Consider the following 70,883-nt stretch of genomic DNA (forward strand, 5'->3'; position numbering starts at 1 on the left):
AGCTTCTCCCTTCTGTTTCCATTTTAATTGTACTATGGTTAGAGTCTGTAATGGAGGAAAAACTGCATCCCTTGACCAAATCATATGCAGTGGAACTAGGAACTGGAGCAAAAACCTGGAGGTACAGGGAAGTCACAAAGCAAGCATGTGGTATTCTTGCTAGGATTGGTTGTTTGACTTTACCCGAAGGAAGAGTCATGGGTGATGTTGAGAAGGTGATAGAGAGAGGTGGAAAAAGAAAGAACGCACACAAAAGAAGACAGAGGCTTAAGAACTTTAGTTACCATGTAATTCCTTACCCTCTCCATTGCCCTGGCTGTTCAAGAACTGTCTCTTTAGACCAGGCTGACCTTGAACTCACAGAGATCTGCCTGCTTTTGACTCCCAAGTGCTGGTAATAAAGGTATGTGCCACCATGCCAAGCTCAACATGCACTTTCTGTACCAAGAGAGAAGCAGAAAGCTAAGACTGGGATAGGCAACAGCAGAATGCACTGTCTAGGAAGAGCTAATTGGCATCCAGCTTCAGGTTCCTAGGAACCAAGCCCACACCGCCAGGCCATTAGTTGTACTAAGAAGCACTGGGAGAGGCAGAACACAACGCACTTGAAAAGGGCAGAACTTCTGTTCATTTTAATGAGGAGTTGTGAACGGCCTTGTGAATTACAGACAGTCCAACTTTGCTTGAAGCCTGGGGAAAGAGCTGGATTTAGTCTTGTGTGGTCACAGCAAACCCAACAGGGCCAAGCATGGGAGATACCTCCTGGTTAGCATCTGAGAATTGCTGTCTCATCAGACCCAAAGACTCGTCAGCCTGCTCAGTGGAGGAGGAAAACGCAAGTGAGGAAATGGTGTCAGACTCGAAGAAAACAACATTTCAATCCTGTGATGCAGGATTTTCTCATGAGCAAAAAGGTTGTAGCACCGGGCAGTGGTGATGCACGCCTTTAATTCCAGCACTTGGGAGGCAGAGATAGGCAGATCTCTGCAAGTTCGAGGCCAGCCTGGTCTACAAGAGCTACTTCCAGGACAGGTTCCAAAACTACAGAGAAACCCTGTCTCGAAAAACAAAAAAACAAAACAAAACAACAACAACAAAAAGCTGCAGCGTGAGGTTTGTAAACCTTGACAAATACCAAAGTAGTCAAGAGCTTGATGATTCAGCTTCACCAGCAACATTTAAAAGAATAGCCCATTAATTTTTTTCTGTTTTTTTCCCCCCCTCTGCATTCTGGAGCAGGACCAAGCTCTAGGTGGTATCCTTGGAGACAGCCCCTTCACTATGTCTATGAATTTGTTCCTTGACCTTGTCCTCGCTAGTATATTATAGTTTATCACATGCCAGGCTAACTTATTTTTCTTATTTCAGCTTCCTTGGCACTAGAATACAATTTCAGTCACAAGGTTTTCTGCCACTGTGACATCACCTGCATCTGCTGTGCCTGGTTACTCATGATAGTGTTCAGGAAACACTTGATGACAGAAGAAACGAATCTGACTATATGAAACAGTGGGGACAAACAGAACGAGTGCTGAGAGAACAAAGAAAAACACCTTTGCTGTCATGTGATTGTAAATCATCGCTACCATGGCAGCCGTAGTCAAGAAGAGGCCACTTCGGAGTCATTGCCCTTGACATTGAACTCAGCACCACTTGGCAGCACTAAAATCTTCCCTCTTCTTCCTCCATTGGTCCTCCTCTTTGCTCTGCTTGAATGAATAGTTCACACAACATACCGTTGCTAAGGTGGTGTGCCAAGCTCGCCCCCTCCAGAGTGATGCGCCCCCCTAGTTGATGCTGTGCTCAACAAGTCCGGGAGAAGGCCCATGCTGCACTGGGCACAGCGAAACCCCATTTCTACAGAGCCTTAAAAAACAACATTTTTTGGATTAGAAGTGCCCCAGCAAGAAAGAATTTTGACGGTATGTGTGCATCTCTGGGTTCACTAATCAGCCCCCCCCTCCTAACACACCACAGAACACCACATATTCAAGCACCCGCGCGGCAGCCGGCGCTGCGCTCGGCGCAACAACCACACACAAACACACAACACACAACACAACACACACCACACACACAGCATTAAGCTTTGGGAAGGATTGCCACAGAACCATTTTCAGATGCAAAGATCCAACTCCAAACTAGTCCCCACCCTTCCTGGGAAGAAGGGGCGGAGAGCAATAAAAGTGCTATCCCTAAGGTTTGTGCCCAGGGTGTTTCCATAATGTAGTAGTCACCGTGTTGGCCTAACTAAGGTTTGTGCCAGTCATTTTAGAATGCAGGTTATCTGCTACTAAGAAAGGTATATACAGTTTTCTTTACTTTGACAATGTAAACTTCCATGATTGTCTTTCATCTTAACAAAATACAAAAATAAAAATAAAAATGTTTCCTTGCCCTCCCAGTTGTCCCATACTCTTGCTTTTCCCTCACAGTCTACAACCCCATTTGGTAAATGCCCTAAGCAGTCTCTCTTCCCTGTCCCATCTCCAAATCCCAATGCTCTGACTGGCTTTCTCTCCCCAGTGTAATCTTCCTGTCGCTCAACTGTGTGGAGGAGGCTGGCCCTTCATCTTTTCCTCACAACGTTTTTTCACACCCTCTTTATGTACAATATGTTCCACTTCCTGAATTCCATGACTGCAGCTCAAACTGTCCGCAGGAGAGCATCCTATTCCTATCTCACACGTGTCAAATACACCTAGAAGACCCCAACATCAACCCAAATAAATGCACAAAATGAGCAAGAGATCTGAGAACAGGCACCTCTCAAATAAAGACATTCAAATGACCAACTACTAAATGCAAAGTGTTCACCATCGCTACTTACAAACCACAATGAAATACCACCCCAAAGAATCTGTGTATAATATGTTTATCAGTTTAATTCATTTCGAGACAGGGTCTCTCAGTGTAGCCCTGGCTGGCTGAAAATATTATGTCGACCAGACTGTCCTGAACCCACAAAGATTTGCCTTCCCTTTGCCTCCCAAGGGGTGCACTTATAAAGCCACATGCCCTGCTGAGATGCCTTAATTAAAACTTATTCTTATCCTAGACTATCCCATATATGTCTGCTGTTTCAGCCTGAACTCTCTCCTATGGCAGTTTTTCACTATACTCATCGTATTTTGATCTCATAACCCTAGACAGAAAACACCATCCCTCTGTCTAAACTAGAGCTTTGTAGTATTGCCCTAATCTATCCCCATCCCTTTCTTCCTTGTTTGAGAATAATTGGTGTTTGCTGTGCGCATGGTCTACTTGCACAGTTCTCTGCAGTCTGTCATAGTTTCCAGGAACTACACTTGGCGTTTTGCTCACTGGTTCACTCGCTTGTCTCAGCCAGAGCAAGCCTCACCCTGACAGCTCCTTCATGGCAGGCTGGGAAGGAACCAAGGCTTTGGGGAGAGGGTTTGGCCCTGCCAAGAATCCAAGTATTTGGGGAGGGTGCTTGTTTTGGTTTGGTTTGGCTTCTGTTTTTGTTTTTGTTCTTTTTTTTTTTCTATAGTCTCTTTTCATTTTTATTGTTTCTGTAGCTCAGAGAGCCCTCAAATGATAATCCTCCTGCCTCAACTTTCTCCATACTGGGATTTCAGGTGTGAGCCACCATGACTGTCTATTACATGTGTCTTTGTGCCCCCCCCCTTATTTTTCAACAAATGTTCTTAGTTTTTTTCTATATTTTTTAAAAGTTATTTGTTCAAAGCTAAGCTACAAACAAGCACACATCAGTGGAAGCCCTCACAGGGTCAGAATAATCAATATCACTGTCCACATCCTGTCCCGCTGGAAGGCCCCAAGGGCAGAAACACACTTGGAGTTGTCATCCTCATAATAACACTGATTTCTAGAGTACCTCCTAAAAGACCTGCCTGCGGATGACTTGTCATCAACTGACTTTTTTTGTAGGTAAAAGGAGTACATCATAAAATAACAGCAAAAAGTTTGGATAATGCAGTAAATGCATAGGTAGTAACGTAGTGGCATTCAAAAGCACTAGTTACCACCTGGAACTTCAATAAGACGGTAGCACAGGAGCTTGATCACACCATCAACATAAACATGATTAGGGCATTGTACTATGATGCATGGTGACTACGACTTCACTATGGAGGGGCAGTTTATCAGCTCAATCATAACTACATGGTACCACTACCTTATACATGGCTCATGGTTGATCCAAACATTATTATAGAAGGCAAGTGTGAGCCAGGCAGTGGTGGCACGCACCTTTAATCCCAGCACTCTGGGAGGAAGAGGCAGGCAGATCTCTGTGAGTCCAAGGCCAGCATAGTCTACAGAGTGAGTTCCAGGAGAGGCTCCAAAACTACAGAGAAACCCTGTCTTGAAAAAAAAAAAAAAAAACAGGAAGAAAGAGGAGGAGGAGGAGAAGGGGGAGGAGGAGGAGGAGCAGAAGGAGAAGGAGAAGGCAAGTGTGGTGCCACATGCCTATATTCCTAGCACTTGGGAGACAGCTGTGGGAGGATCAGAAGTTAGAAGCATCTTTGACTATAGCAAAACAGAGGTTAGACTGAGCTATATAAGACCCACTACTAAAAGTCAAACACCTACTCTTTTTCATGGTACCTGCTAGGCAAATGGCCATGTAGAGACGAAGCTGAGTCTCTCCTTCCCAGCCACAGGCTGTGAGAAGTCCACTGAAGTGAACCATGAACCAAGCTTCATACTCTGTAACAATCACAAGGCCACAGAAGTAGCAGCCGATGTTCTATATAAAGTACCGAAGGGTTATGCTGCCAGAACCAGTGGTGGGAATGGGAAAAGAGGCAAGGTGTCTTGACCTGTGGCAGAGTCCACCTGATATGGAACAGGACCACTTGCTATGGACCAAGGAGGACTGGGGAGAAGCACTGGATAGTTTGGGGCTGCATTTTGGATGCCAAACTGAGTGTTCTCTACTTGCTTATTGTAAAAGAACAGCAGAGAGTGTTCCTAGACTGACAGCTATTCCTATTCTCGGTCGTTGGGACCCAAAAGTGTGAACAGCGTCTGCAAACTTTTTAATCTTTCTCAATAATGTTGTTCCCATGGATATGTTGTAAGAATGCCCTTAAACGAAGAATGTGCTGCTTTTCCACGTTGTCTCCTTATCCACAGGATGTCGGGGTCATTTGTGTGTGCCAGAAATGTACACCCAGTTACACACATAGTCACATAATTAAAAATAAATAAGAACTCATTGTCTTTATTTGTGCTTTCCTTGGGGTGGGGCTTTATTGTCCATGTTGAATGTTCAGCCGTGGCCCTAGACAGGGCCTAATATACTTGTGAAGAGAAGCAATACTTGCTATAAACTGCTTTTCTCACAATCACTTCACTTCCAGCTGGATATTTCCTGTCAACTTAAAAGGGGGCTTTTTTTTTTTTTTTTTAGATTCTCTTCAGTTTTATATATATTGAATGCCTTAGTGTATGTCTGTGCATCCAGTACTGCACATGCATGCAGTACCCACAAAAAGCCTGAAGAAGGGCGTTCTGATCCCCCTGAGACTGAAGCATAAGTGGTTACAAACCTGCAATAGTTTTAGGGCTGTTAAGTTAAATGAAACCAGGCCTTAGGAACATCACCAGCGCTCTGAACCACTGAGCCATCTCCAGTCACAAGAAGGTTTTTTTTTTTTTTTTTTTTAGACACTGTCTCTTTTTTTCTCTTGTAGAGCATATTTCAATTCTGGCTGTTATGTTTTATGTTCCTGCTCCTTGCCAGAAAAACACAGGTATCGTCTGTTTAGGTGAATGTTTGCTTTGTTGGTTAGATATCCGGGCTGCCTTACGTGCACCAGTGATATGCCTAGTGACAATGTGGTGTTTTCTTACCCATCTGAACACTGATCTCTTCACTTAATTCCCCAGCCGGTTTGTTGCTTCTCTGCCTCTTCAATAAATGCACATTATTGAACTTTCCCCCAAAATGTGCCACTCTTCCTTTTTTTTTCTCCCTGCCCATCAGGACCTCAGTGTCCCCCATACGTGCACGCAGGGCTAGCAAGTGCACGGCCCTGAGTTCGAGACAAGAGGAGAAGCGAGAGAGACGGAGATGAGAGGAGAGGAGAGAGACGCGAGTGAGGAGAGAGAGAGAGAGAGAGGTTTTCCCTTCTACAGAATGCTCATGGACGACTGAGGAAACAAAGAGGCATTAGTGAATGACAAAAGTACTTGTTTGGATTGGATTGGACTGGACTGGACCTGGACTGGATTGATTGGATTGGACTGGACTGGACCTGATTGCTTTGGTAACAGGGCCTCACAAAACCCAGGGCTGGCCATGACCCCCAGATCCTCCTGCCCTTACTTCCCATATCAGGATTCAGGCAGGCATGGACTAGGCTGCACATGTTTTTTGGGGAGTGGAGCGATAGCTCGGTGGTTTTAAAAGCACTCACTACTGTCTTGCAGCAGAATCCAGGTTTCATTCCCAACACTCGCCTTAACAAACTCACAGCTGACATGTAACTCTAGATCCAGGGTACTGCTGGCCTCTGAGGGCTACCTACACACAGGTGATACACAAAACTCCAGCAAGTTCCAGGGCAAGATTGGCATATGCCTTTACTAATTCTGAGTTCAGGCAGATCTCTTGAGTTCAAAGTAACCTGGTCTACAGAGGAGTCTCCAGGACAGCCAGGGGGCTCCACACAGAGAAACCCTGTCTCAAAACAAACAAAACAAGCGAACAAAAACAGTTTATGCAGGCACACAAACAGGTGGACAAATAGATGGTTAGAATATAAGCACCCACACCTATTGAAAACCTGTTTTGACTTCATTAGCAATAATGTTTAGCTAAAATCCTAAAATTCTGAGGATTTAAATCAATTCTTTAGAATTTCACTTTCAAGGTATGATGACGCATGCCTTTAATCCCAGCACTTGTGAGGCAGAGGCAATAGATCTCTGTGGAGTTGGAGGGCTGGGGCCAGCCTGGCTTACACAGAGCTAGTTCCAGGGACAGGCTCCAATGTTACAGTGAAACCCCTGTCTCGAAAACCAAAAAAAAAAAAAAAAAAAAAAAAGTATTTGTGTGCTAGCCAATCTTTTTTCCCAGTGTTCATTCTCCTTGTCCCTTCCATAAGGAAAATAACTTTGTTTTACTTGTTTGTTTGTTTGTTTGTTTTTCAAGATAGAGATTCTCGGTGTAACCCTGGCTATTCTGGAATGGCCTCTAACTCTGACCTCTATCTGCCTCTGCCTCCTGGGATTAAAGGCAACAGCCACCATGAGCATCTCGTTGATTTCTTTCGTTTCTTTCTTTCCTTTCTTTTTTTCTTTCTTCCTTTTCTTTTCTTTGAGAAAGGGTTTCTCAGTATATCTTTGGCTGACCCTGAACTCACAGAAAACCACCTGCCTCTGCCTCCTGAGTGCTGGGATTAAAGGTGTGTGCCACCACTGCCTGACCCAGGTGTTTGTTTGTTTGTTTTACTCACATATTTTATTTTTTGATCACTGTTCTGGGGTTTAAAACTAGTGTCCCACTGAGCTGTATTTGCAGTCTCTTGTGAGAATGATACCTGGGGCTCCTGAGTAATTATAATTTGAGTAGCGCCAAACTCAGTCTTTTCCTACGCCCTTCCCATTTTTGGTTTAATGAGGGTTTGTTCTTGGAAAGTTGTTGTTTGAGGACAGGCCAGCTTGAAACATGGCTGAGGATGACCTTGTACTGCTGGCCACCCTACCTCTCCCTTCCTCTTTTTATTTATCTGTTTTTGTTGTCAGGGAAATATTTGCATTAACAGTAACATCCTCCCATTCCTGTTGAGTCTCTTCAGGAATGACAGCTCCTACCAACAGCTGTCCCCAGGAGAGGTGGCACACACCAGTAATTCTGCCCTTTGGATCCTCAGCAAGTTTGAAAACAACCTGTGCTACCCTAGGCCTTGCCTCAAGGACAATGCAAGAGAAGCAGACACAGTTATTAAGCACTGAGAGCGTACAAGTTCTGGATGAGTCCTCCTCCCCTCGACGACTCTGATTGAAATGTGACATTACTGCCAGGCGGTGGTGGCACACTACCTTTAATCCCCAGAACTCAGGAGGCAGAGGCAGGCGGATCTTGGTAAATTCCAGGCCAGCCTGATCTACAAGAGCTAGTTCCAGGACAGGCTCCAAAGCTACAGAGAAACCCTGTCTCAAATAAATAAATAAATAAAATTAAATAAATAAATGAATGAATGAATGAATGAATAAATAAATAAATAAATGGCCAAGCTAGGTACAGTGGCTCAAGACTTTAACCGAAGCACTTGGGAGGCAGAGACAAGCAGAACCCTCTGAGACTAGCTTGGTCTACACATTGAGTCTCAGGCCAATGATGTCTACGTAGCAAGACCCCAAAATAAAAATAAAAAATTAAATAGAGTGCCAATGTAAATGTATTTTTCAAGATGTCTGGACTTTTCATCTTATAATCCAGAGCTCCAAAAGAAGTTATTTATATATGCACTACTGCACATTTTGCAAAGCCGTCCTTCAGCAAGCAGCACAGCCAGGCCCATTCTCAGATGCTTTCCTAGGATATATCTTTGCACTATGATTAAATAACTTCTGGGAATGCACAGAACACTGTGTCCACCTTCATCTCGGTGTATTGCCACCACAACATTAGAGAGCAGCTGAGAAAAATGTCCCCTCTGTCCTGATTCATAATAATTTTCCCTGGTGATGACAAAGCACTGCAAACTCATGAAAGCAGGTGGTTCGTGGATGCAGTGATGGTAGAGGGGGTAAAAAATAAGAGGAAAGGCCTGTGTCTCAAAAGCAATACATGCGCGTTCTAGAGATTCTTTAAACTCAGTATCATACTTCAGGGTAATACTCGGGAATAAAGAAATTGCATGGGTTGTAATTTTAACCATAACACAACATCAGCCACATTTACTTCCCTTCAGGTGCTCAGATGAAAGCCCAAGCTAGCAAGAAGGCGAAGTGTGATTACTGCCTCTTCTTTGAAGCCACAGTTATGCGTAATCATCTTATCCGAGTTTGCCTTGCCGTTCTGTTGCATGCGGATGCTTCTAGCTCAAGAGGAAGGTAATTCATGTCTTAAAGCCACCTTATTTTAGATCTGGGTAAAATTGGGAAGCCAGGAGAAAGTGAATTAAAGTCAACAAAAAAGTAAGGGTTTTGTGCTAAAAGTCAAGCACACTACAGAATTAAACAGACTGCTTTGATTTATCTGTACTTACTTTCTAAGGTTTATTTTCATTTTTATTTTTATTTTTATTTTATTTATTTATTTATTTATTTATTTATTTATTTATTTTTTTTTTTTTTTGAGACAAGGTTTCTCTATAGCTTTGGTGCCTGTCCTGGAACTAGCTCTTGTAGACCAGGTTGGCCTCAAACTCACAGAGATCCGAGCATGCGCCACCGCTGCCCGGTTTATTTTCATTTTTATTTATAAGTGTGTCCAGAGGGTATGCATGAAGAGGCGAGAAGGGGAAACTGAAGTTAAAGCAGTTGTGAACCACATAGGCTGTGATCTGTCTGATGTGAGTGCTGGGAACCAAACTTGGGTTCTCTGGAAGAACAGAAATTGCTCTTCACTGCTGAGCTCCAGCTCCTGTGTTTTATAGCGCAAGATGGTTAAGCTGGTGGGAACCCTTCTGCCTCAGTCTCCCAAGAACTTTAATTATAGGTCTGAGCCCTGATGTGTGACAAACTACCCTACTTTTTATAAAGCATTCTGTAATAGTTATTTTTCTATTGCTGTGAAGAGATCTTACCAAGCAACTTTTAGAAGAGTTTATTGGGAGTGTACCATTTCAGAAGGTGAGCCGGTGACCATCTTGGTGGGGAGCATGACAACAGGCAGGGAGACACAGAGTAACTGAGAGCTTACACATTGAGACACAACCACCAGACAGAGATAGATAACTGGAGATTGTGTGGGTGTCTGAAACCTCAAAGCCCACCCCCAGTGACATATTTCTTCCAACAAGGCAACACCTAATCTTTCCCAAACAGTCCCACCAATTGAGCCTATGGAGTCTGTCTCGTTCAAATCCACCTACCTTTAGGATGGCAATCTATGTAAAATGATTCATTTAGTTCCCTCACCCCGTCCCCCCACCCATTGCCATTTCAAACCAAAGGGATGCCAAGAGGCCCTTCACTCATATCAGACATATGTCTTCTGAGAATCAGTGTTCATAGGGAAGATGGGAAGAGGCAAGACTGGGTAGAACCCCCAGTCTGGTGGCACGTCCTGTCATTCTAAGCACTTGGGAGGCTGAGACAGGGTGAGCTCAAGTTCAAGACCAGCCTAGTGCATAGCAAAACTCTCCAACCATGGGCGCCTCTGTTTGTAAAACAGCAACTACAACAAAAACCACAAAACAAAGCTGGGCGGTGGTGTGCACGCCTTTAATCCCAGCACGGAAGGCAGAGTCAAGCGGATCTCTGTGAGTTCGAGGCCAGCCTGGTCTAAAAGAACTAGTTCCAGAACAAGCTCCAAAATTACAAGGAAACCCTGTCTCGACAGCAAGCAAGCAAACAAACAAAACAATACCACAAAACAAACAAAAATCAAAAAATCCTACAGAAAATTATTGTATCTGACAAACACACACACCACACACACACACACACACACACACACACACACACACACGGCGGGGGAAGCAGAGGGATGAGACACAACGTCCCTGCAAGATTTGTATATTCTTTGTTCTCTGTAAGGGCTGCTAGAGGAGTCTGCTAGTGGCCTTACTCAGTTGAATAAGAGCACCCGCCCTCCTTTCCACAAATGAAAATTTTCTTTTTTCTTTTCTTTTGTTTTTCTTCTTTCTTTCTTTCTTTTTTTCTTCCTTCCTTCCTTCCTTTCTTTCCTTCCTTCTTTCTTTCTTCTTCTGTTTTGGTTTTTTGAGACAGGGTTTTTCTGTAGCCCTGGCTGTTCTGGAACTAGCTCTGTAGCCCAGGCTGGCACTGAATTCACAGAGATCCATCTGCCTCAGACGATTGTTTTCTAACTGATCCACTTAATTTTCTTTATAACGTGTTAACTACAAGATGTTAACTTTTCAAGTGTGTTTAGACTCTTCTGTGTGCTGATAACAGCCCTAGGACATAGTATTTCTTTGGCATTTGGCACTTCAGATGGCCAGAAAGTAAAAACATGAGGTATGTGGCGAGATTCTTCCAGAGAACAATTAATTGGGAGGTTGGGGAAGCTGGTAGGGAAAATTCAAGGCAGGGCCCAGCATAGGGAGTAACCAAATAGAGGACTTGCTGACTGTCCAGGTCTGGGCTCCAAACTCAAAGAAGAGGCAAGGACCTGGTAGGTGACACCCTCCACTGCCACCTTCCCTCTCCCTTTTTTGTGTGTATGTCTGTTTTGTTTGTTTGTTTTTGTTTTTCAAGACAGGGTTTTTCAGTAGCTAGGAGTCAGTCCTAAAACTCACTCCAAAGTAAATACAACTTTTAAATTGTATTTATTGTTTGTCATAGCCAGAAACTGGAAACAACCTAAATGCCCCTCAAGCGAAGAATGGATAAGGAAAATGTGGTACATTTACACAATGGAGTACTACACAGTAGAAAAAAATAACAGCAGCTTGAATTTTGCAGGAAAATGGATGAAGCTAGAAAACATTATTTCGAGGGAGGTAACCCAGACACAGAAAGACAATATCACATGTACTCACTCAAACTGGCCTTGAAGGCATAAGGCAAACCACCCAGCATAAATAAATGTTTTAAAAGAATTTAAAATTAAGGAGTAAAAGAGCATTGGTGGCTGGGCGGTGGTGGCACACACCTTTAATCCCAACACTCGGGAGGCAGAAGGCAGGCAGATTTCTGTGAGTTCGAGGCTAGCCTGGTCTGGTCTATAAGAGCTAGTTCCAGAACAGGCTCCAATGCTACAGAGAAACCCTGTCTCGAAAAAATATAGAGAGAAAGAGAGAGAGGAGAGAGAGAGAGAGAGAGAGAGAGAGAGAGAGAGAGAGAGAGAGAGAGAGAGAGAGAGAGAGAGACAGACAGAGAGAGACAGAGAGCACAATGGTTTTGTTCTATAGGAGATAGTAAAAGGTGGACTTTAAAAAAAAAACTACATATATATTTTGTGTATGGACCACACAATTCATGGGTGGCAGGACAATTTACAGGAGTTGGTCACAGGTATCAAATTGAAGATAACAGACTTGGCAACAAGCACATTAACCCAAAGGTAAAATGTTGTTGTTGTTGTTGTTGTTGTTTATTTGAGAAAGGGTCTCACTCTGTAGCTCCAACTGTCCTAGAATGCACTATGTAGACCCAGGTGGTCTTCAAACTCAAAGAGATCTGAAGATCTGACTACTTCTGCCTCCTGAGTACTAGGATCAAAGGTGTATACCATTAAGCCCAGTTTGAAGGCACAATTCTTTATGAATAGGGTGAAAAAGACTCTAACATGCTTGTTAAAAAGCCAGAACAGGCTCCAAAACTACAGAGAAACCCTGTCTTGAAAAACAAAAATGGGAAAAAAAAAAAAAAAAAAAACCAATTCCTTGGAGGAGTTGTTCTAGACTTTGCAAATCAATGAAATTGTCAGGCACTTAAATTGATCTCTATAGACATTTTAAATGAGGTTAATTTAGGACCAAGGTCTTCTAGAAACAAATACTAGAAACAAATAAACCAACGCCCTAGCCTGCCTGATGGGACAGACACACCTCTTACTGATTTCTAGGACAGCCAGGGTCACACAAAGAAATGCTGTCTGAGAAAACAAAAGCAAACAAAACCAAAAAAAAAAAAAAAAAAAAAATGCTGTTTTCTCAGGACACTACCAATCGTTTGAAAAAGAGCTATTCTCTCCTCCCCTTTGTCACACACACACACACACACACACACACACACACACACACACACGCTCACACCATAATCCCTGTTAACTCTCTGTGGCCAGCAGCTCAGTGTACCACCACCTCAGCCACCACTTCACCTGTCCATGCACAGATCCATGTCTACTTTTGCTTTCTTGTAGTAGACAGATCCTTACGAAATGCACACCTACCCTAATGTTTGGTCTATCACCTTGAGTCTTTCTGCCTATCTTTCCTTAGTGTTTCCACCAACAGCATACTGCTAATCCCTCTCAACTTCATGTGTTTTCTGGTTTTAACACCTCTGAATCCACTCAGCATTGCCTGTGTGTGTAATGTGTGCATGGCCATCAAATGGACCATTCCCTGCCTCTTGGGAGCTGTATACTGGAAGAAAATTGACTCTCCAAGCAACAATCAGTAGCCAAGTGTTCCTCAGCCAGGATTCTCTGACCACTTTCCTGAGCACTGCCTACTGGGATTTTGACCAGCTTGATCTTTCTCAAGTCTTATGCCATACTGTAAAAACCATTGAGTTTACGCGCATAGCGGCCATGTTCAGTCCAGAAAACACAGTTTTATGGGGCTGGAGAGATGGCTTAGTGGTTAAGACCATTGACTGCTCTTTCAGAGGACCTGGGTTCAACTCCCAGAACCCATATGGCAGCCCACAACTGTCTGTAATTTTAGTTCCAGGGGATCTGAACCCATGGCAAAACATCAATGCACATATAAAATAGAAGTAATTTTTTTTTTTTTTTTAAATTTTCAAGAGAGGGTTTCTCTGTAGTTTTTGGAACCTGTCCTGGAACTAGCTCTTGTAGACCAGGCTGGCCTCAAACTCACAGATATCCATCTGCCTCTGCCTCACCAGTACTGGAATTAAAGGCATGTGCCACCACCACCCAGTGGAATTTTAAAAACTATTAACAGTAGGCACAGAAATGTATGGTTTTAAACCAGGTTTGGTGGCCTGAATCCCAGCACTGGAAGGCCAGAAATACAAACCCTGGCCAGGCACGGTGATAGTGACCAGATGCTCCTTAATCCCAGCATTCAGGTGTAGAGACAGGAAGATCTCTCTGGGAGCTCCAGGCTGTCCCGATATCATAGGAGAGGGTGGAGAGTTTCCTGAAATTGTAATTTTATGGGCTGGGGTTGTAGCTCAGAGGCAAACCCCTTACTATGCAGAAACAAAGCCCTTGACTTGAGCCTTGCACCACAGAAACAAACTGAGCCACCTGTGATTTACAGAAAGGGAATTCACAACTAATAAGAAATGGGTTGTTTTTTGTTCAACCCAGGGCCCTAATTTCATTGGCGAAATAGGCAGTCTGCTCACACAGCTTGTTCCAAATTCTTTTGGAACTCCACTTTCCCTTAGCAATATTCACAGCTAGGCTTGGCTTTCTCTTTTAATTTCTGGGGGGAGGGGGAGGGCAGAGGGGGTGGACAAGGACTCACTATTTAACTCTGGCTATCCTGGAACTCAGGATGTAGACCAGGATAGCTAGAGTTCAGAGAGATCTGCCTGCATCTGTTTGCTTCCCGAGTTCTGGAATTAAAGGCGTGTACCACCACACCCGGCAATATCTATAGCTTTTAGTTTCCCAAGAGCAGGGTGTGGCGGCTTACACCTCTAAATTACACCTCAGCATTCTACTGAGGCTAAGCAGTACAGCTCGGGATTCTAGGCTACTTACGTGAGTTTCAGGCCAGCCTGGGATTCGGGAAAACCCTGTCTTAATAATAATAATATTGATAATTTAAAGAAAAAAAAAGCCCACAGTACTGACTTTATTTATCAGCCAGGGTCAGACTTTAGCACCACAAATAGTTGGGGGCATGGGCGGGAGGTTGGGGAACTGAAGGGGGCATCGAGGCTACGGGGAAGTAGGAGGAGATTTCTAAAAGCTGCCTGAGGCCAGAAGTCATTTGGAAGCTGGAAGAATTTTCTGTAAGCGGTTTTCATCTACTTCGAAGATGGCGAGTGCTAGAAGAAAGGTGAGAGCTGTTTTTCTTTCTCGATCTGGCTTTCCAAGTAGGAGGTTGTGTTTTGGAAGGGGTGTTTTGTTGGGAAGTTATTTACAGTACCGTGACTGGAGGGAAATAGAAAAGAGGGGAGGTAAAAATGAAATCAAGGCTTTGGGTAGCCATCTGCCTCAGCAGGAACAAGAGCCACCAGTTACCCTTAGAGAGCCAGAGGCCTCAACCCACACGAGCCTGGTGCCTCCTGCAGAACTTTCAGACTCCTTATCTTATCCAAGTGGCCTCAGAGTTGAGGAATTTCGGGAAGGCAAGCATTGCTGGTTTCTAACAGGAGGAACCAGGCTCCTGAGCTCTCTCCAGGTCTCCTTCCCAATATTTCCATCTTTCTTCCATTTCCATCTTTGTTCGCGTAAGAATTTTGTTAGGTTCAAAAGTGAAGGCTTTCTGAAAAGATTATGCAAATGTAAGGCTTGAATGTCAGTGTGAACTAGTTCCAACTGAGATGTAAAAGCACTGAGTTGCAAAGTAACAGAGGAATGTTGACTTGTCTCACCTTGCACCTCCTGAGGGGAAGGGGAGCTTGCAAAGAATATAAGCATGAAAGCAAGCAACCAGAGATTGCTTCTTAATTATTTATTTTTTACTTACTTATTTATTTACTTATTTATCTGGTTTTTCGAGGCAGAGTTTCTCTGTGTAACGGTACTGTTTTTCCTGGAACTCATTTGGGCTTGGGCCTTGTACTCAATGAAATCCTCCTGCCTCTGCCTCCCTAGTGCTGGGATTAAAAGCGTGTGCCACGACCTCGGGGCTAGGATTCCTGACCTCCTAATGTTTGCTGTCAGTCTGTATGTTTCCAGCAGTTGCTAGACTGTTGACAATGACAGTGGGGCTAGGCACCCATCTCTGTGTAGAGCCGAATATTGTTTGGCAGACTGGTCATTAGTTGGCCATTCACTCAATCTCTAGGGCCCACCATTACTCCAGCATATGCACAAACTGTTGGTTGAAGTTTCTGAGGCTGGGTTAGTTTCCCGCTCCCTCCACTTGAAACCTTGCCTGGTCAAAGGAGATGGTCAGTTCAGTGTTATTGCTAGGACAGTCTTCCCCGGGATCATCCTGTGAGATTTCCTTGTGCCAGGTTTTTACCTGGCCCCCAAATTTCCCTGCTTCCAGTAGTCTCTTTCAGTACTCTTCCCCTCTATCCACTCCCAACCTGATCGCTCATGTTCCTGTTCCCACCTGCCCTCAGTTCACTCAAGAAATCTCTTCTAACTCTCCTTCCCAAAAAGATCTGGGCATCTCCCTGTGAACCCTCCTTGTTAATCTAGTGTCTCTGGGTCTGTGGATAGTTGTCCTTTATTTTATAGCTAGTAGCCACTACAGAGTACATACCATATTTTATCTTTCTCACTCGGGATGGTGTCCTTGTTTTTAATAGTTGAGTTACTCCATTGTGTAAATGTACCAGATCTTACTCATCCATTTCTCACTTGAGGGACATCTAGGTTGCTTCCAGGTTCCGGCTAGTATGTGGTTGATTTTGCTGGAAAGGGATTCCAGCAACCTAACACTTGAACTGAGACTGAGGGAGGAAGGTTTAAGAATTGAAGTGGAATTTGAACCTAGAACTGAGTAACTAGCATTACAATGAATCAGCAACCATTCAAGTGGTAGAACTGAATCCAGGTGTTCTACAAAAGCAGTGAGTGGTCTTGATTACTGACCCATTTGTGTGATAGTGTACAGCTGTGTGGTTCAGCCAGTTTGGGGAGGTCAGAGGACAACACTGGGTTTCAGTTCTTGCTTTGTCTTTTATTTTAAGACAGAGTCTCTTTGACTAATGGATACGCTAGACTGACTGGCCAGGTAGTCTCCTGTTCCACCTCCTATTCTGCTATAGGAACATTGGAATAGAATTACAGGTGTGAGCTGCTCCATGTGCCTTTTTATATGGAATATGAAGATTCAAATTCAAATCTTTTCACAGTGTTTTGTCCGCTGAGCAGTCTTTTCCCGCTCTTAATATTTCCCAATGTTATCTATACTATCCTAGCCTAAATTAGAGAACATTCCTGACACACCAAAAGAGACCAGGGTGAAGACACGTCAGAAAAAAAAGAAGACGGAGAAGGAGGAGGGACAAGAGTCTTGTCCTCAGGTGATAGTTCCTCTGGATATGGTCCCTGTACCCGAGGAGCAGATGCCTGCCCTTACTGAGCCTCCTGTCCTATATGAAGAAGTCAGCACGACCGTTACGACTACAACTGACTCTGAGGCAGTGTTGGCGTCTTGGTCCATATTTGCAGCCAATGCTAACAAGAACAAGGCTCTGCAGTCCATTACAACATCTGAGACCTATGGTAAGTCAATATTAGAATCAGTCACACCCACCCATCCTATTATTTCTTGTGTTCCATCCAGGGTAGGGCCTGAGAACTAGTATCCCTTGGTATTGTTGAGATGGGATCTAAAAAGTATAACCCAGGATGGCCTCTGTTTGGCTTAGCTTTCCATATGCCGAGATTACTGGTGTTCCACCCGAGGGTCCACATTTCTAACATCTACCCAAACAATCGTGAGGCTGCTGATCCAGGGAGTCACACTGTGACAGTTACTTCTTCAAATGACTCATGCACCAAGCAGGAAGCATTGTGCTTTCGTACCATTTCTTCTCCTTTCTTTAAAGAACACTCTGGGATTGAGGCTGGGATGTCTTGGTGTCTATGAAGTAGGTGACACTAACAATCTCCAGTTTCTTATTACAAAATAGATACAGTTAGAAAAGGCATGTTTTTTGGGACAAAACACCATGACCAAAAGTAAATTGAGAAGGAAAGGTTAATTAGATTTACACTGAACTTTGTTGTTCATTTTTCTTTTTGGGGGGTTGGGGGTTGAGACAGGGTTTCTCTGTAGCTTGGAACTAGTCCTGTAGACCAGGTTGGCCTTGAACTCACAGAGATCCACCTGTACCTGCCCTCCCATTCCTGGGATTAAAGGCGTGTGCCACCACCGCCCAGCTCTCCTTCATTTATGAAGGAAGTCAGGACAACTACACCAACAAGGCAGATCCCAGAGGCGAGGCAGGAGCTGAGGCAGAGGTTTTGTTTAGTGGCTTTCTCCCCATGGCTTGTTCAGCCAACCTTCTTATAGAACTCAGGTCCCTCAGCCCAGGGATGTCACCACCTACCACGGGCTGGGCCCTGTCTGGTTGATCACTAAATGAGAAAATACCTTATAGCTGGATCTCAGGGAAGCATTTCCTCAGCTAAGGCTCCTTCTTTTGACTCCACCTGTGCCAAGTTGACACACGAAACCAGCCAGTACAAGTCATCATAAGCCTGTGAACCCAGCACTCGAGTAGGAGGATCAGGAGTCTGAAGTCAATCTGTGCTAAATGAGACTTTGAAAATAGTAATAGAGAACTCATGTCTGTCATAAGGATAACCGGAAATGCAATGAAGCAAAATCATGCTTAACGTGATGCAGTGGGTGTCAGGGTCTTAGTCGAGAGCTCAAAAGATAGTCAGTCTTGTAGAGGACTCAGCTTCAGCAGCTGGGAGGCAGAAGCAGGTAGATCTCTTAACTTCTAGGCCTGCCAGAGTTACATAGTGAAACCTTAGTTCAAAATAAAAGGTTGATGCCCCTAGACCTATTTAATGGAAAATCTTTAATTATTTGGGAGTTTTATTTCATGTATGTGTTATGTGTTGGCATCAGACTCAAACAGGTTAGACAAGTATTGTACTGAGCTACATCCCTGGCACCTCAAGTTCTCTTGCATATTTCTGTAGTAAGGGGACTAGATGGCTTGAGATAAAGGTTGGATTCCCAGTCTTATCTCAGGACGGACATTTCCTAGAGGTACAGAGTCTAAGCCAGAAGGTTATGGTCAGCCTTGTGCATGCCGTTTGTGACTCCATCTTAAACAACTTTGCTCTTCTCACAAGGGGAATTGTGGTGTGTGGTCCACGGGAGAAGCCTTCCAGCAGACTCAACAGGTTGGGTTCGGCTGCAGTTCCACGCTGGACAAGCCTGGGTACCTGAGAAGAAGGGGAAAGTGATTGCCCTCTTCCTGCTGCCAGCCTGCACCTTTCCACCCCCACACCTGGAGGACAACATGCTGTGCCCCACGTGTGTTCACAAGTGAGTGTGCTGTGCTCACACATGGACGGTGGGAGCTTGAAGTTACCCCAGGGAAAGACATGTTCATTTGAATTAGCCAGGTTTTGAGTATTGCTTATTTTGCTCGTGTGAATAACCTCCACAGCGGTGGGTTTACAGAGCTGGTACTTGCTATGTATGTAGATCAGGCTGATCTCCAATTTGGAGCAGTCTGCTTGCCTCTGCCTCCCAAGTGTTGGGATTGTGAGTGTATACCAGTAAGCCTAGCCAACAGCTTTCTGTTGTTTTAGGAAAGGGGCTTGAGTCCTCTTGTTGGGCTGGAAGATGGCTCAGTTCAGAAAGGTGCCAGTGCCAAGCCTTATGACTGAACCCAGTTCACAAAGGTTGTCCCCTGGCCATCACATGTACATCATGGCATCTTCATACACACACACAGGATAGGTGTCTTTTTAAAAACTTTTTTGTACCTCTGTCTCAGAGTTGAACAGCATTGAGTAGGTTTGATATCAGTTGAAAGAAACCTTGGGAAGGTTCCAGTCAGCTGTGAGCTGGTGTGTGGTGGTGCACACCTGTCCACAGGAGGACTGTCCACAAATTCAAGGCCACCATGATCTACAAGTCTTTGTCTCAAAATTCAACCATGTTTGCTTAATCACAATGAGATTTTTTTAAAGGTTGAATAGCACTATGGGAATTTGTCTTGTTTCTTTTTTGCTTTTGTTAAGACATAGTCAAAATATAGGTAGGTCCAGGCTCATTAGGCACCTCTCTCAGCCACGGCCTACTCGGGAATACAGTCATGATCAATTAGCAAATCTTCCTCCTTTGGCATGGTCAAAGGCTCTTTTCACGAACTTTAAATTTTCTTGTTCCTTGGAGCTTGGACTTCAACCCAAGTGTTTCCCTAGGAACTACATCCCTAGTGCAATTCAAAATTTTTATTGAGTCTGGGTTTTACTGTGTATATTGCCTTGACTGGCCTGAAAGTCACAGAAATCTGTTTGCCACTGGGCTCCCAAGTGATAGGATTAAATGTGTACCACGCTTGATCCTAAAGTCTTATGGTTTCTTTGGCTCTTCAACATTAACTGTTTTGGCTATTTTTGTTTACTTTAGAGACAGGATTTCCTGTAACCCAGGCTCACCTGGAATATAAGGCTGAAGCCACCTTGAAGTTCAGATTCTCCTGTTTCAACTTTCTGATCATGAGACTGGGATTATGGGTGTGTCCCCCAGGCTTGGTTTATGGGGTGAGGGATCAAACTCAGGATTTCTTTTTTCTTTCTTTTTTTCCTGGTTTTTCGAGACATGGTTTCTTTTTTACTTTTAAACCTGTCCTGGAGCTAGCTCTTAGACCATGCTGGCCTTGAACTCACAGAGATCCTCCTGCCTCTGCCTCCCTAGTTTTGGGATTAAAGGCGTGCGCCACTGCCACCCAGCTCAAACTCAGGATTTCATGTTTTCATTCCTACCCAACCTATCTTACCTATTTTGAAAGATGAAATATGATTCTTCCTGGTTCTGGTTTATTATCTGGGTATGGCATAGTTGTAACCCCAGCACTTGGGAAGTGTAAACAGGGATGATGGGGAATTCTGGACCAGCCTACTCTACATGTGTTATGGGAGTGGGAGTGGGCATGAGGTGGGAAAGGAGGAAACGAATGAATGAATCTATGAATAAATCTCTTTTCCAGGAACAGGGTCCTAAATAAGAGCCTCCAAAGATAAAGGGAATCTCAGGTGTGGGCTATCATTACCTTCTCCTTGGAGTGAGTTACGGAACTGCAGCCAAGACTGAGACTGATGAAAATTCACATCTGTGCCCTTGAAAATGCCCGGATCAGCCAGAAGCCATGAGGCCTTGTTTGTTATTTGTTGCTATAGTACTTAGCAGCTTGGAAAAAGAGCCAGTGAAGCCACAAAACGCAGCAGGTCCACCTCTTCATTTTGAGGACTACATACATAATGGAGTACTACATAGCAGAAAAAAATGACAGCTTGATTTTTGCAGGAAAATGGATGGAGCTAGAAAACCTTATTTCGAGTGACGTTACCCAGACACAATAAGACTATTATCACATGTACTTCTATTATGTGCGTTTCTCAGATTGTATGGCAACAAACATACAAATAAGTAAATATATATTTGGGTTTTGTTTTGTTTTCAGGGTTTCTCTGTTTACCTTTTGGAGTCTGTCCTGGAATGCATTTTGTAGACCAGGCTGGCTGCAAAATGACAGAGATCTGCCTGCCTCTGCTTTCCAAGTCCTGGGATTGAAGGCATAAGGCACTACCACCCAGCATAAATAAATGTTTTAAAAGAATTTAAAATTAAAAAGTAAAAGAGCATTGGTGGCCAGGCAATGGTGGCTCACGCCTTTAATCCCAGCACTCAGGAGGCAGAGGCAGGCAGATCTCTTTGAGTTCAAGGTCAGCCTGATCTATATGAGCTAGTTCCAGAACAGGCTCCAATGCTACAGAGAAACCCTGTCTCGAAAAACCAAAAGAGAGAGAGAGAGAGAGAGAGAGAGAGAGAGAGAGAGAGAGAGAGAGAGAGAGAGAGAGAGAGAGAGAGGGTTTTCTTCTATTGGAGATAGTAAAAGGAGGACTTGAAAAAAAAACCCACATATATATTATGTGTATGGACCACAGTAAATTCATGGGTGGCAGAACAATTTACAGGAGTTGGTCACAGGTATCGAATTGAAGGCAACAGACTTGGCAACAAGCACATTAACCCAAAGCTAAAATTTTGTTATTGTTGTTTGCTTGAGAAAGGGTCTCACTACGTAGACCTAGATGCCCTATGTAGACCCAGGCGGTCTTCAAACTCAGAGATCTGACTACTTCTGCCTCCTGAGTGCTGGGATCAAAGGTGTATACCATTAAGGCCAATTCCAAACGCACAATTCTTTATGAATAGGGTGGACCAGACTCTAACATACTTGTTAAAAACCCAATCTCTAGCCAGGTGGTTGTGGCACATGCCTTTAGTCCTAGAACTCAAGAGGTTGAGGCAGGTGGATGGCTGTGAGTTTGAGGCCAGCCTAGTCTACAAGAGCTAGTTATAGGGAAAGGCTCTAAAACTACAGAGAAACCCTTTCTTGAAAAAAACAAAACAAAAACAATCCCTTGGAGAAGGAGCTGTTCTAGACTTTTGCAAATCAATGAAATTGTCAGGCACTTAAATTGATCTCTATAGATGTTTTAAATGAGGTTATTTTAGGACCAAGGGCTTCTAGAAATATACACTAAAGGTTTAAAGCTACACCCTAGCCTGCCTGATGGGACAGACACACCTCTTACTGCAGCCCTCCAGAGACTGCCACCTGTAAAATGGTCGCACATAATACAACAGGCTTGGGAAAACTCACCTTCAGGTAAACTAGAGACTCACAAACTTCATTTATTCAGTTAGGATTTTTTCACCAGGCATGGTTGTACACTGCACGCCTGTGTCTAACGCTTAGGTGTCAGAGACAGAATGATCAATACAAGTCAAAATTCAGCCTGTCTTACACAGAGAATTCTAGGCCAGCTAGGACTACATGGTGAGAACTAGATTCAAAACAAAATTAATCAATACATAATATCTCATCTAAAGAGCTGGCCTTGGAGACATGGACATATGGTATCAGCGCTCATGAAACTAAGAGAATTATTTGAACCCAGGAGTTTAGCAATTTCAAGTTCAAGGCCAGACTCAACAACGCAGTAAGATACTATCTCCAAGAAAGAAATAATAAAGAAAAGAAAAGTAGTCACGGTCATGTTCATGCTCAAGAGATTTAGGAATGAAAACAAGAGTTCAAGGCCAGCCTCGGCTACACAAGAAGTTAAAGATCAGCACGCTAGGCTATCACAAAACCTTGACTCGAAACAGATAAACACAAAACAAGCTGGACATATGAAAACACATCTGTACTCCAAGCACTTGGGAGAGGGAATTTAAACTGCCACAAGTGAGAGACCAGCCTGGTTGACAAGTCAAGCGTTAGACTCATAAGGAGACCAACTCAACAAACTACATAGAGGCAAAGAACAAAACAAATAAAAAAACCCAGCAGGAATTCTCCACGTCTCTCAGATCTGTCTTCCACATTGACACTAGCCAAAGCATCTGACACTGCTTACATTCACTCTGCTGTGAGACACTCGCAGTTGTTTACCACCATTTGCTGTTAGCCTTGAGCTTTGTTGTTTATGAAGTAGGGTCTAGACATGTAGCCCAGGCTGGTCTCAAATTCTCAAAGTGTCTGACTGACCCTTCCATATGCTGGCTATATTGCCTGGCCCCATAAAGATGCCGTTTTGTTTTGTTTTTATCAAGTTAGGCGTGGTGGTATACACCTTTGATACCAGCACTCAGAACTCTGGGAGTTTGAGGCCAGCCTGGTCTACAAAACTGAGTTCTAGGACAGCCAGGGTTACACAGAGAAATGCTGTCTGAGAAAACAAAAGCAAACAAAACCAAAAAAAAAAAAAAAAAAGATGCTGTTTTCTCAGGACACTACCAATCCCTTTGAAAAAGAGTTAATCTCCCCCTTGTCATATACACGCACACACATGCAAGCACACACACATATGCATACACACACGCTCACACCATAATCCCTGTTAACTCTCTGTGGCCAGCAGCTCAGTGTACCACCACCTCAGCCACCACTTCACCTGTCCATGCACAGATCCATGTCTACTTTTGCTTTCTTGTAGTAGACAGATCCTTACGAAATGCACACCTACCCTAATGTTTGGTCTTTCCTCACCCCCACCTTGAGTCTTTCTGCCTATCTTTCCTTAGTGTTTCCACCAACAGCATACTGCTAATCCCTCTCAACTTCATGTGTTTTCTGGTTTTAACACCTCTGAATCCACTCAGCATTGCCTGTGTGTGTAATGTGTGCATGGCCATCAAATGGACCATCCCCTGCCTCTTGGGAGCTGTATACTGGAAGAAAATTGACTCTCCAAGCAACAATCAGTAGCCAAGTGTTCCTCAGCCAGGATTTTGTGACCACCTCTCTGAGCAGTGCCTCCTGGGATTTTGACCAGCTTGATCTTTCTCAAGTCTTATGCCATACTGTAAAAACCATTGAGTTTACGCGCATAGCAGCTGTGTTCAGTCCAGAAAACACGGTTTTATGGGGCTGGAGAGATGGCTTAGTGGTTAAGACCATTGACTGCTCTTTCAGAGGACCTGGGTTCAACTCCCAGAACCCACATGGCAGCTCACAACTGTCTGTAATTTTAGTTCCAGGGGACATGTAAAACAGAAGTAATTTTTTTTTTTTAATTTTCAAGACAGGGTTTCTCTGTAGTTTTTGGAGCCTGTCCTGGAACTAGCTCTTGTAGACCAGGCTGGCCTCGAACTCACAGAGATACCTGCCTCTGCCTCCCTAGTGCTGGGATTAAAGGTGTGCACCACCACCACCCAGCTAGAAGTAAATAAATTTAAAATAGAAAATAATAGGGTCTGGAGAGATGGCTCAGAGGTTAAGAGCATTGCCTGCTCTTCCAGAGGTCCTGAGTTCAATTCCCAGCAACCACATGGTGGCTCACAACCATCTGTAATGAAGTCTGGTGCCCTCTTCTGGCCAGCAGGCATACACACAGACAGAATATTGTATACATAATAAATTTTTAAAAATGGAAAAAATAGAAAAAGTACTGTTTTATTATAACCATCCACCCACTCCAGCTCTTACAAAGTTTCTGAAGAGTGTTTCCTTCTGGAAAACTTGGAAGGAAGAAGGAGATGAAGGGGTTTTCCAGCCCGAGGGCATCTTGGCAGTGGGAAGCCAAGGAATACCACAAAGTCACACCATGAAACAAACCTCACACAACTGATTTGATGCAGGCAGAAGCCCAGAATGGTGGCTGCCTCAGACTGGGAACAGAGACAACTGTGGGATGAGCAGAGGGGGAAGGGGACTTCTTAGTGTCTTTGGAATATTCGTGGTGAGTTAGTAGAAAAATACAGCCAGACCAGAAGTTCTCCTTGGCCATTCATGAGTCTGAGTCACAGGGATGCAAGGCTGGTGTGTGTGTGTGTGTGTGTGTGTGTGTGTATGTATGTTTCCAAGTCTAGGAGCTCAGGTTCACACCAGGGGCAGGTGCTTTTCCTTGATTCTTTTTCCCTGCAGGAGGTGACACAGACTTCAGACTTCCCCTTTAGCAGTGAGCACTCTGCAGTCTGCCGTGTTCTCTGCTCACACATGAGATGTGGGTCTGTGGGCTAACTGCTGGCTACCGCTGAGGGGAATTTCAGAAGGCAGCGGAGAAGTTCGACTACAATTCGTGCTCTTCGCATGTTGATAAATCTTCAGGAGATGGTTTAATATTAAGCCCATGTAGCAGAATAATAGTAATACGCTCCTCATTGCATCCTATGACCTAAGTAGCCACCCCAGTTCTTGATCAAATGTCAGTCAGTTTCGGGAACAAGTTCTGTCTGGTAGAGGGATCACTAAATTCAAGCAGAAACTGCACCACGAGACGCTAAACAACTATTCCATCAATCTCTGGAGAACAAATTGTTTTCCAGTCGGGCCTGGGCTCTGCCGGTCCTCCTGTCTGAGCAGCAGCACCACTAAGTGGAGAGAGTCCTCTGACCTTCAGTTCCGTGCCTTGCCACACACACACACACACACACACACACACACACACACTTATACACATGCCCTAATCCTCACACACACTAAACAAAAAAATGTGGGTATCTCCAAACCCAGCAATGTTTTCTCCATTTGCACTGAAAAAAGAAAAACAACTCAACATGAACTTTCTATCTGTCTTTCTGTCTTCCATCTGTTTGTTTTCAAGGCAGGGTTTCTTTGTGTAGCCTTGGCTGTGTTGGAATTCTCTCTGTAGATCAGGCTGGCCTCAAACTCCCAGAGATTCACCTGCTTCTGCCTCCCCACTGCTGTGATTAAAGGCATGCACCACCACCACCCGGTGGAATTTTATAAATTGTTAACAGTAGGCGCGTTTTAAACCAGGTTTTAAACCAGGTTTGGTGGCCTGAATCCCAGCACTGGAAGGCCAGAAATGCAAATCTTGGCCAAGCATGGTGATAGTGACCAGGTGCTCCTTAATCCCAGCATTCAGTTGTAGAGACAGGAAGATCTCTCTGGGAGCTCCAGGCTGTCCCGATGTCATAGGAGAGGGTGGAGAGTTTCCTGAAATTGTAATTTTATGGGCTGGGGTTGTAGCTCAGAGGCAGACCCCTTACTATGCAGAAACAAAGCCCTTGACTTGAGCCTTGCACCACAGAAACAAACTGAGCCCCCTGTGGTTTACAGAAAGGGAATTCACAACTAATAAGAAATGGGTTGTTTTTTGTTCAACCCAGGGCCCTAATTTCATTGGCGAAATAGGCAGTCTGCTCACACAGCTTGTTCCAAATTCTTTTGGAACTCCACTTTCCCTTAGCAATATTTACAGCTTGGCTTGCTTTCTCTTTTAATTTCTGGGGGGAGGGGGAGGGCAGAGGGGGTGGACAAGGACTATTTAACTCTGGCTATCCTGGAACTCAGGATGTAGACCAGGATAGAGTTCAGAAAGATCCGCCTGTCTCTGTTTGCTTCCCGAGTTCTGGAATTGAAGGCCTGTACCACCACACCCGGTAACATTTATAGCTTTTAGATTTCCAAGAGCAGGGTATGGCAGCTTACGCCTCTAAATTGCACCGCAGTGTTCTGCTGAGGTTAAGCAGTACAGCTCGGGATTCTAGGCTACATAAGTGAGTTTCAGGCCAGCCTGGGATTCGGGAAAACCCTGTCTTAATAATAATTACGATAATTTAAAGAAAAAAAAAAAGCCCACAGTACTGACTTTATTTATCAGCCAGGGTCAGACTTTAGCACCACAAATAGTTGGGGGCGTGGGCGGGAGGTTGGGGAACGGAAGGGGGCGTCGAGGCAACAGGAAGTAGGAGGAGATTTCTAAAAGCTGCCTGAGGCCAGAGGTCATTTGGAAGCTGGAAGAATTTTCTGTCGGCGTTTTCATCTACTTCGAAGATGGAGGGTGCTGGAAACAAGGAGGTGAGTGCTAATTTTCTTTGTCGTTCTGGCTTTCCAAGTAGGTGGGTCTCATGCCTTTCTTTTCTGAGCACACCCGGCCTTTGTTTGGGAGGTGGGGGAGCAGAGGACCAGTGTTACAATTTGTTCCACTTTACTGAGTCCCATGCAGGTGTATGGCTCGCAGCGGGCCTCTTGCAACTGCACGGTCTTGGGCCAGGGCCGCAGCGCCTGGCTGCAGAGGATGCGTTAGAAGAGGAGGTTGTGTTTTGGAAGGGGTGTTTTGTTGGGAAGTTATTTACAGTACCGTGACTGGAGGGAAATAGAAAAGAGGAGGTAAAATGAAATCAAGGCTTTGGGTAGCCGTCTGCCTCAGAAGGAACAAGAGCCACCAGTTACCCTTAGAGAGCCAGAGGCCTCAACCCACACGAGCCTGGTGCCTGCTGCAGAACTTTCAGACTCCTTATCTTATCCAAGTGGCCTCAGAGTTGAGGAATTTCGGGAAGGCAAGCATTGCTGGTTTCTAACAGGAGGAACCAGGCTCCAGGGAGGTCTCCAGGTCTCCTTCTCAATATTTCCATCTTTCTTCCATTTCCATCTTTGTTCGCGTAAGAATTTTGTTAGGTTCAAAAGTGAAGGCTTTCTGAAAAGATTATGCAAATGTAAGGCTTGAATGTCAGTGTGAGGCTAGTTCCAATTGAGATGTAAAAGCGCTGAGTTGCAGAGTAACTGAGGAATGTTTTCTTGTCTCACCTTGCACCTCTTGAGGGGGATGGGAGCACGCAAAGAATTTAGGCTTGGAAGCAAGCGACCAGGGATTGCTTTTCAATTATTTATTTTTTACTTACTTATTTATTTACTTATTTATCTGGTTTTTCGAGGCAGAGTTTCTCTGTGTAACGGTACTGTTTTTCCTGGAACTCACTTGGGCTTGGGCCTTGTACTCAATGAAATCCGCCTGCCTCTGCCTCCCTAGTGCTGGGATTAAAAGCGTGTGCCACGACCTCGGGGCTAGGATTCCTGACCTCCTAATGTTTGCTGTCAGTCTGCATCTGTTTCCAGCAGTTGCTAGACTGTTGACAATGACAGTGGGGCTAGGCACCCATCTCTGTGTAGAGCAGAATATTGTTTGGCAGACTGGTCATTAGTTGGCCATTCACTCAATCAATCTCTAGGGCCCACCATTACTCCAGCATATGCACAAACTGTTTGTTGAAGTTTCTGAGGCTGGGTTAGTTTCCCGCTCCCTCCACTTGAAGCCTTGCCTGGTCACTGGTGATGGCCAGTTCATTGTTATTGCTAGGACTGTCTTAGCTCGGGTCATCCTGTGAGATTCCCTTGTGCCAGGTTTTTACCTGGCCCCCAAATTTCCCTGCTTCCAGTAGTCTCTTTCAGTACTTTTCCCCTCTATCCACTCCCAACCTGATCGCTCATGTTCCTGTCCCCACCTGCCCTCAGTTCACTCAAGAAATCTCTTCTAATTCTCCTTCCCAAAGAGATCTGGGCATCTCCCTGTGAACCCTCCTTGTTAATCTAGTGTCTCTGGGTCTGTGGATAGTTATCCTTTATTTTATATCTAGTAGCCACTACAGAGTACATACCATATTTTATCTTTCTCACTCGGGATGGTGTCCTTGTTTTTAATAGTTGAGTTGAGTTACTCCATTGTGTAAATGTACCAGATCTTACTCATCCATTTCTCACTTGAGGGACATCTAGGTTGCTTCCAGGTTCCGGCTAGTATGTGGTTGATTTTGCTGGAAAGGGATTCCAGCAACCTAACACTTGAACTGAGACTGAGGGAGGGAGGTATAAGAATTGAAGTGGAATTTGAACCTAGTACAGAGGGAAAGCAATTTTTGGGGTGAGAGTTACAGTGGAGAAAGATGCAGGCTTCTTTCCCCGAAGTCAACTAGTTCTCTGTTGCCTTTGTCACTTTCTTCCTGTTGCTTTGTTGGTAGCTCATTATGGCTTTTAACTCGTGGTGATCTTCCTATATTTGCTGCCCGAGTGCTAAGATTGCAATTAGAATTTTTTTTCCTTAAAATAGTCTCACAGTGGACTCACAAATTGTACACGCCTTTAACCCCAGCACTTGGAAACAGGCAGGTGGAACTCTGACAGCCTGAAGAGAGTGAGTTCCAGGACATCCAGGGCCATTACACAGAGAAACCCTGTCCTGAAAGATAGAATTTTTTAAAAAGGAATCTTTTACTAGTAGGATTAAAATTGTGTTGCCAACAAGCCTGCTTTTCCTGTTGGCTCCCTCATTTCCCCCAAACATTGCTTTCCTGTTTAATTAGTCAGACATCAAATGATGTCCCATGAGATTTTTACCATGGCAGTCATACACAGTGTATATAACGGGTATATGCATATACCTCTTGGGGGCCTTAGATGTGAGTTAGTTTAGAGCAAGGAAGGGGGTGTGCTGGCCCAGGATACAGATAACTGTCTGACTTCTCTGTCCCCAGTTGAGCAGTACAAGAGAGCCAAGAGAAGTGGACTGCCTGACGTCTGGTCAACCGAGCACATCCTTTGCAAAGCCCCCTGCAAAGAAAAAAAAAACAAACAAGACAGCAAAAGAGGATAATTGTAAATCAAAGAAGAAAGCAGGAGATGCTGAGACTCCAAAACCCACTCCTAGGAAAATACCAGTTCCTCCTCTACCAGATTATCTGCCCCCAGTGAACCTGATTCACCGAGACATTTTGCGGGAATGGTGCAAGAAGCAGAAGCTGAGCAGCAAAGGCCAGGTGGAGCCCCAGTGGGGGTGCCTCTTGCTGAGTGGGAGAGTGGAACCAAATGTATTGCTAACAACTCTTTTTTTGTTGTTTTTTCTGTCTTAGAAATTAGAGACTTACAAACGACTCCTTGAAAGTTCTTTCCCCAAACAAATGGTAACTATTTATTTATTGAGATTATTTAGTATTTAGCCCAGGCTAGCGTGGTGGTCAAGAGAACTTTGGGTGACTGTCTAGGCAACGAGGTGTCTCTGTCATTTCTAGAGTTTTGGAAGTTGCTTACTTCTTGTTTTACTTAGGTAATATTATATCCTTCTGGAGTCTCTGATGGAGTTGAAGAATGGCTAGTTATAGTTTTCCTTTGTCAGGATAAAAGATAAAATAGATATAAATAGTATAACTATGATTCTTGCTTTATAACTGTTTTGTTATATGTAATTTTACTGTGTTAAAGTTAAAGCCTTGCCGGGCGGTGGTGGCGCACGCCTTTAATCCCAGCACTCGGGAGGCAGAGGCAGGCGGATCTCTGTGAGTTCGAGACCAGCCTGGTCTACAAGAGCTAGTTCCAGGACAGGCTCCAAAGCCACAGAGAAACCCTGTCTCGAAAAACCAAAAAAAAAAAAAAAAAAAAATAAAGTTAAAGCCTTACTTTTTTGTTTAAACAGAAAAAGGGGAAATGGTGTAGGATGGTCTTCTGTGTTGCTTTCATTGGTTAAATAGACTGTCTTGGCCTTTTGATAGGGCAGAAAATTAGGTGGGCGGAGTAGACAGAACTGGATCCTGAAAAGAAGAACAAAGTCAGGCAGACGCCATAAATCTCTAGCCCGAGAGGAACGTAGGTTAGACTTATGCTGCTGTGGTGATACACAGATTTAATAGAAATGGGCTAATCAATATGTGAGAGTTAGTCAATAAGAGGCTAGATATAATGGGCCAGACAATAATTCAGTTAATATAATTTCCATGTGATCATTTCAGGGGTAAGCTAGCAGGGAAGTGAGATGTAGACAGCTCACCTCATACTACATTCTGCTACTTAGCAGTTTCTTCAATTTTCTTGATCTGTTTAACTTACCCATTCTGCCTGAATGAGTCTATTCTGTCACCAATACCTCCCTCACGCAAAGCCACATTTTTTGATTCTCTTTTAATTTCTCTTTTCTTTTTAAAGTTTATTTAAGGGTATAAGTATTTTGCTTGCGTGTTTGTTTTTGTACCATATGGGCTTCTGGTCCCCTCAGGCTAGAAGAGGACACCGAGTCCCCTGGAACTAGAGTTACAATGAATCAGCAACCATTCAAGTGGTAGAACTGATTCTGAGTTTTCTACAAAAGCAGTGAGTGGTCTTGATTACTGACCCATTTGTGTGATCGTGTACAGCTGTGTGGTTCAGCCAGTTTGGGGAGGTCAGAGGACAACACTGGGTTTTGGTTCTTGCTTTGTCTTTTATTTTAAGACAGAGTCTCTGACTAATGAATACGCTAGACTGACTAGCCAGGTAGTCTCCTGTTCTACCTCCCATTCTGTTATACGAGCATTGGAATAGAATTATAGGTGTGAGCTGCTCCATGTGCCTTTTTATATGTGGAATATGAAGATTCAAATTCAAATCTTTTCACAGTGTTTTGCCTGCTGAGCAGTCTTTTCCCGCTCTTAATATTTCCCACTGTTATCTATACTATCCCAGCCTGAATTAGAGAACATTCCTGACACACCAAAAGAGGCCAGGGTGAAGACACGTCAGAAAAAAATGAAGACGGAAAAGGAGGAGGGACAAGAGTCTTGTCCTCAGGTGATAGTTCCTCTGGAAATGGTCCCTGTGCCCGAGGAACAGATGCCTGCCCTTACTGAGCCTCCTGTCCTATATGAAGAAGTCAGCACGACCGTTGTGACCACAACTGCCTCTGAGGCAGTGTTGGCGTCTTGGTCCAGAATTGCAGCCAATGCTAACAAGATCGAGGCTCTGCAGTCCATTACAACACCTGAGACCTATGGTAAGTCAATATTAGAATCAGTCACACCCACCCATCCTATTATTTCTTGTGTTCCATCCAGGGTAGGGCCTGAGAACTAGTATCCCTTGGTATTGTTGAGATGGGATCTAAAAAGTATAACCCAGGATGGCCTCTGTTTGGCTTAGCTTTCCATATGCCGAGATTACTGGTGTTCATCACCACCCCTGTCTCCACCCGAGGGTCCACATTTCTAACATCTACCCAAACAATCGTGAGGCTGCTGATCCAGGGAGTCACACTGTGACAGTTACTTCTTCAAATGACTCATGCACCAAGCAGGAAGCATTGTGCTTTCGTGTCATTTCTTCTCCTTTCTTTAAAGAACATTCTGGGATTGAGGCTGGGATCACTTGGTGTCTATGAAGTAGGTGATGCTAACAATCTCCAGTTTCTCATTACAAAATAGATATAATTCAGAAAAGGCATGTTTTTTGGGACAAAACACCATAACCAAAAGTAAATTGAGAAGGAAAGCTAAATTAGACTAACACTGAACTTTGTTGTTCATTTTTCTTTTGGGGGGGGGGGAGATTGAGACAGGGTTTCTCTGTAGCTTGGAACTTGGTCCTGTAGATCAGGTTGGCCTTGAACTTACAGAGAACCACCTGCACCTGTCTAAGCCAGAAGGTTGTGGTCAGTCTTGTTCACAGGTAGGTGACTCCATCTTAAACAGTGTTGCTCCTCCCACAGGGGAATTGTGGTGTGTGGTCCACGGGAGAAGCCTTCCAGCAGACTCAACAGGTTGGGTTCGGCTGCAGTTCCACGCTGGACAAGCCTGGGTACCTGAGAAGAAGGGGAAAGTGATTGCCCTCTTCCTGCTGCCAGCCTGCACCTTTCCACCCCCACACCTGGAGGACAACATGCTGTGCCCCACGTGTGTTCACAAGTGAGTGTGCTATGCTCACACATGGACGGTGGGAGCTTGAAGTTACCCCAGGGAAAGACACGTTCATTTGAATTAGCCAGGTTTTGAGTATTGCTTATTTTGCTCGTGTGAATAACCTCCACAGCGGTGGGTTTACAGAGCTGGTACTTGCTATGTATGTAGATCAGGCTGATCTCCAATTTGGAGCAGTCTGCTTGCCTCTGCCTCCCAAGTGTTGGGATTGTGAGTGTATACCAGTAAGCCTAGCCAACAGCTTTCTGTTGTTTTAGGAAAGGGGCTTGAGTCCTCTTGTTGGGCTGGAAGATGGCTCAGTTCAGAAAGGTGCCAGTGCCAAGCCTTATGACTGAACCCAGTTCACAAAGGTTGTCCCCTGGCCATCACATGTGCATCATGGCATCTTCACACACACACACACACAGGATAGGTGTCTTTTTAAAAACTGTTTTTTGTACCTCTGTCTCAGAGTTGAATAGCATTGAGTAGGTTTGATATCAGTTGAAAGAAACCTTGGGAAGGTTCCAGTCAGCTGTGAGCTGGTGTGTGATGGTGCACACCTGTCCACAGGAGGACTGTCCACAAATTCAAGGCCACCATGATCTACAAGTCTTTGTCTCAAAATTCAACCATGTTTGCTTAATCACAATGAGATTTTTTTAAAAGGTGAACAGCATTACGAGAATTTGTCTTGTTTCTTTTGCTTTTGTTAAGACATAGTCAAAATATAGGTAGGTCCAGGCTCATTAGGCGCCTCTCTCAGCCACGGCCTACACGGGAATAGAGTCATGATCAATTAGCGAATCTTCCTCCTTTGGCATGGTCAAAGGCTCTTTTCACGAACTTTAAATTTTCTTGTTCCTTGGAGCTTGGACTTCATTCAACCCAAGTGTTTCCCTAGGAACTACATCCCTAGTGCAATTCAAAATTTTTATTGAGTCTGGGTTTTACTGTGTATATTGCCTTGGCTGGCCTGAAAGTCACAGAAATCTGTTTGCCTCTGGGCTCCCAAGTGATAGGATTAAATGTGTACCACGCTTGATCCTAAAGTCTTATGGTTTCTTTGGCTCTTCAACATTAACTGTTTTGGCTATTTTTGTTTACTTTAGAGACAGGATTTCCTGTAACCCAGGCTCACCTGGAATATAAGGCTGAAGCCACCTTGAAGTTCAGATTCTCCTGTTTCAACTTTCTGATCATGAGACTGGGATTATGGGTGTGTCCCCCAGGCTTGGTTTATGGGGTGAGGGATCAAACTCAGGATTTCTTTTTTCTTTCTTTTTTTCCTGGTTTTTCGAGACATGGTTTCTTTTTTACTTTTAAACCTGTCCTGGAGCTAGCTCTTAGACCACGCTGGCCTCGAACTCACAGAGATCCTCCTGCCTCTGCCTCCCTAGTTTTGGGATTAAAGGCGTGCGCCACCGCCACCCAGCTCAAACTCAGGATTTCATGTTTTCATTCCTACCCAACCTTTCTTACCTATTTTAAAAGGGGAAGTTTGGTTCTTCCTAATTCTGGTTTATTATCTGTGTATGGCATACTTATAACCCCAGTGCTTGGGAAGTATAAACAGGGATGATGGGGAATTCTGGACCAGCCTACTCTACATGTGTTATGGGGGTGGGAGTGGGGTTGAGGTGGGAAAGGATGGAATGAATGAATGAATCTATGAATAAATCTCTTTTCCAGGAACAGGGTCCTAAATAAGAGCCTCCAAGGATAAAGGGAATCTCAGGTGTGGGCTGTCATTACCTTCTTCTTGGAGTGAGTTACGGAACTGCAGCCAAGACTGAGACTGATGGAAATTCACATCTGTGCCCTTGAAAATGCCCGGATCAGCCAGAAGCCATGAGGCCTTGTTTGTTATTTGTTGCTGTAGTACTAGCAGCTTGGAAAAAGAGCCAATGAAGCCACCGAATCGCAGCAGGTCCACCTCTTCGTTGTGAGGACTGCATACTCTTAAGTGACTATGTCTTTTACTGTTGTGTGAAAATAAGGTTTGGCTGGGGTGGGAATTGGCATCTCTAGATATAGTACTTGCTTGTACCACCACCGCCACAAAGGGGTCATAGGCAGTTCTGTGGTCCCCTATAAACATTTAGCTTATGATTGTAGCGTCTGCATGCCCCCTTTCCTGGGTTGTAGTATGTTAGTGTGTAGTGCTTGGGTTTGTTTTCTATTGTTGCAATATTAAACCAAATCTGTTTTTTGGCTTTTGGTTTATTTTTGTTTTTGTTTGATTGGTTACTTTTCCCGTGAATCTCTTCTGTCTCTCTCTGGACATCATCCTTTTTGTTTGTTTGTTTGTTTGTTTTTTGTGGGGGGTTCGAGACAGGGTTTCCTCTGTAGCTTTGGAACCTGTCCTGGAACTAGCTTTGTAGACCAGGCTGGCCTCGAACTTACAAAGATCACCTGTCTCTGCCTTCGGAATGCTGGGAATAAAGGCGTGTGCCACCACCACCGACTATCCTGGACATCATTTTGGAAAGGACTTCAGACAATGCCTGGAGAAGAGGGAGGCAGAGCGGGGCACTACCTTGGCAGGAGGTCTTGCCAGCTCCAACTAACCATCCACTGTGTGAAGGGAGTGAACACCACCACCATTTATGGACACTTTTGCCAGGCACGCGCAGTCGTTTCCACCAAGGTGTTGAATGACCAAGGAGCTAGCTGACTGCCCTGGGGACTGAGTACAGGTTAGGGAAGAAGCTTTTTTTAAGTATTTATTTATTTATTATGTATATAATATTCTGTCTGTGTGTATGCCTTCTGGCCAGAAGAGGGCACCAGATCCCATTACAGATGGCTGTGAGCCACCATGTGGTTGCTGGGAATTGAACTCACGACCATTGGAAGAGCAGGCAATGCTCTTAACCTCTGAACCATCTCTCCAGCCCAGGGAAGAAGCTTTTTGAGAGATTGTTTGGCTTTGTCTAGGTGTCATCTCCTGAAGGGCCCCCGTTGTTTACACTTGCCCATGTGATACATTCAGCTTCCACCTCATTTCCCTCATTTCTGCTCGCCTGTCTGACATGCGCATGGACCTGTCCTGGAGGTCAGTACCCCATGTTCCAAGAAGAGGTGCCAAAGGCAGAGTATGTTGGTGGAGGAAAACGAGTCTCCGGTGGGAAAGCCTGTGCCCTCCTGGACTCTGAGCGGAAGTGTCCACGCCTTCCTAGTCAGTAGTGCTGGGGAGTGGAAAACAAAGATACAGCAATTTTTTAAATTATCGTTTAGTTAAAAAACACCCAACATTATGCCAAGAAAATATCTGTATTTTGTCCTATGAAACTTCCATCAGAACTGGTGAGGGTCTGAAATCCCAGCAGAAGGAAGGTCATGCGTGTGTCCAAAGCCTGCCTTGGCTGCATAGAGTGTTCTCATAAACAATGTGTTACCCTAGGCGGCTTCTTTGAGGGGCAGCGCAGGCCACCCGAGGCCTTGGCCAGGTCCCCTTGGTGGGTGGGGAGACTGCAGCAGGTGAGAGCAGATAAACAATGCAGAGAGAACTGGGGTATAGTTTATCTAATGGGTAATGGAGGGGTAAGGGAAGAGAGAGAATACTGGAGAGGAGGTGGGGTATTTGCTTGCCTCTGTGGAAAGGAGGTGAAAGAGGTTGGTACTGGGTGGAGTTTGACTCTTAAAAGAACAGGGTACCCGGGTGACAGACCAGGCTATCAGTACATCAGAATACAAAAACCAACCTAGTCAGTATGGTGAGGTTGTCTCAGTGAAAAGAGGTAAAGTAACTCATGTTAGAGCACTTGACATACATGAGACCTCAGATTCAATCCTTGGCACCACTAACCACTTAACAGTGCCCTACATCCCCACCCAGTCAGTTAAAGTATGGCGCCACATTAGAGTGATTTAAAAGCATGTGTCACTGAAGTGATACAATGGGACGTGCACAGTTACTACTGATTATTACTTTGCCAAAAAAGATTTAATGTGAATCTACTGATGAAGACACAGTCGTGATGCCTGTAGTCGGTGTAATTCCTGGGTGAGTCCAGTCAGTTCCCTGTTTCTGATTCCGATGTACTTAAATAAACCCGAATTTTTGAAGGAAGTTAGTAACTGTCACGCCATTCAAACAGCTTGTCTGGCCCCTTTCACATAAAATCCCTCTGTACCATACTACCATTATTGAGTCTCACTTGTGATGGCAGGTTCTTGGGAAACCACCACATCCCTATGTAAAACTGTATGTTACATACCTATGTATGTTTCAGCTGGGGAGGGGTACCCACAGAAGCTGGAAAAGAGTATCAGAGAGAGCTTCTGGAACCACAGTTATTTTACACAGATAGCTATGAACTGCCCAACATGGAGGAGACAGAAAACAAACTTGGATCCTCTGGAAAAAGCAGCAAGCACTCTAACCATTGAACCATCTCTGACTCACTCACATACCTTTGTTTTGGGGTGGGGGTGGTCTCACTATATCCTAGGCTAGTCTTGAAATTGCTTTTTTTTAAGCTTAGACCATCTGCAAACTCATCAGCCACCTTTCTGCTTTGACTTCTACAGGGCTGGGATTATAGCAGTGAGCTGACGTTAACCCAGCTCCAAAGTTGTTTAATGAAATATTTTTTCCGATTAGGATACTGGGGGAAAGGGATCCGGATGTCGTGTGTTGGTGAAGTGCTGTCTAGCATGTATGAAGTCCTGTGTTGGATCAACACTCAATAAGTGAACTATAGTGTCCCTCACCTATAATCACAGAATTTAGGAGGCAAAGGCAGGAGTAACAAGTTCAAAGTCATTCTCAGCATGGTTATACAAAATGTATATAAGATAGATAAAATATTTTTAAAATATTAATCTTGAGCCAGTGAGGTAGCTTATCAGTTAAAGGCACCTATCACCAAGGCCTAACTACCTCGAGTTTATCACCCAAGACCCACATGGTAGAAGAATTTGTGAGTTCTTCAATGACTAGGTGTGATTATGCATACATTTAATCCCAGCATTCAGGAGGCAGGAACAAGAGGATCTCTGAACTTTAGGCCAGCCTGGTCTACATATCAAGTCCCAGGACAGCAAGAACTACTTACAGAGAACCTGTCCTCCAAAAAAAGTTGTTTTTTTTTTTTTAATGACCGCCACATATACACTACAGCACATGAGAAATTTTAAAAAATAAAAGCTCTAATATTAGCAATTCGCTAATGCAAAGAACAAGTTACTTACAGGTGTATCAACTAATACATTGGAATTCTTTTGTTGGGGCCAGTCAAGACAGGGTCTGTGTGTAGTAGCTGGCTGACCTAGAACTCAGTGTGCAGACCAGGCTGGCCTCAGACTCAGAGATCTCCCTGCCTCTGCCTTTGCCTCCCAAGTGCTGGCATTTAAAACTGTGCCACTCACCGCACCCATGAGAATTTGAATAACTTGGGAAAATACTCAACTGAATATATGGAAAGTTCCCCTGGAAATAAAGTCAGGTCGGGACTGTAGGAGCCTCCTGGAAGTCGTGTCAGTCTGAGGAGAACCTGGAGTTCTGGAACTGACCCTCAGGACACTGACCTACTTTCTGCCTCTCCCACATCCCCTGCAGCAACCGCACCCTTCCTTTTCCTCCTCAGCCGCAGTCGTCCCTCTGAAGAGCCTTATCTTTTGCCTGAAATACCTTCTTCCAGGTACCAGCTCTCAGATTGCAGGCCTTGGAGGTGACTCAGCGGGGAGAGTGTTTTATCACGCAAGCCTGATGTTGATTTTTGACCGGTCTTCAGGTGGATGCCTGGAACCTAAATGGTACGATGCCTTTTTTTTGAAAATGTTTCCCAGAGGAAACTTACAGGTTCCTCTGTACACTGCCTCGGGTTATGTCTTGACTTCTTCCTCTTGTAATGTAAACATGAAATGTTTTCTAATGAGTTCCCAAATCACAATCTTGTTTGTTTGAGATAAGGTCTATAATCAGGGAGAATGACCTTGAAGTTCTGAAGTCCTGATTCTCCTGCCTGCAGCTCTGTGCTGTTGCACCAAAGCTTTGCCTTTGTCCCTGGTTATAAGGATGTAATCACAGCCTTTTGTGTGCAGGCCAAGTACTTTTCTCTCTGGGTCTCACATCACAGTCTCCTACAACAGAAGTCTAACTCACAATTGATGCTTAGTAGTTTTTTTTTTTTTTTTTTTTTTTTTTTTTTTTTTGTTGGTGTTCATTTCCCAGCACTGAGAATAACTACAAGTGCTTGCTCCTCCTTTTAAAGAAACAAAATGCCAAAGGATAAGAATTGTAAATGACTTAGAACTCAGTATGCAGATGTCTCAGGGATTAGAGAGATAGCTCTGGGGGTGAGGCAGAAGCCTACAGTGCTGGTGTCCCTCCAACCGCTTGAGAGCCTGTCTCCCCTCCCCCTCCCTCCCTCCCCCCCCCCCCCCCCCCCCCCCCGCAGGAGACAAGGATAGGCAAAGACAAGAAGAGTGGAAAAAGAGACTAAAGCACAACTCAAGCCTGTCTCTACCTCCAAATACAGGGGTTATACTAGGAGTAAGTCACTGTGGCCATTTTATTTAGTGTTGTGGCTTGAAACCAGGATGTCACACATGTTACATGAGCACTAACTGCCCTCCGAGGTACATCACTAGCCTTCTAGCAATGTGTGGGGTTTGTTATTTGTTTTTTTCTCTCTGTCTCTCCATCTCTTCCTCCTCTCTTCTGTCTCCCTCCCTCCCCCTCTCTCTCTTTGTTTCTCATCCCTCCCCCCTCCTTTCCCTGTCCTTCGCTCTAGCCCCCCCCCCCACCGTGCTTCCCAGTTTGTTTCATTTTGATTTTACACTTATTTACTTTTCTGATTGAGTCTTTACCTCATGCCTGCAGAAGACAGTGAGTGCATTTCTTATCTGGAACTGGAGTTGTAGATGGTCCCGAGCTGTTGTGAGGGTGCTGAGAGTGGAATCCAGGTCATAAGCAAGAAAGGCCAGAGCTCAGGACCAGAGAATAATCTTTCCACTCCTAAAACTGTAATTTTTTTAAGCATCCAGTCTTTTTACTACATTTTTCCCATGAGCTTCACACATTAGAGTTCAAAATCACCCTTTGCCTTTAGTTGTTTCTTTCATGTTTAAGTGAGAAAGTGAAGTCTGAAGATGAGGACCATGTAAAGTCAGAGAGAAAAACACAAGACTTGGTATAAACACACTCTCTCCAGTCTGAGAAAATTCTATGCTTTTAGAGTCTATTTTAAGGTCCTTCCTACAGAGGAAATATGGTAAATTTGGAGTTATCATTTGCCATTCATACTGAATCCTTTAAGCCCTTGACCCTCGAATTGATTGATTTTGATGCTCCCATGAGTAATGTCTCTAGAAAGGAGGAAGGTCCGAGTTCTTTCCTTCTTTATTTTGAGGTTCCTTTTCAGACAATGTCCACTTTTGCCCACTCTGTCCTGGCAAAGCAACTCCAGGAAGAGTTTATTTTGGTACGCCATCTGAGAATATAGTCTATCACGTGAAGAAGTCATATGACAGGAGCTGGAGGCATGCCCAGCTGGAGCTGGTCACTTTGCAGTCATGGTTAGGAAACGGGGATGAAGATTGTGTCTACTTTTTTTTCCATTTCTCTCCTGAAGAGGCAACCTCTTCTCTCTCTCTCTCTCTCTCTCTCTCTCTCTCTCTCTCTCTCTCTCCTCTCTCTCTCTCTCCTCCCTCTCCCACCCCCTTCCCTTCTATAACCCACTGAATAAACTCTGTACTCTGAAAAAACAAAAAGGAATTTGAGTCTAGCCTGGGCTATATGAGACCTTGTATTAAAAACCAACATCAGGGACTGGAGAGTTGGCTCATGGGTTGGGAACACTTCTGCTCTTACAGAAGTCCTGAGTTTGGTTCGCAGCACCTATACAGAGGCTCACAATCATCCATAACTCCAGTGCAAAGAAATGGACACTGCCTTCTGACCTCCATGACACCAAGCACACATTCCATCACACAGATACAAGCAGACAAAACACCAGACATATAAAATAATATAATTAAAAATTAAAAAGAGGGCTGAAGAGATGGCTCAGAGGTTAAGAGCACTGGCTGCTCTTCCAGTGGTCCTGAGTTCAATTCCCAGCAACCACATGGTGACTCACAAACATCTATGAGATCTGGTGCCCTCTTCTGGCAGGCAGGCATACATGCAGACAGAATATTGTATACATAATAAATTTTAAATTTAAAAAGAAAATAAGTCAAAATAATAAAAAATACACTAAAAAATAAAACAGTTTTGAGATTTTATTTTAACTTTGTATGTATTACATGCATGTCTGTGTACCACATGTGTACAGTGTGCCCTCTGTGGACAGAAGTTGACCTTGATACTAGGAAATGGGGGTGGAGGTGTGACAGTAATCATTAACGGACTAGATAGCAGAAACAAAATAATTCCGAAAGGAAAAAAAAAGTAATTTTCAGCTGGGCCTCATGGCCCAGGCCTATTATTTCAACCACTCAGGAGGTTGGGAAGAATCACAGATTAGGACTTGCCTGGTTATAGAGCATTCAAAGCCAGCTTAAATGACTTACTGATGCTCTGGTTTACCGTACACTTCAAGCCAGCAAGCTCGCTTGAGGTCGTGTGGGCACACACACACTTCTAAGTTCTCTTCCAGGATGAGGTCAATCAATATCTTAGAACTAAATCCATGTATAACTAACTGAAAAAGTTCCGGGTCAGCAAAATAGGAAAGAGGATATACTCCAAACGACCTGCAGACTTTAGCTGGCGTGAACTGGCAAAAGCTAGGAGAATAATGACCAATTGGGCAGGACAGCAACTGATCTATAAATACAGTTAGGAACCAATAAGAATTCATTCCAAGCCAGGCGGTGGTGGTGCACGCCTTTAATCCCAGCACTTGGGAGACAGAGGCAGGTGGATCTCTGAGTTCGAAACCAGCCTGGGACAGGCTCTAGAAACTACAGGGAAACCCTTTCTCGAAAAACCAAAAAAAAAAAAAAAAAAAAAAAAAAAAAAAAAAAAAAAAAGAATTCATTCCATCGGGCATACTTTCTCAAAATACAGCATCCAAATAAGAAACCAAGGAGACAGAAAAGAGGCAAATCTGATAGATTATTAGGCAGAGAAAGCACCAACCAGTGCTGATTCACATAGAAAATGGCAAGTTCCAAAGACAAAGGAGAGATGAAGTGAAGGGATAATGAGGTTGAAGAAAGTAGGTCTGGAGGGATGGAGATTGTGGTGATTTGAAAGAAAATGCCCCCAAAGGGAGTGGCACTATTAGGAGGTCTGGCCTTGTGGAAGTAGGTGTGGGCTTAAAGGAAGTGTGTCACTCTTGGGGGCGGGCTTTGAGGACTCTCCTCAAGCTTCTCCCACTGTGAAGTCCAGATGCCTTCTGGTCAAGGTGTAACTAGAACCCTGTCTGCCTACTTGTCCCTACCATGATGGTCATGGCCTGAATGACCCTTTAACCCTGTAAACCACCACCTCAATTCAATATTTTCTTTCCACGAGTTTCCATGGTCATGGTGTCTCTTTACGGCAATAAAATTAAAAAAAAAAAAAAAAAAAAAAAAAAAAAACACTAAGAGATGTTCTTCAAGGTCACATCTGCAAAGCCATGTTCTTTGCACAACCTCAAAGCATGAAGTACTGAGAAAGCCTATCAGGAATGTACGAAGGAGGGGTAAAGCACAGAGACTGAGAATTTCAGTGCTGGGCCTTAACATACAGCCAGGTTATGGCACTTAATTACTAGAAGCCAGGATGGTAAAGCTACCAGGAAGATTGGATGGCAGTCAGAGGGCCCTGAACTTGAGGCTGGGATCCTTGTGGGTAAAGCAGACAAGCAGTCAGGGGGATGCAAATGCAGCTGAACATCAAGTCAAGGGAAAGAAGAAAGAAGGTTAGTGCTGAGAGTACCTGCCTAACATGCCAGAGACCCTGGGGCTGATGCCTTGCACTGCACAAACTAGATGTGGCTCTGCCTGTGAGCCCAGCACAGGAGAGATAGAGGCAGAAGTTGAGGTTCACCCTCTGCCTCTGCTACATAGTAAGTTTTGAGTCAGCCCATGCTCCCTGAGACCTTGTCTCTACAAAATAAAAATGACTCTGGGCCGTAGTAGTGCACACCTTTAAGCCCAGCACTCAGGAGGCAGAGGCAGGTGGATCTCTGTGAGTTCAAGGTCTGCCAATGTTGGACTCTAGCGTCCAAACACGGAGGAGGAGTCACCCCCAGAGACCACCTCTCACACCACAGCCAATGCAAAAGCGTGAGGATTTTATTAATTCTGTCATGACAGGGTCCCTCAGCATTCGGGAAGCCGAGAGACCCTGACTAGCTGGTACAGGTTACTTTTAAAGGAGAAGGCCATAGAAGCAAGGGGGGTTGAGATTGGCTTATTCAAAAGGGCTATTACCAATAATTGGCTGGAGAGCTATTGCCAGATCAGATGTGGTAAGAGGTCATTTTGACCCCGTTCCCCAGGGGACTGAATCAAAACATACGTATATGGGTAATTGTTCAGGAACTGAGTACGTGCATATATAGTTGTTAGGTCCTTGGCTCCCAGGGGAGGAGGGGAAGCACTATGGCACAGAGGCTGAGAGGGTTCAGAGTTGTCAGAATTGTCTTTTTTTTTTTTCTTTTTTTTTTTTTTCAAGACAGGGTTTTTCTGTAGCTTTTGGAGCTTGTCCTGGAACTAGCTCTTGTAGACCAGGCTGACCTTGAACTCGTAGAGATCTGCCTGCCTCTGCCTTCCGAGTGCTGGGATTAAAGGCGTGTGCCACCACCGCCCAGCCAGAATTGTCTTAAAGTCTTACACGAGGTCTATAAAACAGCTGCTGGGGCTGTTACACAGAGAAACTCTGTCTCAAAAAACCAAACCAAACCAAAACAACAAAACAAAACAACCAACAACTGATCATTATAAGAGAATTTGAAGAACTTAATACCTGTTGAATACATTAGAAATGGTGGTGGCTCCTTTCTCTACCACTAAGCTATGTCCCTAGCCTAGGCTAAGTTGTTTTGAGACAGGCTTTAATGTAGTATATTTAGCTCAAGCTGATGCAGAACTTGGATTTGTAGCTGAGGTGAGGATGACTTTGAACTTCATACTTGGACCTCCGAAGCCCTGAGATAGCCGACTTCTGCTGCTACAGCCCCGAGTAAACACACCTGTTTACAAGGTTCTGGGGATCGAAGTATGCTGGGCAAATACCCAGTGAGCTACAATGCCAGATTCAACCTAAAAGTCCTTAATGCCAAACTTAAGCTACTTCCTTCAAGTTGGCAGGCCCTTTTAGAATTTTTTTTTTTCGAGACAGTTTCTCTGTGGCTTTGGACCTTTTAGAATTTTTAAAATAACATCCACAAACTGGTGGTACACGCCTAAATCCCAGTGCTTGGGAGGCAGATGCAGGTGGATCTCTGTGAGTTGAAGGGTAGCCTGGTCTACAGAGTGAGTTCAAGGACAGGTTTCAAAGCTACACAGAGAAACTCTGTCTCAAACAAACAAGAAAAAAAGGAAGAAAGAAAAATCCACAACAATTGTGAGGGAAAATAAAAGACAAAGAGAAAATGTAGAGGTTAAAGAAAGATCTACGATACACATCAACTTAACACATTACATAGACCTTCTTTGGATCCTGACTGAAACAAATTTTTAAGTTTAGTTACCATACTGATATGAGTATTTTGTCTGCATGTGCGTCTGTGTACCATGTGCATCCCAGTGTTGCAGGAGGCCAAAAGAGTGTGTTGGATTCCCTGGGACAGGACTGGACATTAGACAGTAGTCAACAACCATGTGGGTGGAGAGAATTGACCACCGGTGCTCCAGATGAGGGCTCTTCACCACTGAGTCATCTCTCCAGTCCCTCAGTCAGGTTCAATGGTACACGCTTCTAAATCATAACTCTTAGAAGTGGAGGCTAGATGGTCAGAATCTCAGGGTAAATCCGTCTACCTAGCAAGCAGAGCAGCCTGGGCTACATGGGCTTGTCTCCAAAAATAAGTGTTTTAGATAGAGGGGGAAAAAACCTAAAAGAAAATAAATATAAATAAATATGACTGTAAAAATTTAATAATTAAAAAATTATTTTTTGTTAGTATTGTTTTACTTTTCAGACGGAGTCTCAGGTATAGCCAGCAGGGTAGCCTTAGCTAGCCCAGAGCTCATTGGAGTAGGACAGGCAAGTCTCAAACTTAGAGATCCACCTGTCTCTGCCTCTGGAGTGCTAGGGCTACAGGTGTGAGCCATCACATTTGACTGATTTTTTTTTTATTATTATTTTTTTTGAAACAGGATTTCTCTGTGTACTGACTGTCTTGGAATTCACTTTGTAGACCAAGCTGGCCTCGAACTCACAGAGATTCACTTGTCTCTGTTTCCCAGTACTGGGATTAAAGATGTGTGCCACCACAGCCAGGCCCAGAGAAGAAAGAATGTTTAGGTCTTGTTTGCATTTTCACTGCGCAGTCACATGAGCCCAGGCATTTCATCTTTCCCCATTCTTGGCTGGTTGCACATCTCGTCCTGTGTGTGCTGATATGGTGCCCTAGAAGGGAAGCCATGGAGCTTTAATGTGCTAAGCCTGTCTAAATAATTTTGTTTGTTTCAGACAGTATCCCCATTTTATATTCTTGACTGACCTGGGACTCTATTATAGAACTCTTGCTTACCTCTGTTTCCTGAGTGCTGAGCTTAAAGGCACGTGCCACCACACTCAGGTTTCGTGAAAAGGTAGTTTGTCTTTTAGATTCTAACTTAAACTTCATTGTGAATGTATGGGCATTTTTTTTTTCTACATGTTTGCATGTGCACCAACCCCTAAGTATCTTTGGCTTTCCGGTCTCAGATACCCTGAAACTGGAGTTATGGACAGCTGGGACCCCCTGCAAGGATACTGGCCATCTACCCTGGATCCTCTGCAAGATCAGCCCACGCTCTTAACCACTGACCACACCTTCAGTTCACTAGGCCCGCCTTATTTCTTAATGAAGAAACTGCGCGGTAGTGGTACACACCTTTAATCCCAGCACTAGGGAGGCAGAGACAGAGAGCTCTCCATGAGTTCAAGGCTAGCCTGCTTCTAGGACAACAGGCTCCACAGAGAAACCCTGTCTCGAAACACCCCCCCCCCCCCTGCCCAGAAAAAAGAAAGAAATGAAAAAAAATTTAGAGAAAAAGAGAACTATCCAATGTGACTAGGGCCTGGTGACTCCTGCCTGTGCTTGTGAAGGTAAAGCCAAAAGACTGAGAAAATAAGGACAGCAGCAAATTTTTTGTCCCAATGCCACCCACCTCAGACCACTAGGTCACCTTACTTAACCACCCAAAGCAGCACTATGGCACCCACGTGGGAAGAAGGAGACCTTGCCTTTCCCCAGCCCTCTGGATGTCGTTCAGTTTCTGTTTCACAAGGAAGGGATCTGGGCCTATCTCCAAAACCATTTCTGGCAAAGCTTCATTTTGGGCAGTGTTATTAGAATGTAGAAGCACCTGAAGGGATGACAGAAATAGAGATTCCTGGGACTTACCTCCACCAGAGAGTCACGAGATAGGTGTGACTTCATAGTCTAGGTTAGTGACAGTTCCTCAATAAATTAAGAATTCATTTTAGGAGGAGACTTTTTTTGTTTTCTTTCTTCTTTTTCCTTCCTTCCCTCCCTCCCTCCCTGCCTCCCTCCCTCCCTCCCTCCCTCCCTTCCTTCCTCCCTTCTTCCTCTCTCTCTTTGTTTTTTCCTCAAGGGTTTCACTCCGTAGTCCAGGCTGAGTGAAGCAGAGCATTTTGCTGGCTCAGTCTCTCCAGGGCTGGAATAACTAGCATGCACCACCCTTAGGGAAGGTCTAGTTTTGTAGTTCAGGCAGACCTCAAAGTCTTAAGGAGTGGGGGGAGGGATATAGGTTTTTGATTTACGTAAGAATTCAGCTCTGCGCCGTCAGTTGTCTACTGAGAGCAATGGACCTGCTAAAGTCACTGCCAGAGAGGAAAGGGTGGAGGGAGGAGGAGGGGAAAGAGCTCATTTGGGTGACAGGAAGTAGGAGGAGGCATTTACCCATAAATGAACGCTCAGGTTAGCAGCAGTGAGCTCCCGACATCCTTGTCTTTACTGCTTTTTGTCTTCTCTGAAGCCTGCCGAAAATGTCAGTCGCCAGCCAGGACACTTATGACCAGGTAACTTTCTTTCTAGAAGAATTTATTTTCCGGTGTTTCTTTTCACGGTCTTTCTAGGTCTCCCTCTTGCTTCCGATTTGGGAGGAATCAATTCGAGTTCAAAGCCTCCATCTTGGAATCCTGCTTGTTATTTTTTTTTTTTTTTTTTTTTTTTTTTTTGCACATGCTCAACAGTATGTATTCCCTGGGAGTAAAAGGAAACTGTTTCTCAGATGAAATAGTAACCTGTACCTTTGTCTCAGACAAGGAGTACCGTACCTAAGACAAAATTTTCCCAGAAAGGTGAACTAAGATTAAGTGGAAGTTTTTGATAACTTAAACATTTTTTTTTTTCTCTGATGAGAAGTAACCAGTTCCCCAGTACCCCTAGTGCCATGTGGGTTTCCCATCTAGGCATGAGTGATCCAGGGCCAGCTAAGGACCACTGTACCAAGCTAGGAGAAAACTGGCCAAGTCAGTTCACGGAATGGTGTTACAGAATGGTGTAATACCAATTTTTTGTTGTTGCTTTTTGCTTTTCAAGACGACGTTTCTATGTGTAGCCCAGGCTGTCATGGAACTCTGTAGACGAGGCTGGTCTCAAATTTAGAGATCTGCCTGTTTCTGCCTTCCAAGTGCTGGGACTAAAGGTGTGCTACACCACTGCCTGGCACTGTTGGGTTTTTTTGTTTGTTTGTTTGTTTGTTTGTTTGGTTTTTTCTTTGTTTTTTAGATAAGGAAAGTAAACCTGTGTCTGGAGTATTTTGATAAGGTGTTACACAAATGTAAAAAAATCAATAATTCAAGTTTGGAAATAAGGGGGGGGGTAAAGAGGTTTCAATAGAAGGGGAGGGGTATGGCACAAATCTGTAGAATGTTCAGAAACTTCCTCAAGGAGCTGTCACTGCTCCATAGTCTTAATTCATTTCTTAAAATCTTTGATTTTTTTTTTTTTTTGTATTTTGGTTTTTTTTTGTTGTTGTTTTGCTTTGTTTTTTGCTTTTTGTTTTGTTTTGCCTTTCAAGACAGTACTTCTGTAACAGCCCTGGCTGTCCTGGAACTCTACTCTGTAGGCCAGGCTGACCTCAGACTAACAGAGATCTGCCCGTCTCTGCCTCCCAAGTGCTGGGATTCTAAATGTTTTTGGTTTGCACTACCACCACCCAGCAACTCATTTCTTTTCTGAGCCTTGGCACATCACTTGCAAACCCGGATGACTGAGATTACCTATCATCTGTAGACAGTCCTCTTGCAAAGACCACTCTCGTTCAAGTTCCGGGCATCTTGCCTGCCCAACACAAGAGCACAGATGGTAAATAATGAATTCATTAAGCTTGCCTTGAAAGTTAACAAAATTGTTCACTGCTTCTCTTTGCACTTGTACTTTAAGAAAGAACTTGAAGAAGAAATAATTCTAACACTGGTCCCAGTCACGGAGGATCTCACCTTAGAAGTCCCAACAGAATCTTCAGCCACAGAGCTCAAGCCAGCAGGTAATGTCAAATTTCAGAGGCCTGGGAAAAACTGTAGGTGTGAAATGGATTTCTCAGTAAACTCTGGAAAGCTAAGAAAGTAGATAGTTTTTGTTGGCCTTAGTTTTTCTGTGTTCTGCCTTGCCTGACCTGGAGCCTTTTATGTAGACCTCAAACTCAGAAAAATTCCTCATTTACTTCACTGGTGTTGGGATTAAAGGCTTAAAGACCTGCACCCCTAAACCAGGCAGGCTTCTTACACCACACAGTCCATTAAGCCTCACTGTACTTCCCCATGAGAAAACTGTACCTCTCTTGGTCGCTTGCTGCCTTAAGATAGGAAATAGATGCAGGGTGTTGTGGTACAGACCTTTAATCTCAGCCCATGTAAGACAGAGGCAGGCAGCTAGATCTGAGTTTGAGGCCAGCCTGTTCTACAAAGAGTTCCAGGAAAGCCTAGGTTACACAGAAAATAGAAGAAACAAACAAAAAGAAACAAATAGTTCTGGTGTCTAGAATGCACACTGGCACATACATAAACATACTAAGACAATCTTAAAAGAAAGCATAGAACTTAGAATGAGTGTGGGTGGCTGTCCTGGGTCTCCTGTTTTAACAAGTGTGCAAACTAGATTGTCAACAACCACCTGGTACTAAACAGTTCTTTGTCTCTGTTTTCTAAGTTTCACTGACGCCAGCTTCTTATACCAACCCCTCGGTGTCCAATCGAAAGCCCCACCCGCCCCTGCCAGCCATCCTGCCGCCTATTAACGAAGTGTCCCGGAACACACTTCGGGAATGGTGCCGCTGTCACGATTTGAGTACGGACGGCAAGGTTAGCGTCCTCCCTGTGGGATTCTTTGCTGTGTGGACTCTAAGTATGTGGAGTTCAGTCAGGCTTTAACTATTTTCTCTTGATTTCCTTAGAAAGTGGAAGTCTACATGAGACTCCAGAAGTGTTCATATTCCCATCAAAAATGCGTGAGTAACGGGTATGGTGACGGAGTGGAGGCGGGCTCCCCCTCCCATGGCCTCGCTATAATTGCTCTATGTAACCTTCCTCTAAGGCAGGGTTACTGACATTTGAGGGACCAAATGTGTAGTTTGGACTCAACCTCCTTTTTTTCTTCTTAACTCTTTATTTGATTATGTGAGGGTTTTTTCCCCTGAGGTCTCACTGTATGATGGGCAGCCTGGAACGCAGGCCCACTGCCTCTGCCTTCTGAGTGCTGAATTAAGGATGTGTGCCACATCTAGAATAAGGTCTCCAAGTGTCATTGCCCCCTGTGTAGCAAAAGAGATCATTGAGCTCTGAATTCTTCTGCTTGTAACTTCCCAAGTGCCCGGATTGCAGGCACTAATGTGGGGATTACAGGCCTTGCAGCTCTAGGTTCCATGATTTATTGGTTTGAATGTAGTCATGTAGGATTGTTTCGGTTGCACCCAAACACTATGCCCACTACACAGCAACTTCCCGTCTTATTATAGCTTTGTATTTGAAACTGGGTACTACAGTTGGGCACCACACAACTAGGATCCCAGAACTGGGGAGTGGGGCCAGGAGGGTCTGTTTATTGGCCACATAGTAAGTTCTTGGCCAATAGGACAGCGTTGCTCAAAACCAAAAGAACTAGATGGGCAGGAAGAAAATTCTGATTGAGGCAGGGAGGGTGACAAGTTCAAGGTCAGCCTGGGACTTTGGAGTTAGACTGAACAAACTAATCACCTGGGTGTGGTGGTACACACCTTTAATCCCAGCACGGTGGGGGAAGAGGCAGGCGGATCTTTGAGGTTCCAAGGTCAGCCTTATCTAGAGCTAGTTCCAGGACTATTACTTAATGTTTTAAATAAAGGAGCTAACAAAAAACCAAACCACGTTCAACAAATCCCACAACCACGAGCCTGGGCCTTGCTATTTTACCAGGTAGTCCAGCCTGGATCAGCTCTCTTTGTTTTTACCACCACTGATCCAAGAGCCTGTGCATCTGGTGTCCTTTCTGTGTTCCTACTCTTGAGGCAGACAGTGTCTCTCCCTGGACCTGGTGCTTAAGTTTTCTCAGCTATTCTGAGGGCCAGCGAGCGCCGTCAGTTTTGTCAAATCCCCTGGAAGCTGTGGTTGTAGGCATTTGTGGGGGAATGATAGTTTATTACAGTCGGTCATTCCTCCAGACCAGCATCTTCCTCACTAAGCCATTCTCCCACTGGATTTCTTCTAACTGCCAACATTTTCTCCCTGTTGAACCAACACTATAGAGAGTAGTGTTTTTAAAATCGTGCTTGCTCGGGCTGGAGAGGTGGCTCAGTGGTTAAGAGCACTGGCTGCTCCTCCAGAGGTCGCCATTTCAATTCCCAGCAACCACATGGTGGCTCACAAGCATCTGTAATGAGATCTGGTACCCTCTTCTGGCACATGGGCATACATGGAGGCAGAATGTTGTATAAATATTTTTTTTTTTAAATTGTGCTTGCTCAAGCCAGTGAGAAATTCTGGTGAAATGAGCATAACAAGTTCTTCTTACAAGAGCAGTTTTGAACACTGTTGAATTTTATTTTCAGCATATTCCCCAAACACCTCGTGAGGCCAGACTGAAGCCTGCTCCAAAAAAAACCCAAAACAGTCATCGAAGAACCCAGACCTCGAGGTGTGAAGAGGAAGAGAGAGGAGGGCGAGTCCAGCGTAGAAGTTCTGACTTCAGAAATGGAGTCCGGCATAGTAGAAGTTCTGACTTCAGAAAGGGAGTCCGTTTTTGCAGCCTGGGGAAGAATTGCCATGCGAACTTCTCAGCCTAGGGCTGTGAATCGCCAGCCTCTTCCCTCTAAAGCCAAAGCATTTCTGCCCCCAGTCACCGGTAAGACCAACAGCAAGGTGTGAGCACTATGGGGGTGCTTGGTTAACATCGGAGTGAGACAGAAGGACAGTAAAGGTGTCAGGGGACTGTAAAGTCTGAAGACTGTCAGGTGGGATGGAAGGTGAAGACTGGGTCAGTGTTCAAAGTCATCCTTTACTTGCAGGGCTCAAGACAAGCCTGGTAATCAAAGACTACATCTTAAAAATGAAGCAAAATTAGGTCAGAGGTTCTCAACCTCCTAACCCTATGACCCTTGTATTTCTTCATGTTGTGACCCCAAACATAAGATTAATTTGGGAGGGAGGGTTACGAGACAGGGTTTCTCTAGCTTTGGAGACTGTCCAAGATCTAGGTCTTGTAGACCAGGCTGTCCTTGAAACCCACAGAGATCCGTCTGCCTCCCTAGTGCTGGGATTAAAGGTATGTTGCCACCAACTCCCGGCTTCATAAGATTTTCATTGCTACTTCATAACTACAAAGCTGCTACTTTTATCAAATTTTTTGGAGCTTTACCAAAGTGGTCATGATCCACAGGTTGAGAACCACTACTGTGGATTACAAATTTGACTCACTTTATCTTTGCCTCTTAATGAATAGCAAGATCTTATTTGGACTAGTGACACAGTGTTACTGCTAAATATGGGAATTCCAATGTTGAAGGCATTCATAGGGATTGAGAATACCTTAAGTTGAGTGCCTGATGTGTTTGAAGCCCCGAATTAAATCCCTATCACCACATAATGCTTGACTTCATGGCATGTACCTGTAATCCCAGCACATGGGAGGAAGAGGCAGGCTGGCCTTGAATTTGAAGGCAGTCTTTAGTGAGTTCCAGGCAAATGGAAACGACATAGGGAGACTTAAAGCAAGGTGTGTGGTTAATAGTGATTAAATTAATTTTGTAGATGTATACATGTATGCTAGCATACATACATACTAATGTATAGCTAGCAAAGATTTTTATCCTGTTTTATAGGCTGTCTTTTCAGTCTTTGTTTCCTTTGTTATAAAGAAATGTCTTATTCAGAAAGTTCTTCCCTATGTTAAAATCTTTTTTCTAAGAGTCGGGTCTTCCATCCATTTTAGGTGCTTTTTTTTTTTTTTTTTTTTTTTTTTTTTTTTTTTTTTTTTTTTTTTTGCTGTCTGATTTTTCAGGAACCATTCAGCAAAGAGTCTTTTTTTCCCAATGTGTATTTGTGGCATCGTAGTTTATCTTAATCCAGATGCTTCTGCATTATTTGTTGCTCTGACTGCTAAGGATTGCATTGGGTCTCCAGGTTCCCTTTGTGCTCCCATAGAATTTTTAGAATTTTTTCCTGTTTCTGTGAAGAACATTGGAAATATGGGAAATATATTGAATTTCTACTTTGCTTTTGGTAAAACTTTGGGGGTGGGTTGGTTTTTTATTTTTTTGAGACAGGGTTTTTCTGTGGCTTTGGATTCTGTGCTGGAACTCACTCTGTAGTCCAGGCTGGCCTCGAACTCACAGAGACCCATCTGCCTCTGCTTCCCAAGTCCTGGGATTAAAAGTGTGCACCTAACACAGGCCAGGTTTGTAGGTAATTTTTACAATTTTTCCAAACTTAAAGCCATGGTGTGTGTGGGGGGTCTCATTTTAGGATCTTCAATTTCTTTCAGACTTTTTTTTTTTTTAACATAGTCTTCTACTTTCTTGGTTGCATTTATTCCAAGTATGTATTATGTATGTATGCATTGAGGCTTTTTTTTTTTTTTTTTGACACAGGGTTTGTCTGTAGTTTTGGAGCTTGCCCTTGTAGACCAGGCTGGCTTCGAACTCACAGAGATCTGAGTGATGAGATTAAAGGCGTGTGCCACCACCTCCCGGCCCAGTCATGGCTTCTTAGATCAGATGCCCATGTTAGAGCTGGGTGGTGGTGTTTAGTCATTGGGGGAAAAGGCATTTGGTAACAATTGCTACCTTCCTTGTAGGAAAAGCAAGGGTTTGAGTTGCTTAGTTCAGTGGTAGAAATCTTTAATATACATGAGGTCCTGGATTTAATCTCTAGTATGGGAAAGAAAGGAAAGTGGAATACTTTATTAATTAAAGTATTACATGAATCATTTAGAAAAATCTTTAGCAAAAAGCAAGCATTCTGCAAAGTAACTAAGATTCCTTTGAAACACAATTTGTCGTTAGAACTGTCATCTCTACTGGTTTTTATGCATCTCACTCAATTTGTTTTGTGTTTGTGTGTGTGTGTGTGCGCGCGCGAGTGCTTAAATAGCATGTTATGTAAGAGGTTTTACAGTTTATAAGCTATCAGAAATACGTTTGATGATTAGCAGACCATGAGAACAAATTCAGGAGTAACTTTAGGGGAGAGGGCATGGAGCGCTGTCTTGATCTTGTTTTTTTCTCCTTCCCAGGATACAGGTGGTGTGTCGTACACGGCAGACAACTTCCTGCAGATAAGGAAGGCTGGGTTTGTCTGCAGATGCACGCTGGTCAGACCTGGGTTCCAGACAGCCCCCAAAGAATGATACCTCTCTTTATTTTACCAGCCTGTGTTTTCCCATCCCCAGGCGTGGAAGACAATTTGCTCTGTCCTGAATGTGGCCACAGGTAATCCCTAAGCACCTCTCTCGGTATGGGAAACAGAGAAAGCAAGTCGGTTAGATGAGCTCTGAATAATCGAATAGAAAGCTGAGATCAAACATCCTGCTTTCTTAATTTGCCATATAGATCAGATGAAAATAGGGATAGTGGATGTTAGCTCCTTTTAAGAGGTTAGGAATGTAGCTTGGTGAACAGTGTGTGCTTAGCATAAATAAGGCTGTGGGTTCAATCGGCAGCACAACATAAAACCAGAGGTAGGGGTATAGAGCCCTGACTAGGCTGTATGAGTTCTGGCATTAAAAATAAAATGAACATTAGTTCCTACTACATGTCTATTTCTTGGAACTACAAAAATCAGTGAGAAAATCCAAGCTGAAATAGAAATGAGTAAAGGTGTGTTTGGGGTAGCTCAGGAAAACTCAAGGCTTAGCAAGGCTACCATATTGTCCTGATTGGCTTCAAAGACCCAAAAAAAGTAATACATTGGCCTTACAAATACTGTTTTTGATTTTAGTTCCATTTATTTCAAAACCTCTGTGAACCCTTAGAGCTGGTGAGCAGAGCAGCCTTCACTCACCCCAGGATTCAGGAAAACCATCTCAGGGGCTCCCTAAGTGAAATGGATTCCTTATTTGTTCGTTTGGTTTTTAATATGAGACAAGGTTGCAGGCTGACTTCAAATTCAGTGGCAATTTATCCGCCTGCCTCCCCCCTCATGCTGGGCCACCACATCTATCCTTTATCTTTATTAAGGGAAGTCTTGGATTCTGCCCCTGGCAACTTTCTTTACAACCCTCTAACTTTTCTCTTGCAGCAATAGGAAGATAATGAGGAATTTCGAAAGGGACAAACGCACTGAAAAGAAACACAAACTGCCACCTTAGACTGATGCCAAGGTTTTGTGAGTCTTATAACTGGATATCTAACCATCCCTGTATTGGACTTGTGCAATGCTATTTTATTCATGGGGTCCAGAGAACAACTGGGGTGGAAAGATTAAAATCCTTGTCTTCAAGCAACTCAGTCTCAATTTTCAGAAAGTGCCTAACTGAACTGTAGAGAACAGGAAAGCAAAGCAGTTCCTTAGAGAAGGTCCAGAAACCAAGGAGTGTTTAAAATGATAAATGGGTGGACTCGTTGTTATAAGAAAAAGGTAATTGGGGCTGGAGAGATGGCTCAGAGGTTAAGAGCATTTCCTGCTTTTCCAAAGGTCCTGAGTTCAATTCCCAGCAACCACATGGTGGCTCACAACCATCTGTAATGGGGTCTGGTGCCCTCTTCTGCCCTGCAGGCATACTCACAGACAGAATATTGTATACATAATAAATAAATAGACAAACAAACAAATAAATAAAAGAAACAGGGTAATTTAAAGCCTGCTACTCTGTTCTGAACTACCACCGCTGGCCATCTATCTGTAAGGCCTTAAATACTGGGTTCTAATCTGAATTAAAGGTGTGCAGATATTTTCTTATTCCCTGAACATCCAGCTCACTGTCTGCTTAGACAATGTTACATTGTCCTAAGCACTACACATAATAGTGAGATTATGGTACATGTCTAGCATATGACAGAGGCAGGTAGATCTCTGATTTCCAGGTCAGCCAGAGTTACATGAAGTCCTGTCTCAGTAACAAAAAAGGCATGGGGGACGAATACTGAAGAATGGTTGGTGTATACAAATACTTTCCCGTTTTGTTCTTAGAAGACTTGAGTTCTCAGTGCAAGAGTGTGGGGCAGTTCTAGAGGCAATCCCCTCGCACTCAGGAACATTACACAAAACTAAGACAGCATTTTCACTCCTCCTATCTTTTTTGTTTGTGTGTATGTATATAATATGCTTGTCTACGTGTATGTGTGGGTACCTTGGAGTCTAGAGAATGTTGGAGTCCCTGAATTTGGAGAGGTGAGGTGCTTAATGTGGGCTAGGCAGCCAAACATGGGTCCTCTGGAAGAGCAGCAAGTGTTCTTAGAATTGCTGAGCTGTCCCTCCACACCGCTCCTCCTCCCCTCAGACAGGCAAGCAACCTGGGGCAACAACACTTAGTTTGGGTCACACACCTCTCGTTTAATGCTCGGGACAGCCTACACACACCCCTTTCTGAACAGTGTACCCAGCAATGTGTTAGTGATCTGGACCTTGCCACCACCTCTGAGATGCTTGCACATTGTGTGTGAAGGTAAAAGGGACAACCTCCTCCTTCCATCTGAGCTGGAGATCAAATGAAGAGTGTCAGTTTTTGGCAGAAAGTGCTTTGTTTCACAGGACCGTCTCGCAGGCCACATTTCTTTATAGGCATAACATCTCATTGTGTATGCGTACCTCGTTTCCCGTATTTGTTGGACCTAGGCTGTTTCCATCGCCTAGCTATTGTGATTAGCAGCAAGCAGGCATGTACAAGTGTCTTCAGGCATAACTTCAGAAGTGGGATACCTGAGTCCTGGTAGTTCTGTGTTTTAGTTTGAGGAAACCTCCATACTGCTTTCCATAGGGGCACAGATTTACATTTGCAACCAGGCATAACAAGCTTCCCTTCCTCCATCGCTAGCATTTGTTGTCATTTTTTTCTGGCTGGTAGTCATTCCAGCTGTGAGCTGGAATCTCAGTTCAGTCTAATTTCCATTTCCCCAATGGTTACAGATGGTGAACTCTACTTGAGACATGATTGTCACGCCTTTCAGTGTAATTTAACTTTGCATTAGAAATATCACTTGTCTTTTCAATGGTGTGTTTCATCAAGACAGTGATTATACTGGTGAATTTCATGGTGTCCAACAAGGTTGCTAATATCTGTAATTCACGTCCCATAGAGAATTCTACAAAAGAAGTCCTACGGGTGCAATTAATCCCCTTTACTGATAATTTTGATAATGTATCTAAGAAATTAAAGATTTTCCTTACCCCCTAAACCACACGGTCCTTGGTTCCTTCAGCTATTTCCTGACTCAACTACTATTTTCAAAGTGATTATTCACAGGGTAATTCTATTTCCAGCTGAGCATGGTGGCTAATGCCTGCAATTTTAGCACTTGGGAGGCGAGGCAGGAGGATGACTGTGAGTTTGAAGCTAGAATGGGCTACAGTGATCACCTCATTCCCCCCCACCCCTAAATGATAAGCCTCCCTACCGCAAACGATAATTCTATTTCAGAATGGTCTCTATTGGGTAAATAGTTCCTTTGGGCAGGGTGTCTTTTAAATATATTTTAATGTAGGGATAACATGAAGGTTAAAAAGAAAGCGAAATTAGAAAGACTATAAGACATTCCTGAGAACATGGATATGGATATCTCTGAGAGTCTCACAAATTGCTTCTGATCCCTCCCTGCCTCCACTTGAGTGTTGAGTATGAGGACTACAGGTATGAGCCATCACCCTAGTGATGGCCTATGGTGCCAGATCCCATCCATGGCTTTGTGCATCGTAGCCAAGCCCGCTAATGGCTAAACTGCATCCTCAGTACTCGGCAGCTTTATCTTTCTCCTCGAAATCTCAATCTGGCTTTTCACGACCTTTTAAGTGGAACATCATTTACATACTGTCTTTGAAGCACATGGATTCCTGTGCTTATTTGTTTTATCACTCCAAAAATTGCCTCAGGTTTGACATGGGTGCATTCCTTTAATCCCTGTATTCAGGAGATGGAGGTAGGAGGTCAGAACGTCAAGGTTGACTATACTGGAAATTTCGGGCCTGTCTAGACTACTGGAGATCCTGTATCAAGAAAGGAAAAGTTCCTTCAGCTGGTCTAGTGCACACTTGCAATTCCAACATTTGGGAAACAGACAGGGGAATAACAATGAGCTAAAGCCCAGACTGAGATATATTTGAGACCGTCCCTCAAAATGCAAATGAAAAAACAAAGTTGATCCAATTGGAAGTCTGAATTCAAGTCTTAGCAATTCAGGCCTCTGGAGTTGGCAAAGATGCTTCCAAGAAGCTAGTACAAAATTCATGGCACAATCCACTTTTACCTTTCCCTTTTATTGAAAGTAGACTTTTTTATTTTTTTATTTTTAAAAAAATATTATGTATACAATATTCTGTGTGTATGCCTGCAGGCCAGAAGAGGGCAACCAGACACCATTACAGATGGTTGTGAGCCACCATGTGGTTGCTGGGATTGAACTCAGGACCTTTGGAAGAGCAGCAGTGCTCTTAACCTCTGAGCCATTCTCCAGCCCGAAAGTAGACTTTTTTAAATCACATAATATATCTGGATTATAGTTACTCTTTTCTTTTACCTCTCCAAAGTCCCCCCTTTCCCCCCTCTTGACATAGGATCTCATTCTGAAACCCTGAGTGACCTGGAAATCACCATGAGACAGGATGGCCTCAGGACTTCTGAGATCCTTCAAGTATGATACAAGACTCATACTTCCATCTATTTTTTTTTTTAAAAATATCAGTGGTATAGCTTCTAAGAAATGCTATGTTTGAAGGAAATATGACCAAGACTACCTTCATAAAACATTTCCTATTTATATCAAGTGAGTAATCCAGTCTCAGAAAGATAAAAACCAAACAACAAAAAGCTATACTTTTTCCTACATGCAGATTTTTTTTTTTTTTTTTTTTTTTTTTTTTTTTTTTTTTTTTTGGTCTATGTGGATGTGCCTGTGGGAGTTTGCGAATATCTGAGGGTCAGGTGCAGGGTTCATTGTGCTGTGGGCATAAAGAATGCTCTGGAAATCCCGGAGCTGGTAGTTAGAGGCTATTGTGAGCCATCCTGTGGATTCTGTGAAAGAAACCTGGGGCTGCGCAAAAGCTTAAGTGCTTTACTGAATGTGAAAAGGCAGGCGCTGGGGAAGGAGGACCAGGAAGGGAGTGGACAGGGACAAAGCCTTGAGAAACAACAAAGCACACGTTTGCCTTGAAACAAAGCCCACAATGCAACTAAATTCTTGTATAACTAATGAAGACAATAACTATAACCAAATTCTTGTGTGTCAGAACCAAACTTCTGATGTTGGAATGTGCTGAATGATGTGGGAATTTACATACACTTTTATGATTTAGCAAGTCCCTTGGTTTCCATATATGAATTAATTCCCTATTTTTAACTCCGTTTGCTGGTTTGTTTGGTTTGGTTTTGGGGACAAGGTTTCTTTTATGTAGTCTTAGCTGTCCTGGAACTTGCTCTATAGACCATGTTAGCTTCAAACTCAAGACATCCTCCTTGCCTCTCTGCCTCCCAAGTTGCGGGATTAAAGGCCTGGCGCCTACCACTCGTCTTAATTAAGTAATTAATTATTTTCGAGAGACAGAGTTCTTAACTCGGAAGATTTTGCTTGTTTGTTTTTTGAGATAGGGTTTCTTTGTAGCTTTGGAGCCTGTCCTGGAACTACTTTTGTAGCCCAGGCCGGCCACGAACTCATAGCGATACACCCGCCTCTGCCTCCAGAGTGCTCGGATTATAGGTGTGTGCCGGCACCACAAGCGATTTGTTTTTATTACTTTGATTATGTATATGTATGTGTATATATGCACATGAATGCAAGTGCCTGCAGGACTGAGGCGTCACATCCCCTGGAGCTATGGTTCCCGGCAGCTGGGAATCAGCTGATCGGGTGCTGGGAACAGAACTCAGGTTTTTTTTTTTTTTTTTTTTTGGTTTTTCGAGACAGGGTTTCTCTGTGGCTTTAGAGCCTGTCCTGGAACTAGCTCTTGTAGACCAGGCTGGCCTCGAACTCACAGAGATCCGCCTGCCTCTGCCTCCCGAGTGCTGGGATTAAAGGCGTGCGCCACCACCGCCCGGCCAGAACTCAGGTTTTTAGGAAGAGAAGACGTGTACGCTCTTTAGCACCAGTCATCACTAGCTATTCTCTTCACTGTCTTAAGATGTTTAATTTAACTTGCTTTTCTTACGTGTGTGGTGTTTTGCCTGCATGTATGTTTGTCTGCCGCACGGCACAAGTCCCTGTGGAGGCCAGAAGAGGGTGTTAGGTCCGGGGAACTGGTGTTACAGAAAGTTGTAAATTGCCATGGGAACTGAACGTAAATCCTCTGGGAGAGCAGCCACTACTCTTAGAAAGAAAAGAAAGTGGGTCGCAGGTTAAACTTGGAGTTGGGACTAACCTACCCAGGCCATTCATGGCTTAAATATTTGGAGTGATCTTTTACATAGAATAAGAAAGTAATATCCTTCTGAGTGAGCACCCGATGCACAAGGAAAAAGGGTGCAAAAGAGAGCCCTGTTAGCTATGGAACAGACGCTGGAGGGATTAATCACCAATGACAAATGTTTCACTGTCCCCCTAGAGCTGGGTTGGGCATCGGGCTATTTTGAGCAAACCCTATCTATCAGTGTTGACCATAATAGCGCCCATCCGTTATGTGATTTGAAATATGCCTGTGAGGTCAGCTTTATGGCCTGCTTTGCTCCAAATTACCACAGGACTAACATGCCTGTCACTCTCACCAAACAGGTCTTTGTCTGGACATTGCTGCTAAGGCCAGCCTCGCTTCCTCTTCACCCTAAAATAAGAGAAAACAAGTGGGGGGGTTTGTTTGTAATTAAAAAAAAAATGGTGTGAAAGAGAAAGAGGCCATGGACACACAGAGGGATTTTTAATTAGGGGAAAAGAACGTTAAAAGGAAGGAAAGGAAGGGGATGGGGAACCAGTGGGTAAAGTGCCAAAGATAGCCATCTGAGTTTAATTCTCCATGACCCACATGGTGGAAGGAGAGAAATCAGCCCCTCAACTTTCCCTCTAACCTCCATACTCAGTGGCATGTGTACTTCCCCAATAAATAAATATAATAATAAATAAGCATAGTTACATTTTGTATATTTGTGAGAAACGCTTTTGAGGCATTCATAAACTGGTTTTATGACTTCTGCACTAACCAAGAGTGGTATTTGTTATGAGGAAATATCTCAGAGCCCAGGCTAAGCCTCTAATAAATTGATCCTCCCAACTCTAGCTCCCAAATGTTTGGCTTTAGAAACATGTTGGGGACTCCACATTCAGTGTGTCGCTGTTTGCACTCCAGGGATCAAACTCAGGTGGCCAGCTGTGTGAAAACTGCCTTTACCTGGTGAGCGATCTCCCCAGCCCCAATTTTCCAAATTAAAAATTTAGTTTGAGAGCTGGAGAGATGGCTCAGTGATTAAGAGGCATGGGTTACTTTTGCAGGGACTCAGGATGGATTCTCATGTAAGATTAAAAAACCAATCTACAACTCTAGCTTCAGAGGTCTGGGGCCTCTGCTGGTGTCTATGGGCACCTGCATGAACTTGGTAGACCAAGTGGGGCAAAACACCTATGAACCAAAAAAATTTATCTTTTAAATCAATTAAAGCTGGGCCGTGGTGGAGCACGCCTTTAATCCCAGCACTCGCGGATGCAGAGGCAGGTGGATCTCTGAGTTCGAGCCTAGTCTGGGTCTACAAGAGCTAGTTCCAGATAGTCACCAAAGCTACAGAGGAACCCTGTCTCAACAAACAAACAAACAACAACAACAACAGCAACAACAAAACCCCAGCCCGGCTATCCTGGACTCGCATTGTAGACAGGCTAGCTTTAGACTCACAGAGATCCTCTTGCTTCTCCTGCCCAGTGCAGGAATCAAAGAGTGTGCTCCCAGGACCCTGCTGAGGAGGTAGGGTCTCACAGAGTTGTCAGGCTGGCCTTGAACATTCAGTCCTCTCCAGAAGCTGAGATTACAGCTGTGCACCTGTAAGGTAAACATAAAATGGGTGGGTGTGTCACTGCATACCTTAATTCCTGCATTGGGGAGGCAGAGGCAGGAGGATCTCTGTGAGTTTAGAGCTAATCTGATCTCTGCAGTGAATTCCAGGGCTATATAGTGGGACTCTTTCTCAAAATAATGAGAGAGAGACTAACTTTAGTGTTACTTACCCAGGTATGTGCTTGATTTATTCTGATAGCTTTGATTGCTCTTGTTTTTTTTTTGTTTGTTTTGTTTTTTGCTTTTGTTTTTGTTGTTGTTTTTCTGTACCTGAAGGGACAGCAGTGGGTGCTGGGAACCGAACTCTTATTTTTTGGTTGTGAGCCTAGCCTTTAAAGGGTGAGCCATCCCTCCAGGCCGATTGCTCCTGTTTTAATCAAATAGTAGTCTAGTCTGAGAGAAGAGCAGTCCTGAACAAAGGCCATCCCTTCTATAATGAACAGCTCTTTACATATACTACAAAAGGAAGGAGGAAATTTGGTCTTAATCTTTTACAGGATTCTTATAAGGGAGAAACTCTTTCTGGCCCTTACTGACTTGGGACAGCACACCATCAGATTTTGTGATTCTTCACCCACATGTCATTTCCAGCCTGTCTGTGGGGCAGACGTTGCTTCCATCACATGGCCTTAGAACTGGACAGCACATCTCACACAGTTGTTGTGAGGCAGGCGTATGAATGGGGCACAAAGAGATAGGGGCACAAAGAGATAGGGAGCACAGTACAATAGAGCTGTGCCTGAGATCACCTTGTAGGAGTGAATTACATTGGCAGTACAAATAGTAGGATTGATTCAATATTGCCTGTAGAGGTCAGTTATTTCAAGCCGGTTTGAGTACACAGTATGTAAGCAGAGTGGATGCATAGTTATAAACTATCTCAAGCATGATAACTGGTTCCAGTTTGAAGGAAAGTTGTTTATAAAGTCAAACTTAAACAGCTTTCTCAAAAATCATGCCCACAGGAAACCCACATAGTGGAAGGAGAGAACAGGCAAGTTTTCTCTGATCAAGGGCAGACACAACACACACACATATACACACAAACAAATAAGCATAGCACAATAGTAAATACACGTACTTAGTACTCTCAAGGCCCAGTGTCCATTCCTCAGACAGGAACAGGTGGACAAAAAGACAGACCTATGAAATTGTTTGGCCCTAAAGCCCACCCAGGAGGAGGTCGCCCAAGAGACACTCTCAGCACGGTTGATGCAATAGCAAGAGGACATTTATATTCTGCCACCGCAGAGGTCCCTCAGCCTCGAGAGAGAAGGACCCCTGCTTTGTCTATTACAAGCCTTGAAAGGAAAAAAAAAAAAAACAAAAATAAATCAGGGAGGGGTAGTACAGAATCAAAGGAAAGTCCAAAAATCATTTGTCAACTGTTTGTGACTAGTTCATTCAACGGTCAGCTAACTCTACTTGATCAATGCTATGGCGATTACAAGGAGGAACACTTGCAGGTTCGTCTCACCCCAGTTCCAGGGTCCGGGTCTGTTGAAGAAAGACTACAATGGGGATGGAAAGGACTCAAAGCTCCAGTGCACGCGTGGTTGGTTACCAGGGTCCTGGTTCCCAGAAGGGGGGGGGGTGCAGTACTGCTAAAGTGCCCCGTCCTGGTTCCCAGGAAGGGGGGTGCAGTTAATGCTAAGGTGCCCTGTCCTAGTTCCCAGGAAGGGGGGTGCAGTAAATGCTAAGGGGCAGGGGGGGGTGACAGTAATGCTAAGGGCCCCAAAGTCTTTCAAAATCATAAGTAGTGTATTAAGACATAAAAATAGTACTTTAAAAAAAACATTATTCATTCATTTAATTTTGCTATATAATTTTAAGTCTGGTAAACAACACCAAGGTAAAAATGACCAAAGATATTTAAAATAATAGTCATTTTTTCTTCTTCTTAGTAGAATTGCCCTTCTGCTGGGCAAGAATTATAAGTATGCAAACCCCGTTAGACAGATGGGTGAAGGTGGGAGTGGAGGCACATACCCTTAATCCAGCACTCAGGAATCAGAGGCTGGCAGAACTCTGGTTTGAGGTTAGCCTGGTCTATAGAGGTCTATCCAGGACAGCTGGATCTACAAGGAGAAGCCTTGTCTTGTAAAACAAACACAACAAACAACAGAAGGCTGCTTAGGGGCTGGTGGTAGGCCATTCCTGGTGGAGCCAGTGCCCAATTATTTGGACCTTGTCCCAGGAGTGGGCCCTTATGGCAGGGGCAAGCCAGTTTTTTCCTGCTGTACCCATAACCATTCTGTCTGTCCTCTGTCACAACAGCTGACTCAGAATCCTGGCCCAGGCTGATGTCACTGGTGCTGACCCACTGCCTGCCTGACTCTCTAGAGTACTTTACTGTCCTCACTGCGATGACTGAGAATTTGTGCAGCCACTTGGGTGGCCACATACTGGCTGAGGCACCATCACAGGTCCTGGGAGCAAATCTGGTCAGGTGCTGCTGGCAGGCCAACAGGATGGGACCAGGGAACGTCTGAACCTGGTTGCTGTGTGCCTCTGGCTTCTGCTCCTCGGCTGGGTTCCACAGCTTGATGAGCTGACAGCTCTGCAGCTGACGTGCCAGTGGAATTCATCCTCACTTCCCGCTGGCCTTCCCAGGAGCAGGTCAGCAGGCACAGAGCCCTGTCACAGTCCCTGCCAGCGAGGCTCGGGCCATAATCACGAGTGAAGGAGCACACCCTGAAGAACCTTACCGAGGGCTCATGTCTCCAGTACTCATTGGGTCTCCTTCGGGTGCCCTTTTTTCCTCCTTCCAGATATAATGTAGGAGTAGGGAAGCCAGGGTTAGCGCAGAGCGTGGGGTAGGCCCAAGGAGTTGCCACACTGGTTCCTTGTGTCCAAAGATGAAGGATGAGGACCCATCATCCTACTACTGTGTGTGCAGGATTGGAGATGTTTTGGGCCTTTCTGATGAGCAGGCTGCCAGAGGAAGACCCATATCAGTCCATCAGCGCTTCATGAATCATGTCCTTACAGCAGTATTTATTATTATTATTATTATTATTATTATTATTATTATTATTATTCAGGTTTTGCAGGGACCTACTTACCAATGGGTGCTCCTCTGGTTCCCAGACTGGGCACACATGACACCTATATACCAATTTCCAACACAAAGAGATTCTTTATTAAGCAAGGCAAACAGACAGGGTGGGTGAATCTGAATTGGGCAGAAACAGCAGCAAATAGCTCTGCTGGAGTAATTTGAAGAGGGAAAAATGGGGAGGCCTGTGTTAGAAGGAGCTAGGGTGTATGTGCTGTCTGTCTTCTGACTGGATATGTTAGCCAAATGGGGAATTTTTCTATTTTTATGAGACAGGGTTTCTCTGTGTAGCTTTGGAGTCTGTCCTGGAATTTGCTTTGTAGACCAGGCTGGCCTCGAACTTACAGAGCTCTGCCTGGCTATGCCTTCCAAGTGCTGGGATTAAAGGCATGCACCACCACTGTCCAGCCAAATGGTGAATTTTTTTATTATTTATTTTTACTTAAAAAAAACCAGAACTATGCCGGGCAGTGGTGGTGCATGCCTTAATCCCAGCACTTGGAGGCAGAGGCAGGCGGATCTTTGTGAGTTCAAGGCCAGCCTGGTCTACAAGAGCTAGTTCTGGGACAGGCTCCAAGCTACAGAGAAACTCTTGTCTCGAAAAAAACAAAACAAAAACAAAACCAACCAACCAAACAAACAAACAAAAAAACAGAACTATCTCTTCTCATTTTACATACCAATCCCAGTTCCTACTCCCTCTACTCCTCCTGTTCCCCCATTTTGCTCCCCTCAACATCCACTCTTTAGAGAAGATAAAGCTTTCCATAGGGAGTCAACAAAGTCTAGCACATTGCTTTAAGGAAGGACCAAGGCCCTCTCACTACTATCTAGGTTGAGTAAGGTATCCCTCCAAAAAGAATGGGTTCCAAAAAGTCACTACATATTCTAACTACCGGTGGGCCCTGCAGTCCTCCCCAGCCATACAACTGTCACCCACATCAGAGGGATCTAGTTTGGTCCTATGCTGGTTCCTTCCCTGTCAGGTCAGAGTGGTGGGCTCCCATTAGGTAAGCTGTTTCAGTGGGTGTCCCCATCATGGTCTTAACCTCTTGCTCATATTCTCACTCCTCCCACACTCTTCATCTGGACTTTGGGAGCTCAGCCCAGTGCTCTGCTGTGGATCTCTATCTCTGCTTCCATCAGTTGCTGGATGAAGGTTCTATGATAAACATTTAAGATGGTCATCAGTTTGAATACAGGGCAAGGCCAGTTCAGACACCCTCTCCACTATTGCTTAGGGTTTAGGGTTTTAGCTGGGGTCATCCTTGTGGATTCCTGGGAATTTCTCTAGTGCTTTCTTTCTTTCTTTTTTTTTCTTTTTTTTTTTTTTTGGTTTTTTTTGAGACAGGGTTTTTCTGTGGCTTTGGAGCCTGTCCTGGAACTAGCTCTTGTAGACCAGGCTGGTCTCGAACTCACAGAGATCTGCCTGCCTCTGCCTCCCGAGTGCTGGGATTAAAGGCGTGCGCCACCACCGCCCGCCTAGTGCTTGTTTCTTATAGCCCCCATAATGGCTCCCTCAAACCAAGGTATCTCTGCCCTTGTTCTCCGTCTCTGTCCCTTCCCCTATCTTGACTACACCCATTCTATCAATTCTCTGCCTCTCTCCTTCTTCCTTCCTCCTACACTTTCTGCCTTCCCCTTCTCTCCCCACCCCCCATGCTTCCAATTTTTCAGGAGATCTTGTCTGTTTCCCCCTTTCCAGGAGGATCTATATATGTTTCTCTTAGGGTTCTCCTTGTTACATATTTCTCTTGGGTCATGAACTTTAGGCTTGTATCCTTGCTTTACCGTTAGTATCCACTTATGAGTGAGTACATACCATGCTCATCTTTCTGGGTCTGGGTTACTTCATTCATGTATGGATTTTCTAGTTCCATCCATTTGCATACAAATTTCAAGATGTCATTATTTTTTTACCACTAGTAGGATTTCCATTGTGTAAATGTACCACATTTTTCTTTGTCCATTCTTAGGTTGAGGGGCATCTAGGTTGTTTCCAGGTTCTGGCTATTACAAACGATTTTGCTATGACATAGCTGAACAAATGTCCTTTTAGTATAATTGAGCCATCCTTTGGGTTATATGTCTAAGAGTGGTATTGCTGGGTCTTGAGGTAGATTGTTTCCTGATTTTCTGAGAAATCGCAATACTGATTCCAAAGTAGTTGCACAACTTTGCAACCCCACCTTGGTGTTTCCCTTGCTCTGCAATCCTCTCCAACACAAGCGATCTTTGGTGTTTTTGATCTTAGTCATTCTGACTGGTGTAAGATGGTAACTCAGAGCCATTTTGATTTGCATTTCCCTAATGGCTAAGGATGTTGACATTTCCTTAGTGTCTGTCAACCTCTCTTGAGATTCTCTGTTGACAATTCTCTATTTAGATCTTTTTAAATTGATTTATTTGGTATTTTGATGTCTAATTCTTTAAGTTCCTTATATATTTTGAAGATCAGTCCTGTGTCTATTGTGGAGTTGGTGAAGATCTTTTCCCATTCTGTAGCCTGCTTTTGGTCTAATTGACTGTGTCCTTTGCTTTACAGAAGCTTCTCGGTTTCAGGAGGATTCATTTATTTATTATTGTTCTCAGTGTCTGTGCTACTGCTGTTATATTTAGGAAGTGATCTCCTGTGCCCATTCATTGAAGGCTGCTTCCCACTTTCTCTTCTTTCAGGTTCATTGTGGTTGGATTTATATTGAGGTCTTAAAGCCATTTGGACTTGAGTTCTGGGCATGGGATGGATGTAGATCTATTTGCATTCTTCTACATTTTTTAATATTTATTTATTTAGTGTGTATACAATATATGCCTGCAGGCCAGAAGAGGGCACCAGGACCTCATTACAGGTGGTTGTGAGCCACCATGTGGTTGCGAGGAATTGAACTCAGGACCTTTGAAAGAGCAGGCAATGCTCTTAACCACTGAGCCATCTCTCCAGCCCCCACATTCTTCTACATTTTGACTTCCAGTTATACCAGCAACCATCTGTTAAAGATGTTTTCTTTTTTTCCATTGTATAATTTAAGCTCCTTTGTCAAAAAATCAGATGTTCAGTTTTTCTACCAAGTAGCCCTGCTACCTTGGAACTTGTTAGACATTCTTCCTGCCTTTAGCCTCTGAAACCTTAGGGTTAAAGGTGTGTTCACCATGCCCTATTTAAATCACAGTATTTGTGGGATAAGGATATAGGCGGGTTCGTAGAATGCTTTCTGAGTTGAATCCTTAGCACCCCGTAAAACTAGGCATGGTGTCCCAGTCACTAATCCCAGCATGTGGGAGGTGGAGGCCAGAGGAGTAGGAGTTTAAGATCATCCTCTTTACAAGAGTTTGAGGCCAGCCTGAGCTATAGAGACAACTGCCAAACAAACAATAATTTAAAATATTTACAGTTGGACAGTAGTGGCCCCAGCCCTTAATCCAAGCACTGGGGGGGAGGGGCAGAGGCAGGCGCAGCTCTATGAGTTCAAGGCCAGCCTTGTCTACAAGAGCTAGTTTCAGGACTGTTACACAGAGAAAAACAAACAAACAAACAAATGAACAAAAAGGAGTAAAATTTACATTATCAAAGAAGTAAAGCTCAGTCAGCTGGTGGTGGCACACGCCTTTAACCCTAGCATTTGAGAGGCAGAGGCAGGTGACTCTCTGAATTCAAGGCCAATCTGGTCTACACTGGTGCCGTTCCAGACAGCCTGGAACCCTGTCTCAAACAACAACAACAACAAAAAAATTGCAAAACTTGCTCTCTAAACAGAAAGTATTCAGTGATGGAGCCAGAGCAATATAACAACAGAAGTTTCCAGCACCTGGGAAATTAAGCACCAAATGTATAAATTAACGATGTGAGAAAAATACAAGGAAAGACCAAATCTATGTTTTAAACTGAAAAATTTTGAGGGAAATCTAAAGTTCTAATTTTATAATAAGAAAGAAAATATTATTATTGGTTACTATTTTTTGTTTTGTTTTTTTTGTTGTTGTTTTTTGTTTTGTTTTGAGACATGATTTCTCTACATAGCCTTGTCTTTCCTGGAACTCACTTTGTAGACTAGGCTGGTTTTGAACTCACAGAATCTGGGTGACTCTGCCTCCTAAGTACTAGGATTAAAGATACCACCATCCCATCAGAAATTACTTTTGTTGTTTTTCTTGTTTTGGATTCCTTAGGATTAGAAAATTAGATTTTACAGACTTTTGTAAGTTATGAAATACTGCCATTGTACCACTGAGTTATAGTCCTGCTTTTCTTCTCTTTTCACTTTTACTTCAGATAGGATCTTACTAAGATGCCTAGGTTGGCCTTGAACTCACTCATTGTATAGAGCACACAACAGCTGGTCACATTGCATCCATAGTCAAGGAGCAGGGAGCCGTGATTGCTTATGGCCAGCTCACTTTCCCTTTCTTATGCAGGTCAAAGTCTCAGCAAAGGAAAATGGGGGCTTTTAGGTAAGGAAATTTATTTATTTATTTATTTAATATTTAGTTTTCTTTTTATTGTTGGTAGCTTCCCTACTCCCTTGAGATAGTGTCTCATGTAGCTCAGGCTAGCTCACGTATGATTTTGAATGGTCTGACCCCATCTTCACTTCCCCAGTGCTGGTGATGGAACATTCTGACTCCATCTTAAGGATGGAAGCCATTTGTTATAAAAGTCAGAATAAGTTTGTTTCTGTGTGCTGCAAAATACAAGCCTGACCTTGCTTTAACTTCTTTCTAGAACTTGACATGCCCTCACTCTATGGAGTTTGACTCAGACTTTGAATGTAACCCTGATAAGATAAAATGCTTCTACTAATAATAATTTTGAAATCTTCAGTCAAGTTCTAACAGAACCGTAATTCCTCTGGCAATTCCCTAATCCTTGGAAATGACCTAGCCTGCAGTTGGGAGGCTGTATAAACTTGACTTTTTCCTACGGTCAATGCCATTTCTTAACTTTTTTCTTTTCCTTTCTTTCTTTCTTTCTTTCTTTTTTCTTTCTTTCTTTCTTTTTTCTTTTTTTTTTGTTTTTTGAGACAGGGGACAGGGTTTCTTTGTGGCTTTGGAGCCTGTCCTGGAACTAGCTCTTGTAGACCAGGCTGGCCTCGAACTCACAGAGATCCACCTGCCTCTGCCTCCTGAGTGCTGGGATAAAAGCGTGAGACACGACGGCCCGGCTCAATGCCATTTTTCTTTTCTTTTTCTTTTTTTTTTTTCTTTTTCTTTTTCTTTTTTTTTTCAATGCCATTTTCTTAAATCCTCTTTTAGGGAGATAGCCCTGTCTGAGCAGAAAATAAAGCATGCATATGCATAATTCCACCAAAGCGTTTGGGTAATGCTCTTTACTCTCGTTTAATGGGATTAACACTGGGACGTACCATCCACTATTTATTCGTTGATTGATTGATTGATAATGACAGATTTTTACAAACATTTGACAAAGCCAGTTTGGTTTATGGACTGAGTTCCAGGACTACCAAGGATACACAGAGAAATCCTGTCTCAAAAAATAAATACATAAATAAAATTGGCTTTCGTTCTTCCTTAGTTATGAATAAAACAAGCATAATAAGAATGGGTGGTGGTGGCGCACGCCTTTATTCCCAGCACTTGGGAGGCAGAGACAGGTGAATCTCTCGGAGTTCGAGCCAGCATAGTCTATAGTGCAAGTTCCAAAACCTTGTCTCAGAAAAAAAAAAAAAAAAAAAAGAAAGAAAAGAAAGAAAAAAGAAAAAAGAAAGGGGGAGGGAAGGAAGAATAACCAATATACAATATATGCCAGGCAGTGGTGGGCACATGCCTTTAATCCCAGCATTTGGGGATTAAAGGAGACAGGCAGATCCCTGTGAGTTCAAGGCCAGCCTGGTCTACAGAGGTAGTTCCAGTACAGTTAGGGTTACACAGAGAAAACCTTGTCTTGGAAAGCCAAAAGAAAAAAAAGAATCATTAATATGGGATGGAGAAATGACTCAAAAGTTAAGAGCACTGACTCTTCTTCCAGAGGTCCTGAGTTCAATTTTCCATAATAACATAGTGGTTTACAACTGTCAGTTGCCCTCCTATACACAAAGGATAAGGAAGCAGAGAGGGAAATCAGAGAAGTATCACCTTTCACGATAGCCACAAATAGCATAAGATATCTTGGAGTAACTCTAACCAAGGAAGTGAAGGATCTATTTGACAAGAACCTTAATTCTCTGAAGAAAGAAATTGAGAGGATACCAGAAATGGAAGGATCCCCCTTGCTCGTGGATTGGGAGGATCAACATAGTAAAAATGGCAATTCTACCAGAAGCAATCTATAGATTCAACGCAATCCCATCAAGATCCCAACAAAATTCTTCACAGACCTTGAGAGGACAATAATCAACTTTATATGGAAAAACAAGAAACCCAAGATAGCCAAAACAATCTTATACAATAAAGGAACTTCTGGAGGCATTACCATCCCTGACTTCAAACTCTATTACAGAGCTACAGTATTGAAAACAGCTTGGTTTTGGCATAAAAACAGAAGAAGTCC

General features: G+C 43.8%; 3 protein-coding genes across 3 annotated transcripts; all 3 read left to right on the top strand.

The window, feature by feature from the left end:
* The first annotated feature begins 14,786 nt into the window (after positions 1-14,786).
* Positions 14,787-20,912, top strand: LOC119825614 (developmental pluripotency-associated protein 4-like). The gene is made up of 4 exons (XM_038346602.1): positions 14,787-14,834; positions 16,876-17,182; positions 18,773-18,968; positions 20,644-20,912. The coding sequence occupies exons 1-4, from the start codon at positions 14,814-14,816 to the stop codon at positions 20,675-20,677; spliced, it is 558 nt and encodes a 185-aa protein (XP_038202530.1). The 5' UTR covers positions 14,787-14,813; the 3' UTR covers positions 20,678-20,912.
* A 5,966-nt stretch (positions 20,913-26,878) lies between these two features.
* On the top strand, positions 26,879-34,766 carry LOC119825231 (developmental pluripotency-associated protein 4). The gene is made up of 6 exons (XM_038345976.1): positions 26,879-26,991; positions 29,442-29,723; positions 29,817-29,867; positions 31,399-31,705; positions 32,417-32,612; positions 34,296-34,766. The coding sequence occupies exons 1-6, from the start codon at positions 26,968-26,970 to the stop codon at positions 34,327-34,329; spliced, it is 894 nt and encodes a 297-aa protein (XP_038201904.1). The 5' UTR covers positions 26,879-26,967; the 3' UTR covers positions 34,330-34,766.
* A 7,564-nt stretch (positions 34,767-42,330) lies between these two features.
* Positions 42,331-54,508, top strand: LOC119824250 (developmental pluripotency-associated protein 2). The gene is given in 10 exon segments (XM_042055817.1): positions 42,331-42,469; positions 44,310-44,462; positions 44,696-44,760; positions 48,116-48,218; positions 48,881-49,032; positions 49,125-49,178; positions 50,754-50,827; positions 50,829-51,046; positions 53,435-53,630; positions 54,439-54,508. Coding segments are annotated over 10 exon segments (1,224 nt in total).
* The last annotated feature ends 16,375 nt before the right edge of the window (positions 54,509-70,883 follow it).

Source organism: Arvicola amphibius, chromosome 10 (assembly GCF_903992535.2).
Source record: "Arvicola amphibius chromosome 10, mArvAmp1.2, whole genome shotgun sequence".
Taxonomy (NCBI): Eukaryota; Metazoa; Chordata; class Mammalia; order Rodentia; family Cricetidae; genus Arvicola; species Arvicola amphibius.

What these genes read in the sequence shown, in the direction of transcription:
- LOC119825614 (XM_038346602.1), top strand. Translation starts at nt 14,814, where the DNA reads ATGGCGAGTGCTAGAAGAAAG. An exon ending in TGGCGAGTGCTAGAAGAAAG is followed by an intron (nt 14,835 to 16,875) that starts GTGAGAGCTGTT and finishes ATACTATCCTAG; the next exon opens with CCTAAATTAGAGAACATTCC. An exon ending in TGCCCCACGTGTGTTCACAA is followed by an intron (nt 18,969 to 20,643) that starts GTGAGTGTGCTG and finishes TCTCTTTTCCAG; the next exon opens with GAACAGGGTCCTAAATAAGA.
- LOC119825231 (XM_038345976.1), top strand. Translation starts at nt 26,968, where the DNA reads ATGGAGGGTGCTGGAAACAAGGAG. An exon ending in AGGGTGCTGGAAACAAGGAG is followed by an intron (nt 26,992 to 29,441) that starts GTGAGTGCTAAT and finishes CTCTGTCCCCAG; the next exon opens with TTGAGCAGTACAAGAGAGCC. An exon ending in AGCTGAGCAGCAAAGGCCAG is followed by an intron (nt 29,724 to 29,816) that starts GTGGAGCCCCAG and finishes TTTCTGTCTTAG; the next exon opens with AAATTAGAGACTTACAAACG.